The sequence below is a fragment of the Amia ocellicauda genome, chromosome 18 (assembly GCF_036373705.1).
Source record: "Amia ocellicauda isolate fAmiCal2 chromosome 18, fAmiCal2.hap1, whole genome shotgun sequence".
In the NCBI taxonomy this organism is placed as follows: domain Eukaryota; kingdom Metazoa; phylum Chordata; class Actinopteri; order Amiiformes; family Amiidae; genus Amia; species Amia ocellicauda.
This window is the reverse complement of record NC_089867.1, coordinates 4,953,792-5,010,118: the sequence shown is the minus strand read 5'-3', so window position 1 is coordinate 5,010,118 and position 56,327 is coordinate 4,953,792. Positions and strand designations below refer to the sequence as shown.

Sequence of the window (56,327 nt, the reverse complement as noted above, 5' to 3'; positions counted from 1 at the left end):
TGGAGGAGATGGGTCTGGAGACTAGGAGGAGGAAGAGGGGACATGGGGCCGCCGCTCAGCAGGTCTCGTGTTGCTCTGTGTAGCTGGGGCCAGTGCAGGAGCAGGGGGCCTGAAGGAGGAGGTGAGAGTTGAAACTCTGGCACCACTGAAGCCCCAGGCTCACTTCGGGGCAAGGAGAGCTTGGAGACACGATGCAACCTGGCACAGATAGGGCAAGAGGTGAGAGCAATATGGCCTATATACTAATAATATTGGGCTAAAATGGTAAAATTGTGTAGTGTGAGCCTAGCTTTAACCCTCAAAGCATTTAGCTGACAGCGACCGCTCTGCGTGTCAAGTGCTCTAACACAAATCACAGCACTTGGTATAGTGCAGCAAATTACTTAATTTTACATAAATAAATATAATGATCATATGAAACCTATACATCACAAGAAATGTAAGACATTGAAGTTTTTCATACTTTCTATAATTTGTAAATTTTTGAATGGATACAGAAATGTGCATTAGCAAAGAAACCTAATTTACACAACATCATTTTCAAAATTAACCTGGCTTTTAAACACTTAAACAAAATCATATATTGGCCCAGAATGTTCTTTTTAAAATACAAAAAAACACAGATGTTTACAAATAATTGTTCAAGAGATGTCATCAGTTTTGCAAGGAGCGCACCTGTCTAGAAGCTCGTCAGAACTACACAGCAAAACAACAAAAACAAAACAGCCGGTTGGGCTGTGCGGTATTGAATATATATAAAAGCATCTTCAAATGTAATTATTATTGTTGTTGTTGTCGTTATTGGTACCAGTAATATTAAATAATAACAATAAAGTAATACATTTACATTGCTTACTTTGCATTAATTGTAAACGTGTGTGTCTACACACAAAATCTGTTTTGTTTTAAAAGCTTTATGATTGGTTAATACTCACAACAAACCTCTCTGCTAATGGTTAAGACAGTTCGTTGCTATGTAGAATTGTCCAATATTAATGTTTTTAAGGTTAAAGTGGGGGCGGACGTTTGGGCCGAAAATCAGCCCTGTAGTCCTCTGAGGGTTCAATGCATAAAGTCATGACTGTCCCAACTTATGTAGTTATCTGGAGTCCACAATTATACACAACTGTACACAATTATAATGTCATCATAATCCTATGGAGAACAGATATTTGTATTTTTATCTCTGGTGATCAACCTCTAAACTAGGGTATATATGCTTTGGATGCTGTGTTGTCATGGGACAACTGTGGGCCATGGAGAATGTCAAACCCTGTCCTTGTTCATTGGGTGGGTGCGGGTGCCATCTGGGAACTAGCAGGGAGCTGCAGTAGTTGTCCCACACACTATAATGGGGAGCTATATCGTTAAAGCCAAATGCGTATGTCTTGGATAAAGGTGCAGCCCCCACTCACATCGATTACACAACATTTTCTTCTACTTTACCACTTTGATGCATGTAAAACCCCGAGGATCAAGTGTTTATTTTCATGCCATGAATTCAAAATGTAATTAATAGGTGAATTACAGATCAATATCAGTTCTTGTATATTCTCATTATAAAAAATATATTTACAAAATGACAAGGTCCTTTACCTTTATTAGTTGGAGGGTCACAGCTGTTCACATGGATATGAATGGATCCTGTGATAGTAGAGTTATGAATCTGAGGAGCCACTACGTTACCTCCATTCTGTGATTTAATGAAAGAAAATAATGGACTGCTTCCAGACAACAAAACAAATCAGAATAAATAAAAAATATATTTTCATACCAACTTTTCCAAATAAATACATACATATATTCCTTCTGAGACTATTTATATTATATAGACATATGCATAGTCCTAAGATATTTCTTTTAATGATAAGTACAGCAGATGGGTAGGAGAGGGGTTGATAGATGAATGATACACAGTTCAGGGGAAATACATCTGCCTAATTGCAAAGAGACTGTAAAACTAGTTTTTTGCAGTGATAATGTCCTTGAATTGTACTTATGTGAGTTTCTGTCCATATAAACTGCTCAGTCCTGCCTGCGTGCAGAGAGATTTTTAACTGCCAGGGGAAACTTGGTCAGACTGCCTTCTGATTTCTCTCCCTACAATTGCTGGAATAATATGTCAAATGTCAAATTTCAAGTCAAGTTATTCTTCGACACTAAAATGCTAATAATACATTGATAATATAGCCCACATTAATAGAAAATCTGTCTGTATTGTTTAGACAAAAAATTCTTAGCTATCCCTTGAGAACGAAGATGATCTTCCCACCAGGTCATTCGTTGGAGTAGTACTGTTTTTGTGGGTCCTGCGATTACTGTACAGGCTGATCCTAGAATGACGAACATGACAGTAAATGCCACAGGTATAAGTGTATGATGGGATAAGCAGTACTTTGAGATGTTGGTTCTCTCTCATCTTCCATTTTTCGGATGCTGAAGCCATGCATTCTTCCTCAAAACACAGCAATGTCTCCCAAGTCAGTTTCCAGCAGATGTTTCAGCCCAGAGCTTGGGCCTCCCAAGTCTGTGCGTTTAATTTATATTTCTTGTTTTCAAATTGTCCTTAAAGTGTTATTTTCCATACTGTCACCTGACCATATAGGAGTTGCTTTGGTAGGGGAGTGTCTGGTGTGCGTACACAGTGGCCTATCCATCGCAGTTGACGACGTAAAATCTGTGTTTCTATACTGAGGGCGTGGGCTTCAGGCTTCGGGCTTCGGATGTTAGTTCTTCAATCCTCCCATCTGATGTTAAATACCCTATGTAGAAAGTACTGCTGCTGCAGTTCAAACTTCCAGAGATGTCCACTGAATGTTACCCAAGTCTCACATCCATGGAGCAGAGTTGGAACGATTATAACAGTAAACTAGTTTGGTGGTGCTGCGGAGATCACGGTTACAAAATACATGCTTACTTAATTGTCCAAAGGCACTGTACAGGCATCTCCAAGAAATAGGACTGATTTGTTAGGTATCTATCCAGGAGCTGGCTGGTGGGGGACCTTAGTTTTACCTATATTTAGTTTGAGTCCGAAACTTGTGTAGTCCCCAGAGAAACAGGCTAAAGGTTTTTGGAGATCTGCTTTTGAATGTGCAACAATGGTACAGTCGTCTGCATACTGGAGATCCATGGAGACTGTAGATGCTATTTTTGTTTTTGCACTGAAGTAGGAGAGGTTCAAGAGGTATCCATCAGTCCAGTACTGAATTTTGATTCAGGATGATGAAAGACCTTCCGTAAGTGATATAGATATGTAGTGACTACACAGGACAGATTTAAACCCAGCGCACTGTATTTAATAATGCAACGCAGTTCATTCTCCCACAGATAAATAATAAGGGTGAATATCTGGATACTTAAATTAAGCTGTATTGTCAATGTTAATCGGATCATGATACAGGGAGAAGCAACACGATTATGTACGATGTGCTGGAAAACAAAATAAACTAGATTAAATTGTAAGTGATGTCATTTTTCTATATTGTTTCAATGTGTCCCTGCACTAGAGTTCAGCGACTCTAGAATCTGTGCCAAGAGCATTGAAGCTGTTCTGGCGGCTCGTGCCCAACACCTTACTGAGACACTTTATGTTGGTTTTTCCTTTAATTTGTCACCCATCTGTACACTCTTAGAACAAATGTGTTAAAGACAACACATGTTGTGTAAAAGTTAACACAAGCTGTGTGTAGGTATATTAGCACAAATAATGTGTTATTTAATTAACACAGTTATGGGTTAGTTTTACTCAGATGTGTTGGTTTTGTGTAGGAATATTAGCACAAATAGTGTGTTATTTGATGAACACTGCAATATGTTAGTTTTACTCAACACGTTGGCTTATTAAAGCTAAACTAAATATTACATTTTATAAAGGAAACTATGTAGTAGTTCAATGTAAACAGATAAACCTTCATAATAATTATAATATTGCAAACATGTAGCAGATGTCTGTCTTAAGTAATTTATTCAGTACACAACAAAATTACAATCACAAACAATTTATGCAAGACAGTACAATATATAAAAAATGCAATTGTAATGAATTGTACTTATTTACACTAAAGATGCTTTTCTGAAAATTAGTTATGTCAAATAATGGATAATGCTAATTTCTTAAAAAGTTATATACAGCATATTATGCATTAAACATCTGTGGAATAATCCACTTCTTAAATTAACATCTGTTAAACGTCTAAATCTGGATATTTTAATTGTGTAAATAACATTAATGTATACATTATAAATAAATAACACTAAATATGTTATACATTCAATGTTGGCAAGTATAACAGCCCCACATACACCGTCAATAAAGCTCAGGACAGACTCAAGACTCAGTGCAGTGATATCTTGTCATTACTGGCGCTGATGGCGCTGCTGGGCTGCGCTGCTCAGAGGACAGAGAGTCAGGTGAGGCTCAATGCGCTTCAGCGGCTCTGCAGTCCCGTGTGGAGGGCAGGGATACTCGACATTTCTAACACAGCAGGCCTATGGACAGGTCGAAAGTGAAGTAACATGATAATGTATCCGTTTCTATGTTTGAGTAAACGATTAATTATTATTTAAACCTCACTATATAAATTAAAATCCCCCTGAGACACAATACAACAACACATTGTTACGCAGGGGGGGTTTAGCGAGGCTTCAGAATCACTACTGTATTACATTACCGGCAAATTGTACTTTAATATTATTTTTTAAAAGTGCTGCGCCTCCACCTGAACCCAGGCTCTCCTGTCAAGGGGGCAGTACAACTGCCTAATTACTGGCAACAGGAGCCAAAACCACAACACTTAGTAAACTAATTGTTAAGGTACAACGCTTGAGTTGAAGCAACCCTTCGAGTTCACACCGGTCAGTAGGCACCCATACAGCGTTCAGCAACAAGGGAGACTTTCTGCAGATGTGAGTGCTCAGGAAGGAAAGTCACAGACACAAAGCCAGATGGTTTATCTTCAATTTATTGTAAGCACAACACAGCCTTTTATACAGTTTAACAAACAACTTCTATCACGGTGTCGGGGAAGTCTCAATACTCAGTTACACAACATAAAAAAGATGACTTATTGGCTAATGCTTTTGGACAAAAGGTTTGGCAGTGTTCCAACAGTCAGACGCACATGTCATGCCTTGTGAGCATGTTATCGAAAGAGGATGTATAGCACATAGTATGTACACTGTGTATGGGTGCAGTTTTCATGAATACAATGAGCATGGTGCGATCTCATCTAAAAGAATCTCGATTGAGAACCATCACAAAGTTGGTCTCAGTATTGAATTGACATTTTTATTTTACTTTTTCTGATACATTTATATAGTCATTAAATATGTGCCACTGGCCTGAGTCTACTACAATAGCTTTAAAAGAACATAAAGCCCTAAATAAGTACAGTGCTAAAAGCGAAATAACTACTTCAAAGAATAACCCAAATAAATCAACCAAAATATCCTTCAAAAATACTTATTTATTGTTCAGTCAGCGTCTCAACTCGTCAAACAACAGCTATGGACAAGTATGTCACACACAGTATGCAATTTTAAATAAAATAAAACTAAATCGCTGTGGTGCGATTGAGTGGATTGAGTCATCTATAATCAGCACAACTGCTTCATTGTGTATTATTAATATTATTGAAATTACATTATGTTGGGGGCCATATTTTTCCCAGGATGGGGGGGTTGTCCGTCCCCCCGTCCCCCCGTCCCCCCTGGGATTTCTGTCTACGGTCCACCCATACACAGAGTTACACACACTGACACCCAGCATTCACATGGACACACTGTAACACACACTGACCCACAGCGTCCACCCTGACACACTGACACACATTGTTGCACTGAAACACACAGAATGAAGTGAAGAAGACATTTGGAATACAATCCCTCAACATATATTTATTAAAATCTGACAATTCGGCACTTGTGTGTCTTCATCAGGAATAAGGAAACACAACACATGCTTTAAAGATATACAAATGAGTTACAGATGGAAAGCAATCATATGAGAACATATCTGTAACACCAATTAGACAATTGCAATCCATTATGAATGTCTGAGCTTTATTCATATTCATTTGTGATTTGTAATTCCTACAAACAAACACTAAATTACATGGTTGTGAATTACAATAGAATTACAATTACAAAGAGGTATAGAGTTCAGACAAAAGACATCTGTTCAATTACAAAACACACTTCAGAGAAACACACTAACAGGTTGTTAATAGTATATTTATATTCACCTCTGACATCATCTCTACACAATAAACCCTGTGTGTCTGAATGGACACATCTGTCGTCCTGCTGTCGCTGTCTGTCCCTCCAGCTGTCTCGCTGTGTCAGTGTTTTCATTGGTCAGTAATAACTGCTCTGGGAGGACAGTGCGGCTGCACAGGTGACTGTTACAACACAGTGTCACTCACTGTACTGAGGAGCTCAGAGGACAGACAGGCTGCAGACAGAGGCTCTTATTGGACACAGCAGCTACTCCAGCTGACACAGGGACACACTGGAGTCAACCCTAAACACACTGGAGTCATAGAAATTAACCCCAAACCCTGGATAGAGGGGCTCAGTGAATGCGCTGTGGAAGGTGTGCAGGAGGGTCAATGTGTCAGAGGAGACGCTGTAAAACGACAGAGTGCCGGCTGGCCAGTCCAGATACACTCCTACTCTGGGGGGGGCAGGGGCAGGTATGGCAGTGTGATTGTTATTGTGCCGGGCTGAGCAACTGAAACCCCTGCAGTACAAACTCCAGGACTTATCATTGCGTCCAAAGCCACAGTCATCACCTCTTCCTTTCCTTCCGATTCCTTTACATGTGACGCCTATATAACCCCACTCCCCACTCCACTCAGCCTCCCAGTAACAGCGGCCAGTCAGACCCTCTGTGCACAGCACTTGGATATAGCAGTCAAATCTCTCTGGGTGATCAGGGTGTGGCTGATCCTCTGTCCCCCGTGTGGCCTTTCTGTTCCCCTCAGACAGAGACAGGCGACTGTGCGCTGTGTTGGGGTCCAGTGTGAGTCGACAGGCATCTGCAGACAACAGGGAGGAGAGAAGAGAGAACATCAGCACTGGAATCAACTGGAGCACAACTGGAGTCCAGTAACAATAATAATAATAATAATAATAATAATAATAATAATAATAATAATAATAATAATAATAAAAACAGAGGGAGAAGATGAACAGTGAGAATAGAGGAAATGGAGTGGGGGGTGAAGAAGGGAAAGGTAGGGGGAGAAGATGAAAGGAGAGGTGAAGGTGGTGAAGATGGGAAAAGCAGGAGCAAAACAGGAGAGGAAGGAGAAGTGATGACAGAAAATGCAGGGAATAGAGAGGCCGGGAGGAGAAGAGATGGAGTGAGGAGGTAGATGGAGACTATGCGGGGTGGGTACAGTGAGGGAAAAAAGTATTTGATCCCCTGCTGATTTTGTACATTTTCCCACTGACAAATAAATGATCAGTCTATAATTTTAATGGTAGGTGTATTTTAACAGTGAGAGACAGAATAACAACAACAACAAAAAAAACGCATTTCAAAAAAGTTATAAATTGATTTGCATGATAATAAGTGAAATAAGTATTTGATCCCCTATCAATCAGCAAGATTTCTGGCTCCCAGGTGTCTTTTATACAGGTAATGAGCTGAGATTAGGAGCACTCTCTTAAAGGGAGTGCTCCTAATCTCAGCTCGTTACCTGTATAAAAGACACCTGTCCACAGAAGCAATCAATCAATCAGATTCCAAACTCTACACCATGGCCAAGACTATAGAGCTGTCCAAGGATGTCAGGGACAAGATTGTAGACCTACACAAGGCTGGAATGGGCTACAAGACCATCGCCAAGCAGCTTGGTGAGATGGTGACAACAGTTGGTGCGATTATTCGCAAATGGAAGAAACACAAAATAACTGTCAGTCTCCCTCGGTCTGGGGCTCCATGCAAGATCTCACCTCGTGGAGTTGCAATGATCAAGAGGACGGTGAGGAATCAGTCCAGAACTACACGGGAGGATCTTGTTAATGATCTCAAGGCAGCTGGAACCATAGTCACCAAGAAAACAATTGGTAACACAGTACGCCGTGAAGGACTGAAATCCTGCAGCGCCCGCAAGGTCCCCCTGCTCAAGAAAGCACATGTACAGGCCCGTCTGAAGTTTGCCAATGAACATCTGAATGATTCAGAGGAGAACTAGGTGAAAGTGTTGTGGTCAGATGAGACCAAAATCGAGCTCTTTGGCATCAACTCAACTCACCGTGTTTGGAGGAGGGGGAGTGACCCCAAGAACACCATCCCCACCGTCAAACATGGAGGTGGAAACATTATGCTTTGGGGATGTTTTTCTGCTAAGGGGACAGGAAAACTGCACCGCATCAAAGGGACGATGGACGGGGCCATGTACCTTCACATCTTGGGTTAGAACCTCCTTCCCTCAGCCAGGGCATTGAAAATGGGTCGTGGATGGGTATTCCAGCATGACAATGACCCAAAACACACAGCCAAGGCAACAAAGGAGTGGCTCAAGAAGAAGCACATTAGGTCCTGGAGTGGCCTAGCCAGTCTCCAGACCTTAATCCCATAGAAAATCTGTGGAGGGAGCTGAAGGTTCGAGTTGCCAAACGTCCGCCTCGAAATCTTAATGACTTGGAGAGGATCTGCAAAGAGGAGTGGGACAAAATCCCTCCTGAGATGTGTGCACACCTGGTGGCCAACTACAAGAAACATCTGACCTCTGTGATTGCCAACAAGGGTTTTGCCACCAAGTACTAAGTCGAAGGGGTCAAATACTTATTTCCCTCTTTAACATGCAAATCAATTGATAGCTTTTTTGAAATGCATTTTTCTGGATTTTTTCTCTCACTGTCAAAATACACCTACCATTAAAATTATAGACTGATCATTTCTTTGTCAGTGGAAAAATGTACAAAATCAGCAGGGGATCAAATACTTGTTTCCCTCACTGTAGACAGAGAGGGAGGGGAGGTAAGTAGAGGGGAAAGGCAGGGAGAAGAGAGATGGAGAGATTCAGGAAAAGGAGGGCAGTGAGCTGGGAAGGGAGGGTAGAAAAGGAGGAGAGATGGAGGGATGGAAGATCTGTCAGGATGGACAGGTGGAGGGAATGGAGGTAGATGGAGGGGGTGAGGAAGAGAGGGAGAGAAGGTAGATGGGGAGGAGGGAGGGAGAGAGGAGAGGTTGATGGAGGGGTGAGGCTTGTGAAGGGTCTGGAAAATGAGTGTAACATTAATAAACTATGAGCTAAAGAAATGCTGAATAACGTCTCTCTCCAGCTCTATTGCCGTCTGAGGACAAATCCTCACAGACAGATACACGGACACAAGATCGATCCTGGACATTCACCCTCCTGTAACGTGGGCTTTGCAAACAGATGGACAATTTAATGTGCTGACAGTGCGGAGAACACGTGCAGAAGGATGCTGTTCTGTGGAGGATGTGGACAGTGCTGACTCAGGGGGAGGATTGAGGGAGGACAGTGGTGGGGAATAGAATTTGGGAGAAATATGAACATACGATATGTTCCATGAAGCCTGTACAGTATATTAGATGCAGCTTCACTCTGTGGAGTGCTTGTGACTCAGAGCTCTGTGTGGAATAAACCAGATCAACTGAGGACCTCCGGCCTCTTGGGGGGTCTGTGCTAATTGTGTGCCTCTACACTAGACTGACGGAGAGGGGGAGAAAAGAGAGGGACAGAGAGGAGGTGTAAATAGAGAGAGGTGGATGAATGGAGATGGGGGTTCATGGAGAGGGTGGGAATGATATATGGGGAAGAGAAAGTGGGTGAGAGGAGTGTCAGTGTGATAGTGAGGAAGAGAGGAGGAGGGGAGCAGGGGTAAGGAGAAAGGAAATAGGATAGTTAGAGGGAGAGACAAGTGGAGGAGAGGAAGGGGTGCAGAGTGTAGAGGGTGAGGGAGAGAAAGGACGGTAGTGTCGAGTACCTAGATTGCTCCAGTAAATTCCCAGCTGTATAAATGGGTAAAATGTGATACAATGTAACAATTGTAAGTTGCCCTGGATAAGGGTCTCAAATTTTGTAATACTAATAAAGGAGAAGGGTCAGGTAGAGTGGTAGTGGTGCCTCTGACCTTCCCTCTTATTTGATGATTGTACTGGTATGTAGCAACAATAAGCAACACACTGACGTTTTATTGTCATCAATATGTGATGAAAGTGTGAGAAGCTGAAGGACAGATCAGAGGAGAGAGGGAGAGAGGACTGGGATGGAGGGAAGAGAGGGAGGAGCTTAGGCTGAGAGGGAGGGAGCACACAATGGGAAGGACAGAGGGAGAGGGAAAGAGGAGAACTGGCGATCAGATTAGTGTCTCCTTTCATGCTGAAAAGCGCTGATGAGGAGCTGAACACTACAGACCATGTGGCTCTGAAACACACTGACTGGCAGCTGTGCTGTGCAGTTTCCCTGTACTGTAACAGTGCACACCAGGAAGACTAGAGAGAATGTATGTATTAATACTGTATTTATTTCATTATTTTATGTGAGGGATAGTGAACTGATATTGAAATAGTACAAAACAGAAATGAAGCAACAGAAAGTCTGGCTGAAAAACAGAGGAGAGAGGAGTTGGGTAGAAGAGGGCTGGGGGAGTGGAGAATGGTTAGAGGTGCTTATTCCTTATACAACTTTACTTCTATAATATATTCTCTGTGCTCCACACAGCAGCTGATAGTGCTTCACTGTGCTCTTTCATTTGTGTGTGTATTGAGAGAATTCTGTAGAGACAGAATAGAGGAGAGAGAGACAGGAAATGGAAGACAGTGAGGGAGATAATAATAATGGAAACTGCAGCTGGATGAAAACCCCCCGACACACAATGAGAGACAGAATTGTGGTGTATCTGGGGATTTGAGTCTGTTGTGTGCTCAGTAGGTGTACAGCATTTAGGTTAATAACATTATTATTATTTGATACATTGTATAACATTCTATTTTTGTCATTGTGTGGGGGTGTCTTCAGTCCCAGGGACTTGAATGGGGAAAGAGGCTGAACTTGCCTTTTTGGACATGTAGATGAAGCTGAAATAAACACTATTCTTGAGTCTCCTACTGGGGATACAGGCTCTGTTGTTGTTACAGTAGTAGGTGGAGGAATTACTGCTGCAGTGTAACTTTCCAGTTATTTAATTTGTCTTTGTATCTTGTCAGATCCTGTCAGTCCAATCCAATGTACAAATAGGAATGGCCAAACATTAACTCAGCACTTTGAATTTGTCTGTATCTGTCCTGTGTGTATCTGTGTACAGTAATGTGAGACATTAAATATCTTTTGCACTGTTCTGCTGCACTGTAAATGCTTGGTCAAAACTTGCCACACTGTTTAAGCTCTTCTGAATTGGACTGGGACAGTGGGGGGTATGAGGAGAAAGAGAGACCTGCACTGTATCTTTGTCTGCTCACATTACCCATGTAGTCATGCCAGGGAAAAACTGGGAGAAGAGAGAGGGACAGATGGACTGAGACTGCAGAGACAGAGAAGGAGGAGAGGGTTAGGGTTAGACAGACACAGAGGACAGGGGGAGGGAAGAGAGGTAAGGTAGTGTCATGCCCACAGCTTCATTCCCACGTCCTCCACTAGATGCCACCCCAGTCCCAGTTTCCCCTTCTGCTCTCCTTGCCTTTTTTCCTCATTATTGAATAATTACCTTAACCTATCTCCTGTTTCTCTGCCCATCACCTCTGTGTGTTTAAACCCCATCCAGCTATACCTTTATCGCAAAGTCTTGTCTGCATTTAGCAACATTTCTGAGCCTGTATTCTGATTAGTGTTTTGACTAATAGAGTTTACTGACCCTTGCCTGTTTTATGAGACCACGTTTTCCGGATTCCCTGTGTTATTCTTTCTGCCCGATCGACCAACCCCACGCCTGATGTAACGACAACGCTTTCTTGTTTTGCCTGCATTGCCCTGTTCACCAGTATTTGACCCACACCCATTATTGACCTGCCTTTTGCCCGCACACGAGTTCTCCAGTCCCCTGGCTGTTCCTGTGACCCAAGTTAGGGGTCAAGAAAAGCTAAAAACAAGAAAACAGAGAGTTGAGAATAATTTGAGTCTGAGAGGAGAGGGATAATGGAGAATAATTACAATTTTTAATCTTAAAAATGAAACATGTAGAACACCTGTCTACACGCTGGTGAAGAAAAGAACAGGAGAGAGAGAGAAAGGAGAGAGGGAGAGAGGAGATGAAAGGACAGAAGAAAAGAGTGGGTTTGGGAGGAGGGAAGGAAGAGCGTAGCTATAGGGAGAGGGAAAGCGAGGAAAGAGGGAGAATGAGGCAGAGAGGGTAATATTAATAAAACTAATAATAATGTCAGTGTGACAGATGGCTCCTGTCAGGGCTGGGGGCTGGGAGTCTGTGGTTGGATTGTATATACAGACCAGTGACAAATTAAAGGGAAAACCTGAATAAATGAGTGGAGGAACACAACGAATGCAGATTCCTCCAAACAAGTGTACTACATGATACAATTAAGCAATTAACATCCTATCATGCTCTGTGGCATGTATAAAATGCTGAGGAGGCACAGTTGACCTCGATTTTGGATCAAGACGGCAAGAGGAAAGAATCTACATGACTTTTAAAGAAGGGTCATTATTGGGGCACGAATGGCAGGAGCTTCAGTCACACAGACGCTCAACTGGCTAGTGCTCTGGACAAGTGGGCGAGTGCATGTGTGGTGACACCAAGAGAACAGTACACGCCTGACTGTTGGACCCCTAAAGTGAGGGGGTCCGGAGGCTCTGTTATGCTGTGGGCGGCATTTTCCTGGCATGGTTTGGGTCCACTTGTCCTCTTAGAGGGAAGGGTCACTGCAAATCATTACAAAGTAATTCTGAGTGATCACCTTTATCCTATGGTGAAACATTTATAATCCTCGCATGGTCTCTTCCAGGATGACAATGCCCCCATCCACAGGGCACGAGGGCTCACTTAATGGTTTGATGAGTATGACATTGATTTGAATCATATGCTATGGCCTTCACAGTCACCAGATCTCAGCCCAATTGAACACCTATGGGAGATTTTGGACCAACGTGTTAGACAGCGCTCTCCACCACCATCATCAAAACGCCAAATCGGGGAAGATCTTTTGGAAGAATGGTGTTCATCCCTCCAGTAGAGTCCAGAAACTCGTAGAATCTGTGCCAAGAGCATTGAAGCCAACAGGGAGCAAGCATGACCAAGTCAATAGAGGGGTGAACCTATATTGTGTGTGTGTGTGTGTATTTGCTTGAAAGGACATTGTGTTGCCCAGAAACCTTGTATACGTATTTTACTATATTTGAATGCAATATAAGAGGATGTAATTGTTATTACTATTTATTTGTTTAGCTATGACACCTAGTAATGGTAGAGCTCATGGGAGGAGCAACAGAACCTGAACTGGATATAAGCTCAGCACAGAGCTCATTCAATGAGAGAGTGCGGATAGGACAAGATCCTCAGTGTGTTTCAAAGTTAATTTGCAAATATATCGTGATTAGTGGATTATCTAGTTTAAAATAATTGTTTATTGTTTTTTTAATTGTTAGTTGTTTTTTTGTGATCACGACCTGTTGTTAGAGTTACTTTTACACTGACGACTTGGATATCCTTACACAGAGGTAAGACACCTCTCTAATTACTCATCTTGCACAGAAGGCGTCCACAAGAGCTGAACTTCCGACAGGAGTCTGAATTACAGAACTACACCATTAGTCACACAGTGCTGTGGTTAATATTATGGATATCAATCAGTTAGAATACAGTGTCTGACAAATAACAGTGTAGTGACAGTCCTGGTACAAGGTTCCTGCAGGTTAAGGATGTGGCAAAATAATGACTTTTCATAGTTATAATTAATGACTTTTTAATGACCTGGATCAAAGTGTTCTAGGATTATAATAGTTACATTGACAAAGTCCATATACTTTGATGAACTTCCGACAATCGGTGGAATTCTGCAGATCTGCGCAGATCTGCGGAAATCTGCGCTACAAGAATGCGAGCAATGGCTTCCTCACAGAGACGTTCTGCATGGAAATACTTTGCAGGGCTCTACAGTGCGAGCATTTTACTCGCATTTGCGATTACAAATGTTGTGCGAATGTGAAATTCACAGTTTCACCATACAATATTTGAACTCTATAAGGACATACTACATTGACATGATTATTATAACGATATTTTACACTGATTGTTATTACAGTTGCAAATGTGGGAAATGTAGTTCGGTTGTGGATTGTCGCAATTAACCGAGAAGGCAACGAAAACTACAAGTCCTGTGTATTACGTTTATGACAGTGTTGCAGCGATTCATTTGGCACGATATGCCTCGTCATTAAAACACACTTGCAGATACAATAGTATACTCGGGGACAGCGGGGCTGCAACAATTTACAAATAACGTCGATAATTAAAATCGACTAAAATCTGAATATAATGAATCGTCGATTAAAACTTGAGAGATGGCGGAGGCAGCAGCTACACCCGTGGGAAGTATAGGAGCAGTTTACACTGAATTGACACTGAAGACAGTTTGAAGACAGCTGCACTCACATGGCGAGAGAGAGACGCGCTGCACCGCGATGGCAGGATGGAGACTCGGCCGCTGCAGGCCGCTGCCTCTGGACCCGACAAGCTGTCTGTCAAAGACGGCACATTGGATGCATTTAAACCGCAGAAAGCACTCCGCCTTTCCCGTTACTTGAACTCGTGTGCGTCCGCAAATGAAGCCCGTTTCTTTCTTTACCTCCTCAACTCCATTATTATTATACATTTGATCTATTATACCCAGGCGCTACACTCAGGCAACAGTCAAAACAGACAGATACAACACAGCAGTGCAGTACACACACAACAAAGCAAGCAAGAAATCAAGCAGCTAGGTTAGCCAACAAAGCAAAGCAAACAATACAAATTCAGAAAAGATTATTTTAAAACTTGTAACTAACAGAGATCCGAACTTTTTTTTTTTTTCAAAAAGTGATTTTAAAGACATTTAAATGTGTAGTGTGCTCAGAGCCTCTGGCGGTGCCGTGCGGTGCGTTGCACAGCCGTGGTGCATTATGCTATGTGATAAAACTAGTGCCATACATATTGAATTCAAAATATAAATATAGCCTATATCATAAATGAAAAAATAAATGGAAAACGTTTGAGTTTCGTTTTGAGTTTGCAACGACGCTGCTTTGTATGCGTGTATTTACACAGGGGCGGGCAGGGGGGCAGGGGTGCCCATTTTCTTTCCGCTGCCCTTTTTGTGCCCTATATGACCCGACTGGCACCCCCCCACCCGCACTTTTTGGTTTGAGACACTGCCCCCCACGAGGTTCCACTGTACAGCACTGTATTTAAATGTCTTGCACGTTGTTGCATATTTCACTTTAGCATTAAATATGAACCATTTATGATGGTGATGATGTACCACTATTTTTTAAAATTAATTAATTTTTTGTGTGCCCCTGCTTTGACAAAGTAAATGAAAACACTGTGAAGTGTATAATATGTGCAGTGCAATTAATATACCACAAATCTATAACTGTATGTTAACCCACCTGAAAGCCAAACACCCTTCTGTGACACTAGCAATAACAGAAAAGTGCAACAGGTTAAGGTTATCAATGGTTTGGTCCCTGTATGTTTGTATACTTTGGTGATAAAAAATAGCAACACATATCATTTACAGTCTAGTGATACTGATAGTCTGGTTGTCCTGAGGTTGCGTACATGCAAGGGAGAACTGTCTTTTGCACATCGGCTATCAAAGATTTCTCAAAGGAATTATTTTCCCAACACTCTGAAGAGAGAATCTGATGGACTATCCTTATCTGGTTTTAAACATGTCATCATGCAATTACTTAACACGACATGCTTCTGCATTGTAAAAAGCTCAACTGATTTAATGATCATTTTAGTGTACCACACATTAATTAATGTGTTGACTGTTGGTGTCCCAGGACCTCCTTGTAAATGAGGCCTTGGTCTCAATGTGTACATTTCCTGGTGAAATAAATACAATTAACAAACACATTGATATTATTAAGCTACACACACAGCCAGCTATTGCTATTTATTTTGTATTCACTGGAACTTGAACTCATAGGTATGTTTCTGAATGCCGTCTATATGTTGAGTGTGGTTTGGAAATGTGGAAAGTAAATTGTTTAGTTAAGTAGATTGTATAAATTAGCTAGATAGATAGGTCTAATACATTTTGTATTTCACTGTTATGACCGGAAAACATTGCCACAAGGAAGCAAATATTAAGATATTTTTGTATCAGCTCACATTGCTAAGCTATTATTGAGTTAAAATGTAATTAATACAAGTTGAAAAAGAAAAACATATTGGTCTGTCAGTTTCAGCTGTAATTGTTAAATATTCCTTCATAAACAAATAGTCCTTTATAGTTAATTTGAAGATGTGACAATATCAGGAAACCATAATAATGCGAGAATCCATGAAATTTGACAGGTCTGCTTATTGCTGCTGTAATTATGCCATTTCCATAAATTTCTGATAGGAAGGTATTTTTACATCGACTAATGTTTATTTTACAAAGTTGTTGTGTCAGATAAGTATTCATCAATTACAAAGTATTAATTTATGGAGAAATGATTTGTGATAGAGACATGCTCTGTTTTAGCTGCATAGCATTGTGTAGAACATAGGCATGGTATTGACCATTGGAAATTATGTTACTGTGGTCTGTTATCGCTTATAAACATTGACTTTTAATGACAACATCATTCATTTTAATGACTTTTAAGGGCTTTAAAAATAATTTGACATGTAATTACTTTTAAAGGCATGCAGGAACCCAGTGGTAAACACCACTGGACTGTATGTGTTCAGCCATGGAGACAGAGATGAAGGAGAGGAATGGTAGAGGAGACAAGGAGCTGAGAGAGGAGGACAGAGGGAGAGACAGAGAAGAGAAGAGTGAGGGCAGATGGTGAGAGAGAAAGTTCAAATTTACTTTTCATCCCAATCTATTCCCATTCTCTTGCCCTTTTCTCATTGTCTCTCTCAGTCTATTTTTCTCTTTCTGAATTAGTATTTTGGGATGGATTTGATTCCTCAGTCCAAACAGACTTACATTTCCGAGGCCCTGGTTTGATCCTGTTCTCTCCACTGTGGTTGACTCTGTAAGAAATAAAAATATGTAATATGATTTCATGACATTTTCTGGTCTGACGCGGTGAAACACAGGACAAAGGAATGAAATACCGACTATGATGCATACTTTTCATTTCTATAGTGTGATAATTTTCATTCTGTCAGTATGATGGATTTATCAAGACTAAACCACAGAGCAGCTCTGGGACTCCCACTTCCAGTCTGTCTGTTAAGAGACAGCGAATGATATTACACAAACACAGAGCTGTGACAGACAACAGGTGTGAGGAGGACTAATGAGAGGAGAGGGAGAGACAGGGTGAGAGCAGGGGAGAGGAGCATAGCTGAGAAACCACAGTCAGAGGATGAATATTCACACAGTCACACAGCCTCTACTTACAGCAGTTTCTCTAGTTTACACTTGGGATCCTCCAGTCCAGCAGAGAGCAGCGTCACTCCTGAGTCCCCTGGGTGATTGTAGCTCAGATCCAGCTCTCTCAGAGTAGAGGGGTTTGAGCGCAGAGCTGAGGCCAGGGCTGCACAGCCTTCCTCTGTGACTTGACAACCTGACAGCCTGTGGGGAGAAGGAGACACTCTCTCATTCGCTCAGCTCTGCAGTCACCACACATCACTCAGACTGTCTGGCAGGAAAGACTGTGGAGATTTATCTCCGATCATGAGATTATCTTGAACATGTTTACTGACTATTTACTGATGACTCTTCAGTTCTCTGTCTTCACTCTCAGTCTGGTCTGGCTGTCCCTACATTAGGTTCAGTAGTCTAGCTACACTGTGTCCAGCTGGAATCATCACTACAGTCACCTGCCAGCACTGAGGATTAAGGGAAATGGTATTAAGGCTCAATTGTGTTGCAAATGTAAGAGCAGCTTGTATTTCTATCATGCTGGCCTAACTACTCTCACATTAAGGGAAATCTCAAATGGACAACAAAAATTGACTCAAATGTGCATGCAGATTTGAAGCAGTTCAGATCAACAGCAGGAACTAATAAAATAAAAAAAAAATATATATATAACCCTGTAGTATGACCCTGGACACATCAGGAATTAAATAAATACTGCCAGTCTCTTCTCACTGTGGATCAACACTGCGGTGCAGCACCACAAATATATATATATATATATATACACACACACACATGTATATACACAGCAGAGTCATCCCCAGGATTGTCTGTAAGTGCAAACATTTCTGGGGGGTGGACAACTTCGGGTATAATATGAGATTTAAATTTTCTCGTCAGCCAATCGGAAGCAGTAGTTCCATATCGTAGATACCAAAATGGCAGCCTGGGTCTTGAAATCTTAATGTAAACACTGAAAATGGTGATCGGTAGGGCTGTTAATAATTACTATATTCGGATAAAAAGTTTGCAAAAACACTGATTTATTAAAATGCTTTATTGCAAAATTCTTCTTGTTTTTCAACATAAAAATAATTGCCTTAGTGTTTCTTAAGCAAATGGCAGAGAGGTTTGGTGTGAGTGTTAACCAGTCAAAAAGCTTTTAAAACAAGCAGGTTTTTTCTCGTCGGAGATAGGAAAAATGGTGGTGGGCTGAAAGTACTCACTACATGAGAATGCTTTTAAGGGAGTCAAATGAGGGATGTTTTGAACATTTCACTGCTTCTGAGAACAATAAAACTTAATTAAGCAATTGTTTTAGTATTGTAAACTTTTAATTGGGCACATTGTTCAGTATTGTTGACAGGTATGACAGCAGAAGAGGGGGAGACAGAAGTTTATCACGAGAATGTAAATGCGAGGTGAAGGTACAGATTAAGAAGTTTCTAGTTTATTTCAGCTGGTTAAACTCAATGTCAGAATCCCCTTTTCAACACAAATTACAGAATTAACACAAAAGAAAAATGCTAAGATTAAGAAATACACAGAAGTAATAGTCTTGAGATGTATTCAACACAGCAAACCCGACCATCCGATTTCTCAGCAGAGAAGAAAGATCACATCTGCACCAAGTCGAACACACGTGTTTAAAATCAATGCAAAGTAAGCAATGTACTTATTATTGTTATGATTAAATATTACTGGTAGTAATAATGACAACAACAAGAATAAGTACATTTAAAGATGCTTTTATATTTATTTAACACAGCTCAACCCGACCAGCCGATTTGTTTAGTTTTTGTTGTTTTGCCTGTAGTTCTTATGTGTTTCTAGACAGGTGCGCTCCTTGCAAAACTGATGACATCTCTTGAAGGTTAATTTTGAAAACAATGTTGTGAGAATAAAAAGGTGTCTGTATAAACTAGGTTTCTTTGCTAATGCACATTTCTGTATTCTTTCCAAAAATAGTTATAGAATGAATGAAAAACTGCAGTCTTACATTTCTTGTGATGTATAGGTTTCATATGATCATTATAGTTATTGATGTAAAATTAAGTAATTTGCTGCGCTATATCAAGCGCTGTGATTTGTGTGAGAGCGCTGTAATCCTGAGGAGTAGAGTGGTCGCTGTGAGTTCAGTACTCTGAGGGTTAAAACAGTAACTGACTATTTGAATGGTTTGACTGTTATTGTGTACTGTTATAACACGAGTTAAAACACAGCACCAATAGACCTAAATGTTATGTCACATTAAAAGGGAGTGAGAGCAGAAATACAATGGCAGTGTGCACAACGGGAGAAATATTACGTTTACCCTTGGTTGTTTTGTGAGGGAATTTGGGCAGCCATGTTTGGTGAGGATAAGGAGGCTATTACAGAGGCAATTTTTCTCAGGGTTTTTATGCAGCTTCAAATACCAAAATGCTCACAGTAGGCCACAGATATTTATCTCTGTTTGGAGAGTACATTCTTTGTATCTGTATTTATTTTGCTCTACGGTATGTATGATTTTGAATGACCCTTTCCCCTTATTTCCCTTATATGGGGAAATGGTTTGGTCTAAGGCAAGGGTCATTGAAGGAAAGGGTATATCAGGAAGATGAATGTGGTCGGTAGAACAGAGCTGTTGAGGGAGCTGGCAGTCATGAGTGCTGGAGCCCCAACATTTATCCTGTTTTAGGGTTTTGTTTTGTTTTTTAGTTCCATCAAAGATCATAATACTTAACACCTAACACGCGGCCTACCACAGCTAATAACACAACTACCACAATATTGCATCAATGCCACGTAGATCTCATCCAACTTTCAATAACTTTACCTTCAACAATAAAACTACATGATTCAGGCAAACCTACAGTTGTTCCAATAAACGCCAAGAATAGAGTGTATTAATAACATCCAACATTATTACAGGTTCAGGTCCCCTGATCAGTGAGCCAAGGTTGATCCAAAAAGCTATTCAATATTACACCTTACTGGTATTTTCAGATAACAATTTAAATACAGTAATGTTTAAATTATATTCAGTAATATTAACTCGTATATAATACTTAATTGAAGGGCAATTGATAACATTTCAAATGGTGTTTTAGATAAACGACAAACTAAATTTGAATAGAAATGAATTCCATGTAAATATGAATAGTCTTGAGGACATATTGGTCATTTCAGTTGTCTAGCGGTGTCTGTAGGATAGTACAGCACAACAGAGAGGTCTGGATTGACCATATGTTCAAAATGTGTCTGTTTCCAGGGCAGAAATGCACACAGACTCAAGATTATATTATACTGAATAAAATAAAAACTGCACAGAGTGGTCTCTATGAATGACATATTGAGCTTCTTGACTTGCTCCTCAGTGCACAGCGCAGTGTTCCTCACCCCAGTCTCTGTAGTTTACAGTTGGGATCCTGCAGCCCAGCAGAGAGCAGCTTCACTCCTGAATCCCCCAGGTCGTTGCCACTCAGCTCCAGCTCTCTCAGCTGGGAGTGGTCTGCCCTGAGAGCTGAGGCCAGAGCTGCACACGACCGCTCTGTGAGATTACAGCTGCCCAGCCTGTGGAGAGAGAGAACATAGGGACATCTGCTTACAAAAACTGTTTTATTAATTTAAAACACAGTAAATTACATTAAGAACACATGTATTAATCTATGTGTAAAGATTCTGAAAATTAAATCAGAAAATTCAGGTTTAAATCATTCAGGGTCTGTGGAAACAAAAATGAATGCTGACCCAGAATACAGTATAAAATGATTGTAATGAATGAGATGATATCAGTTCCTCCTCCACCTCTATCTGAATGCTCCTCTGTCTCTTCTCTGCCTCTGACTCCACAGCCAGTAAGAGCACTGCGCTGAGTGCCAGCTGTGTCCAATAGGCTGGATGAGCCGATGCCTTTGTCAGCTGTTACCGGGAGCCCTCGGGGGAGAGGGGCTGGAAGTCAGCTGTGGAGAACTTGGGTCTCTGAACACAAGCGACTGTGGCAGCTCAGGTGCTGCAGGTTCAGGGTGTGAGCTGCTCCATCTGGATTAAATCCTCCTATTAGTGTGACAGAGGCGCTGTGGGGAGTCTGGGTTGGCTGTGCTAAACAGTGTGTCTTTGGCAGCATGTGTAGGACACATCTATTTTCCCTTTGTCCCTCCTGAAGGAGCACATAAGGCAATGCAGTGATCTGTGCCCGTATGCATAAAACAGTACAATTACTACTCTCTCAGAGTAGGAGGTAGAAGTAAGTCATAATGTCTCTTACACCTACTTTTAGCTGGGAGGATCCAATCATAGGAAAAACTTTTAGCAAATGTACACGACAGTTTAGGTTAGAATATGGCTCATTTTGATCTATTTTCTTCATTTTAAGGGAATATAACGTGAGATCACATGTAGACAAACAAGTGAAAAGACAACTATACAACTCAGCCCTTTATTTGTTAATCATTTCACACAAAATAAGTGTTTCCCCCTCATTCCTTCATTACAAGGACGTTAAGGTGCTACATGGAATTTAAATGCTAGATTAATTTCACATTCATAATCAAAATCATAAAATATACATAAAACATCTTAAATTGAACAATTGTTTTGGAGATAATTGTATGCAGTGGTGGGGAAATCAATAAACTGTAGGTCGATCTCTGGCCTGTTAATGCCATTATGGTCTGATGGGAAATTCTGCTTATTGAAGGCTGTGATGATGCACCCAAATCCTCACTTCATTATTGCACTTTCCCTGTGGCCAGACACCGCAACATTGTCACACCTGTACAGTGAGGGAAAAAAGTATTTGATCCCCTGCTGATTTTGTAATTTTGCCCACTGACAAAGAAATGATCAGTCTATAATTTTAATGGTAGGTGTATTTTAACAGTGAGAGACAGAATAACAACAAAAAAATTCAGAAAAACGCATTTCAAAAAAGTTATTAATTGATTTGCATGTTAATGAGGGAAAAAAGTATTTGACCCCTTCGACTTAGTACTTGGTGGCAAAACCCTTGTTGGCAATCACAGAGGTCAGATGTTTCTTGTACTTGGCCACCAGGTTTGCACACATCTCAGGAGGGATTTTGTCCCACTCCTCTTTGCAGATCCTCTCCAAGTCATTAAGGTTTCGAGGCTGACGTTTGGCAACTCGAACCTTCAGCTTCCTCCACAGATTTTCTATGGGATTAAGGTCTGGAGACTGGCTAGGCCACTCCAGGACCTAATGTGCTTCTTCTTGAGCCACTCCTTTGTTGCATTGGCTGTGTGTTTTGGGTCATTGTCATGCTGGAATACCCATCCACGACCCATTTTCAATTCCCTGGCTGAGGGAAGGAGGTTCTCACCCAAGATTTGACGGTACATGGCCCTGTCCATCGTCCCTTTGATGCGGTGCAGTTGTCCTGTCCCCTTAACAGAAAAACACCCCCAAAACAATGTTTCCACTTCCATGTTTGACGGTGGGGATGGTGTTCTTGGGGTCATTCCTCCTCCTCCAAACACGGCGAGTTGAGTTGATGCCAAAGAGCTCGATTTTGGTCTCATCTGACCACAACACTTTCCCCAGTTCTCCTCTGAATCATTCAGATGTTCATTAGCAAACTTCAGACGGGCCTGTACATGTGCTTTCTTGAGCAGGGGGACCTTGCGGGCGCTGCAGGATTTCAGTCCTTCATGGCATAGTGTGTTACCAATTGTTTTCTTGGTGACTATGGTCCCAGCTGCCTTGAGATCATTAACAAGATCCTCCCGTGTAGTTCTGGGCTGATTCCTCACCGTCCTCATGATCATTGCAACTCCACGAGGTGAGATCTTGCATGGAGCCCCAGACCGAGGGAGACTGACAGTTATTTTGTGTTTCTTCCATTTGCGAATAATCGCACCAACTGTTGTCACCTTCTCACCAAGCTGCTTGGCGATGGTCTTGTAGCCCATTCCAGCCTTGTGTAGGTCTACAATCTTGTCCCTGACATCCTTGGACAGCTCTTTGGTCTTGGCCATGGTGGAGAGTTTGGAATCTGATTGATTGATTGCTTCTGTGGATAGGTGTCTTTTATACAGGTAACGAGCTGAGATTAGGAGCACCTAATCTCAGCTCGTTACCTGTATAAAAGACACCTGGGAGCCAGAAATCTTGGTGATTAATAGGGGATCAAATAATTATTTCCCTCATTAACATGCAAGCTCACCAAGCTGCTTGGCGATGGTCTTGTAGCCCATTCCAGCCTTGTGTAGGTCTACAATCTTGTCCCTGACATGCTTGGACAGCTCTTTGGTCTTGGCCATGGTGGAGAGTTTGGAATCTGATTGATTGATTGCTTCTGTGGATAGGTGTCTTTTATACAGGTAACGAGCTGAGATTAGGAGCTCCTAATCTCAGCTCGTTACCTGTATAAAAGACACCTGGGAGCCAGAAATCTTGGTGATTAATAGGGGATCAAATAATTATTTCCCTCATTAACATGCAAATCAAATCATAACTTTTTTTGAAATGCGTTTTTCTGGATTTTGTTGTTGTTATTCTGTCTCTCACTTGTTAAAATACACCTATCATTAAAATTATAGACTGATCATTTATTTGTCAGTGGGCAAACGTACAAAATCAGCAGGGGATCAAATACTTTTTTCCCCTCACTGCATCTCTGCTGACAGTGCTGCATTTCTGGCAGTGGCGGACGAAACTGCATTGCTGACTTGTTCAGTAACAAACAATATAAATTTCTGTTCAGTCTATATCGCCGTAATAACTATTCATCCTCGCACCGCTGTAACATCTCTCCTTTCACTGAAGCTGCACTGATGCCGTTTTCTTATTGCTGCTTTCTCCAACTCCTAACTAGATAGTGGACCTCGTGAGGTCTCCGAAATATTGGTCGAGTTAGGATTATTTTTAATTCTAAAGGATCTTTATGAATAGCTTTAACTTCTAAAAGTAAAAGTAGCAGCAAATTGATGTCACTCAGATATTCCAGGCACTTTGGACTGATTTCTCACTCTCAGATGCTTTATGAATACGAGCACAGAGTTCAGTACTTTGTCAAGCCCAAGTTGGGGTGTAAGAAGGAGAAGAAGAATAAATGTAATTAAGCATTTCCTCTAGGTCTCTCCTCTGGGTAGTTCAGCTTCATCATCATTGTGCTCATCAGCAGCCTGACCCTGACTGTGTAACATAATTTGTCTGGAGATTGTCAGTTATTCTAAGGTACAGCATATTTCTCTACTATGGAGTATTCTCTCTAGGGGTGTAACAATTCACTGATTCAAATCAATGCGCCAGTCCAGCTGTTTGAGATACGACAGCACCGATTCAAATTCCCCAATCCGGTCCATATTTATTAACGAACCGGTCAAATATCGATCCGCTCGTCACAAACTGGCCAACAAACCGATACAGCAATTGCACATCAGATCATAATGTGCATTATTTTCACTCACAAGTCTTTGGCGTCTCCTATAATGATACTTTTGAACAGGTGTTCTGACAAACTGAGCTACTTCTCAGAATGAGCTGCCTAGCGAAAGTATGCATGCGCAGTGAACACGCCCATAAATCTGTTGGTAATAATTATGTACATTTAAAATAAATTTTGACCGTATTATTTCATAGTGATTTGCTATTTACACATAGATGACAAGATGAGCTACATAGGGTTTGAAAGCTTCTAATACAGTAGTAGTGTTGAAAAACAGAGGGTATCCCATTCTGATAGGTTCCTTCTGTCCGACAGGATGAGCTACCTCGGATTTTAAGTTGACAGCTCATCCTGATAGGGAAGCTCAGTTTGTCAGAACACCTGCAGCAATACAGTGTTGGGGGTGGGTTAAGCCATGTGATTTGTGCAGATCAAAGATCAGAGACACCAGTCTGTCTTGCTTTGCATGTGTATGATTGGCATGTGAAGAAGTACAAGGTGGGTTTACAAAGAAATTGGATGGTGTTGCCGAAAACTAATCTAAACTAATATTTGGATCTTCATACTGATGTATTGCAGAATAAATAACGAATTGCAACATAAAGCAACTTTACAAATATGCATTTAGTAAGTTTATATTTATGGAAAAAAACTTAATCTGAACCATCTCCTTTTTAATCATAAAACGTTTGTAACTGGGATTAAAACAAAAACACCCCATATAAATCACACGAGTGGCTGCTCGGCTCTGCGCTGTGAGTCTCTGGTTCGCGCAGCGTCTTCGCATTGGAATCACTGGAATCAGACTGAGAACTCGGGCAAGAAGAATCAAAGATGGATAGGCACGTCTCCTATTTCATGCTAATAGCAAAAACTTATTATTATTATTTTTTTTTTTTACAGTGTCTACTATTCACCCCCCAAAAAATGATGTGAATTTATTTAAAATGTATTTCTAAATCCAACCACTTTGAATTGAACCGAATCTCATCAAATCAAATTGCATCGCATCGAACTGACTCAAAGCTGAATTGAATCATATCAAATCATTCATTTTTCTAAACGTATCTTTCCTGTATCCTATCGAATCGTCAGAGAGGGAAAAGATACACACCCCTAATTCTCTCCATGGGAGCCTATCTCCCCTAACAGCCTGTAGTTGAAACATCACACAATCACACAGCCTCTACTTACAGCAGTTTCTCTAGTTTACAGTTGGGATCCCTCAGTCCGGCAGAGAGCAGCGTCACTCCTGAGTCCCCTGGGCGATTGGAGCTCAGATCCAGCTCTCTCAGAGTTGAGGGGTTTGAACAGAGAGCTGAGGTCAGGGCTGCACAGCCTTCCTCTGTGATCCCACAGCCTGACAGCCTGGAGAGGAAAGGAGACACATTGGTTATCATGTATTTTTACTAGACCTTTAGAAACATTCATGATGTGTGTTTGTACTAACAGCAGCTGAGCGTCACACTCCCTCCCCAATGCCCCTCCCTCTCAGCCTGTTTTAAAATCATTAAAAAAACTTCAAATAGCTGTGTAACACTGTCAACAGCAGAGTCCCATGCAGCCATAGTCCCAGCAGAGGCTGAGTGTAGTCAAGCTGTGGATCTTTCTAAAATAATAATATCACAAAAGTAATCAAGCCATATAGAAGAGAATGAAACAGACAGTTCACCCATCCCTTCAGAATAGTTTTCTTGGCCACCGTCATCCCTGCCAGGAGCAGCTTCCTGGAATGTGATGTTAAGACTAATTTGGAATCATCAGCCAGTAGGAGGACTTCAGCAGAGAGAATTCTACACTAAATTCTACATTTTGTTTGCCTTTTTAATTGCTTCCCCACATTGTTTGGATGGGGAGAGTGAGGAGTCCATGTAGACTTGTAGGTCTCTCATGCTTTACTTCTGTTCCTCCCATAGTGTAATTACAGTGGTCATTTCTATTATCCGCATGTAATACCTTGCACTTGTCCACATTGAATTTGAATATTATCTAAGTCCCTTTGACTAAACTGTGCTGCCGAGATTGTATCTCCTGAGCCACGTATTTTAGTATCATCTGAAAAATGTACAAGTTTGCTATCTCAGAGTTCAGATCATTAATATAGATTACAGAAATTACAGGTCCTAATACTGATCCCCGTAGAGCTCCACTAACAACCTCACTCCAGTTAGAAGCAACTCCTCTAATCGACACCCTCTGTTTCCTATACATCAACCAGTTCATAATCCATCTACTTACATTACCCTGAATGCCTACAGCTTCCAATTTGAGGATCAGTCTTTGGTGTGGAACCTTATCAAAAGCTTTCTGAAAATCTAAGTATATCATATTTAAAAAATTCAAAAATTCTAATAAATTAGTAAGACATGATCTGCCTTGTCTAAACCCATGTTGACTATCACCAAGAATATGGTTTTAATAAAGTTGCTCCAGGATGTATGCAGGTGAGACTGATTGGTCTGTAATTTCCTGGCTCAGTTTTGTCCCCTTTCTTGTGGATTGGTATGACATTTGCCATCGTCCAGTCAGTTGGCACACCCCCTGTTCTAAGTGTCATTTGGAATATTTAAGTTAGCGGCCTATAAATAATTTTCCTCATTTCTTGGGAATATAACATCTGGCCCAGGTGATTTGTTTGTTTTTAATTATTCTAGTCCCTGTAGTACCTCCTCCTCAATTATCCTGACTGGACGTTAACCGTTGGCATGTTATATATTTTTTCTTTTGTAGAAACCTCTGTGAAATACTCATTTACAACATTTGCCACATCTTGTTTGTTTTCTAAGATACTTCAATTTTTGCCATTTATCTGTTTCAATTCCTCCTTTATTGACCTCTTGCTGTTGTAGTGTTGAAAAAAGCTCTTTGCTTTAGTTTTAGCTCCAAGAGCTATTTTCTATTTCACTCTTTGCTTTCCTGATCCCTTTCTTAACATCTCATTGGAGTTTGTGTTTTGTTTTGACTCCATTCCTTTTGTATGCGCTATTGTCAGGGCTGACAAACAGAAATAACCAGAGGTGTTACCCAGTTTCCATTGGCCACGTTCAGCTGTACCTCAGCGTGGCCGGGCCGTAGCTGTGCACCTAAACTACACCTGGCAGCGTTTCCACTCAGTGTCGGGTCCAGCTGCCCTAGGAAGAGACTGTGATACACGAAAGGTCAAACCACATCTGGGACCCTCGGCATTCTGGGATTTAGTGTTTTAAACTGGAGGCTGAAATACCGCTACCAAAGTGCAATAAACTTTGGGCTGAAATGTTTTTATGATATCTAACACACTTATAGTATAAGTTATACAAGATATTTGAAAGTAGAAACTGGGACACATTAAAAAATATATAAAACAAATTACATTTCATTTATTTTGTTTACCAGCACATCGTAAATAACCGTGTTACTTCTCCCTGTATCATGATCCGATTAAAATTGACAATACAACTTAATTTAAGGTTGTAGGGTTTGTATTTCTGCAGTCGGTAAAGCGTCTATATTTGGCTTACAATTGACATATAGTTATAGCGATAATGAGGGATTACAAATACAATTAAAATACGATTCTTCACGCGATTGATCACATAAAAACTAGCCTCTGTTTAAAACATTTTAATACACAGTTTTAAGGGGGAAGCTAAAAACCGTGCCATTTAAATAATTTTTTGAGAATTTACAAGACATTGGGACATTTAATTTAAATCCAGGACGAATATTTCATATTTGCATGTATTTATAACAAAAGCAATGTATTTCGTCACGGCACATTGTATAGTCCTGCAGTCCTTTCTCTGGCAGGATTTTCGCGATCTTTTCAAACACTCGTAAATGTTTTTCTGTGCCAAGCAATTAATCCTGTGTGGCACTTTTCCACCGTGCATTAATATCTGCTCCAGATTAATAATTTTCCCAAGGTAAACACACATAGTCCTTTTTCGGAAAAGTTTGTAGCACATCTCTTGCATCGAGAGTGTCCGCCATTACTGTAGTTACAATGTCAGAATGCAGACATGCTGCGTCAGGACGTCACAGTACGTGCCTCGGACCAGTTAGGGACTCAGCTGATATACGAAACTGCGCTCCTGAAACTAGTCCAGCACAGGCGGAGGTGCAGCTGAGCCCTAGTGGAAACCCCCCGGCCCGGTACGGCCACGCTGAGGTGCAGCTAAATATATCACAGGTGCATCAGAGGAAGGCAGTGGTGAGTGGATGGAAGGGCTGGACCAATGAGAGACTGGGAATGCTAGGACATGCGCACACAGTGGTGAGGAATGGAATGTCTGGAGTGCTGTTCAAATTTCAGGAGATGATGACCTGGTGGCGAGTGGGAGAAGTGTGGGGTGCATGACATTGGGTGAGTGCATAACAACTATACAACATTTTCTTTCTCCTAATATTTTTTTGCATACTTCTATGATACCTTTTTGGCCACTGTTTTTTGGTCCTCAGTTTGCTAAGTTTTGGTACAAATTTCTCCTGTGCTTCTAATAGTATATTCTTGAAAGATAACCATCCATTCTCAACAGAATCTGTATCCAGTGTGCCCCAGTCTAACTCTTCTAAGTACCGCCTCATACCTTCAAGGTTTGCTTTTCTAAAATTGTAAGCCATTGTTTCAGACTTGGTCCTTGTTTTTTTAAAGTATGCCTCAAAGCTAATCATATTGTGATCACAGTGTCCCTGTTTAAGTCATGTTTTTGTCACTCCTACAACATCATAGTCACCCACCAGCACTGTGGCTTCTAGGTCTAACATCTTGTTCCTTATACTCCTGGCATTGAGGTCCAAACATTTCAGGATTTTCCTACTAGCAGTTTCCCTTTGTTTTCTATCTTTAGTGGAACATCTCCCATTGTCAGAGCTCCCTGCCCCCCATGTTCGTAGTTTAAATGATTCTCAATTTCTCTGCACATACGCTCTCCCAATGCGTTAGCCCCCCTTCTGTTTAGATGTAGACAGTCCGGTGTGTACAGGTCCCATCTATCCCAGAAGGAAGACCAATGTCTGATAAATCTACAGCCCTTTTCCCTACACCTAAACCATGTGTTGAACTTTCTAATCTCTGCCTGTCTCCCTGGCCTGGCACATGGTACCAGAAGTATTTCAGAGAAAACTACCATGGAGGTTCTGCTCTTTAGTTTCTGTCCTAATTATTTTATTTTGTCTTGCAGAACCTCTGCCCTACCTTTTCCTATGTCATTGGTTCCAATGTGGACCATGACCAGTGGAATCCCCCCGGCTTTGGCCAGTAGCCCATCTACTAGTTTAGGGAGATCTGCAACTTGAGCACCAGGCAGGCAAGACACCATGCGGGTCTCCTTATCACTAGAACACACTGTGTGATCTACACCTCTAAGAATTGAGTCTTTGATCTCTAGGATACCGTTCACATGTATTAGGCTGGCTCTGGGCCGCCTCAAATTTAGTCCGGCTTTTCTTCTGACCCCGTTCACAATTGAGGTTTTAGGAGGCTGAAAACCACTCTTCCTCACCTTCTGCTGACCTCCCAATCTTGATCCCCTTTGAATCCACCACACTCTCTCCTTCTTCCGCTAAACATCTAGGAGTCACCCTCGATCCTGCACTCTCCTACACCCAGCACATCACCACGCTGACACACACCTGTAGATTCTTCCAGAGCAACATACGACGAATCCGTCCATTCCTCACCAACTATTCGATTCAGCTGCTCGTCCAGTCACTGGTCCTCTCCTGCCTGGATAACTGCAACTCCCTACTGGCCGGCCTGCCTGCAACTACTACCCGCCTGCTCCAGCTCATCCAGAACTCTGTGGCTCGTCTGGTATTCTCTCTGCTCCGATTCACACACGCTACCCCACTGCTCCGCTCCCTCCACTGGCTTCCAATACCGGCACGCATTCAGTTCAAGACATTGACCCTCACCTACCGCTGTCTCGACCACACTGCACCAAGTTACCATCAGACACTCGTCTCTCCATACATCCCCTCCAAACCACTGTGCTCTTCCAGTGCCAGAAGACTAACTCTACCTCCTCTCCGCTCCCCTTCCTCCTTCTCATCCCTGGCCTCTAAATGGTGGAACGACCTGCCCACCATAGTCAAAACAGCAGAGTCCTTGACCTACTTCCGGCGCTTACTCAAGACACATCTTTTCAGACAGTACTTGTAATTTTAGTCCTTTTAACCCCTGTTAGATAGCACTTCACAGTTTTTATTATGCTTCTTGCGTTTTTGATTGTTTCCTCCCTGCTCCCTTTCCCGTAGCCCGACTGTGACCCTACATCTTGACAGCACTTAGCTCTTACCATCCAGGATGTAGGACCTCACTTACTGTACTTGCCTGTGTAAATTGTAAATTGGAATTTGTAAATTGTATTATATTTTGAATTGCTCTGTTTTATGTAAATTGAATTTGTAATGATTGATGCCTTTACCGAACTGTATTTTTGCACTTTGTTTTGCACTTATGTTGTAAGTCACGCTGGATAAGAGCGTCTGCCAAGAAATAATAATAATAATAATAATAATAATAATAATGATAAAGGAGGACAACATAGAGCAACTTTACACTTTCGCATTTATGCAAAATATATTAATCTGAATCATATCCATTTTAATCGTTAAATGACTATAACTGTGATTAAAACACACAAAAAATGCATATAAATCACATGCACTGAATGTCTGCGGCGGCTCTGCACTGTGAGTCCCCAGCTCACGCAGCGTCTGTCTACTACAACCACTGGAAACAGACTGACTGAGGACTCAGGCAACAAAACTTTTCTTTGATTTCAACTTTTTTTTTTTTTACAGCCTCTACTATTCACCAAATTAAAAAAAAAAAAAAAACCTACAGACTCTCACACTCGCATATACTTACCTCTATTAAATGTACAGTACCCTGAATTGAAACTATTTGAGAGTTTAACACACCGGTTTTATTTAAAACACACAACATGTACTCAATACAATAATAATTGCAAAACATTACTATAGATCTGAAATTTATTCAGAATAAGCCAAAACACTGATTGCAATCGTGAAGCCCCTCCCCCCCATACAGTTTTTTGACTGTTGTCATCCACCCCCCCCCATCCTGCTCTCACAGTTTTTGACCGTCACTCCCCATGCTCTCAAATTATGCACTGTTCTGTTCCGGGACCAGCGCCTGCATCGTCATCCCAACACTCTCATATACACTTTGCATTCCGGCACCTTCTGATTTACAAATTAAGCACTGCATCACACAATCACACGGCCTCTACTTACAGCAGTTTCTCTAGTTTACAGTTGGGATCCCTCAGTCCAGCAGAGAGCAGTGTCACTCCTGAATCCCCTGGGTGATTGTAGCTCAGATCCAGCTCTCCCAGAGTTGAGGGGTTTGAGCGCAGAGCTGAGGTCAGGGCTGCACAGCCTTCCTCTGTGATCCCACAGTCTGACAGCCTGGAGAGGGAAGGACACACATTGGTTATCATGTCTTTTTCCTAGACCTTTAGACACAGTCACGATGTGTGTTTGTACTAATGCACTCCAGGAACCAATAACAACACAGATCAAGTAAACAGAGCGAGATAGGGACTTAGCACTCAGAGAAAAAATAAACCAAAAATAGAAAAATACCATAGAACACCAACAAGACATTGATAGGTACACAGCTAACCAATCCAAAATAAAAATACAATTGTTATATCTGACCCTCATAGCCAACTCTCTACAGCCTGCCCCCCACCCTTCCCACCCCTCCAGTCTCTTCTCCCTCACTGCCCTCTCCAGTGCACACTGTGACCTTGCAACCCTTGGGTAGTAATTCCTTTTTCAGATAAACAGGGTTGCTATCATTATCTTTCAAGTCGGAAGCACTGCCCAAGGGGGCAGTAATCTCAGGGGCCCCTTAGGGCTACACCTGAGCCGCCCAGGAGCGGGGCTACAGAGGTTAACTTTTATACCCTCCGCTCACAATAGTAAGACTGGCTGCTCTACTAGTGCAGATAGGACCAAGGCCTTATCTACTTGCACAATATCTGGTGCGGGCAATCAAGCAACTTGTGCGTCCTCCGTGCATTATCATGGCAGTGGACCCCTGATCCAATAGGAGCGGGGCCACAGTCCCAATAATAAACAACAGAATACATAGCCGGCTAGTCAACAGAATAGCCGAGCTGAACAACAATATACAATATGTACATATCATGTGACAGCAAGACATTCATGCTGTCAGCGTGCAGCACAGGAGCATCCAACTCAACTGAATAGTACAGAGTGGAAGAGCTCCATTGTGCTGACAATTAGATGTTGTACTGAACTATATACACCACGGGGCACAGGAGCCTGCTCATGCACCACACGTGGGACATCGGAGAGGTGGCCGCTTGCTCCACTAGCACAGCTAAGAGTGAGGCCGCACCAGATCTATAATATCATCACAAACAAAACTATATACATTGTGGAACGCAGGAAACTTTTCATGCACTTCCCACACAACCACAAAAGTGCTGGCCGCCAGCTCTACTAGCGAAACTCGAGTGCAAACAGCTGGGAACAGCAGCAGTGAGCTCCATTCTAACCTTTCCAGAACGGAGCCACAATCTTGCCGTTTAACACATATTAGGGAGGTCGAACGTTCCCTAAACAGCGTTTATCACAGAGTGAAGAAGTCCAGGAGCAGCTCGCGTGGGTGCTCCACTGGAAGGCATAGTCCGGTGGAAGGGAAAGACACGGTTCAAATAGCTCCAACAAGATGCGTTAACAGGGGCAGACTGGGAGAGGAAAGGCAGGAGCCAGAGCCCGTAGGCTACTGGGGCTCGACCGCAAGCCATCACCGGGTTCCCAATGGCAGGGACCGGTCCCATCACGTCCAACCTTTAGAACCGGCCAAATAAAGGGGATGCATTGAAAAAGGGCCCATGATGTGGCAACGCCTTGAGTCGAGTGGGCCACCCAGTGTTCAGGCACCGGGGTCCCGGTGGACTCGTAGGCCATGGTAATGGTGTCCACATTCCAATGTGAGAGGCGTTGCTTTGAAAGCACTTCTCCCCTGTGTCCGCTCTCCATAAGACATAAAAAATTGGTCTGAGCGCCGAATATCCTTAGTGCGTTCTAAATATCACCTGAGGGCCCGCACAGGGCAGAGCAGGTGAAGCCGACTCTCTTGCTTTGAAGCAAAGGGAGGAGGATGAAAAGCCATTGACTCAATAGGCCTGTTGACATGCAATGGAGACAGCACTTTCGGGAGGAATGCAGGGTTAGGCCGTAGCGTGACCCTAGAGCCATCTCCCGCAAAATGGACACGATGGGTGTACGGACAGGGCGTATAACTCACTTACACATTTTGCAGAGGTGATTGCAGTCTTAAATGACACCAGCTTCAGCTCAGCTGAGAACAGTGGCTCAACTTGGGCTTGGGAAAGTGTGTCCAGCATTACATCAAGGCGCCATGCGGGCAGTGAAGGGGTGCGAGAAGGCCGCAGCCGTCGAGCACCATTCAGAAACTGCACAGCCAAGAAATGAGACCATGGGGGCTCGCCATCAATCCGGACATGACATGCGGAGATGGCTGCCAGATACACTTTGAGTGTGGATGGGGACTTGCCCTGGTCCAACAGCTCCTGTAGAAATTGTAATATGACCCTGATGGGGCAATTCATTGGATCTTGACCGCCGTCTTGGCACTAGGTGCTAAACGTCCGCCAGCGGTAAGAAATCTCGCCGACTGAATAGTGGCTACTACTGCGTCTGACAAACCACAGGCAATCAATCGCTTCTGCTCAGGGGCCAGGCCCAGAGCTGGAGGAGGCCCAGATTGGGGTGCCAAAGTGTGCCCTGCACCTGGGACAACAAGTTCGCTCTCAATGGCAACTGTCGCTCGTTCTCTCCTGACCTTCACCAGGACCACCGGGAGAATGGGGAACGGTGAGAACGCTTAAAGGAGACAGCGCTGCGATATGTGGGCTAGCACATCGATCCCTAGGGTTCCTGAGTGGTCTTGGACGGAGAACCATAGTGGGCTGTGTGTGGATTCTGCCGAGGCAGAGATATCCACGTCTGCCCTGCCGAACCCGAACTGGCTCCACAGTTGCTGTATCACAAGCGGGTGGAGGTACCATTCCGAGACCGGGGGGGCCTTCCCCAGAGAGGAGGTCCACTGCCATATTGGACAGGCCTGGGAGGTGAACTGTTCTGATGGAGCGGAACCGTGGCTGTCCCTTAGGACTGGCAGGAAATGAGACAGTCCAAGGAGTACTGCTTGTGACTCCAGGACATTGATATGGAAGGGACCGGTCCCTTGCGCTCTCTGTCCACCTGACTCAGACTCCACGTCCGTCGCAGACTGCTCCCCAACATTGCTTGGAGGCTGCTCAGTGATAGACTGGCCCCAGGTGCACATCAAGGGTCAAATTGTGAGTGACTGTGATTCGGCATGCTCAATCGCGGCGAGGTGGATCCTGAGAGTCCTGAAACACCACTGCAAGGGGAAGGTCTGTGATGTAGCCGCTAGGAGGCCCAGCACTATATAAACATGACTATTGTTTTTAAAAGGCTCTTCGTGTGAACAAAACTGAAACTGAAAGCGCAGCCGGACCTCCGATGCGTGGATGGAACAGAATCGGGATTAGCTATAAATAACTAAACACACACAAGACAGAGACGATGTGTAGTGAAAAACTGTGGTGATCAACACTATGAAGTGAAGCCAGCCAGCCGAAATACGCAGTTTGAATGTTTATTACAAAGACAGACACAGAGAGCTCACGTTCTCGAGTCCAGGCGAAATGGCAAAAGAGGACGAACCTGCACTGACATCATGTTTTATAGAACAGGAAGTGGGAAGGGACCTGTTCTGAGTGACGAGCACTGGACTAAATGGACTAAAGCTGCTAGAAAAAAATCTAAGAGATGGAAAAAGACCAAGAGGGACTCATAGAATATGGGAAGATGAATCAGAAACTTTACAGGCAGACCTTCATCCAGCAGTGGATTGACAAAGACTCATGATGATGATGATGGTGAAACTGTGCAGCATTCCTCAGTGAGCCCACAGTGGGCCAGCCTGTAAATCAGTTTTAAAATACAAATTGCTCTTAATACCTTATATTGTCCTCTGACTGAAACTGTAACTGTGTCAAGCTATAGTCTGAAAAACAGAACTCAACACAATGCACTGAATTAATTAAATGTTTTTTTCTCACATTGTTTATTAATTGTGTAAAACATCTATCCAGATTGGACCCGTTACTTGTGTCCACCTGTGTCCTTGTTTGCAGCTTAATAAACAAACAGGAGCAGCGACTCAAGTTCCTTCTGTCTGTCTTGAGAACCTGTGTCCTGGAATAAGTGTCTCTCATCTGAACACTTTGTAAAGGTTGAATACCACCGCGGATCAGAGGTCTGTAATGATTTAATACCAGCACGGATCAGAGGTCTGTAATGATTTAATACCAGTGTGAATAAGAGCCTTGTAGACTGTTTGGAGTCAGAGCCCCCTCACCCCCAAATGGATTTAAGAGGTACAGAAACATACACTCACCTAAAGGATTATTAGGAACACCATACTAATAGTGTGTTTGACCCCCTTTCGCCTTCAGAACTGCCTTAATTCTACATGGCATTGATTCAACGAGGTGCTGAAAGCATTCTTTAGAAATGTTGGCCCATATTGATAGGATAGCATCTTGCAGTTGATGGAGATTTGTGGGATGCACATCCAGGGCACGAAGCTCCCGTTCCACCACATCCCAAAGATGCTCTATTGGGTTGAGATCTGGTGACTGTGGGGGCCAGTTTAGTACAGTGAACTCATTGTCATGTTCAAGAAACCAATTTGGAATGATTCGACCTTTGTGACATGGTGCATTATCCTGCTGGAAGTAGCCATCAGAGGATGGGTACATGGTGGTCATAAAGGGATGGACATGGTCAGAAACAATGCTCAGGTAGGCCGTGGCATTTAAACGATGCCCAATTGGCACTAAGGGGCCTAAAGTGTGCCAAGAAAACATCCCCCACACCATTACACCACCACCACCAGCCTGCACAGTGGTAACAAGGCATGATGGATCCATGTTCTCATTCTGTTTACGCCAAATTCTGACTCTACCATCTGAATGTCAACAGAAATCGAGACTCATCAGACCAGGCAACATTTTTCCAGTCTTCAACTGTCCAATTTTGGTGAGCTTGTGCAAATTGTAGCCTCTTTTTCCTATTTGTAGTGGAGATGAGTGGTACCCGGTGGGGTCTTCTGCTGTTGTAGCCCATCCGCCTCAAGGTTGTACGTGTTGTGGCTTCACAAATGCTTTGCTGCATACCTCGGTTGTAACGAGTGGTTATTTCAGTCAAAGTTGCTCTTCTATCAGCTTGAATCAGTCGGCCCATTCTCCTCTGACCTCTAGCATCAACAAGGCATTTTCGCCCACAGGACTGCCGCATACTGGATGTTTTTCCCTTTTCACACCATTCTTTGTAAACCCTAGAAATGGTTGTGCGTGAAAATCCCAGTAACTGAGCAGATTGTGAAATACTCAGACCGGCCCGTCTGGCACCAACAACCATGCCACGCTCAAAATTGCTTAAATCACCTTTCTTTCCCATTCAGACATTCAGTTTGGAGTGCAGGAGATTGTCTTGACCAGGACCACACCCCTAAATGCATTGAAGCAACTGCCATGTGATTGGTTGGTTAGATAATTGCATTAATGACAAATTGAACAGGTGTTCCTAATAATCCTTTAGGTGAGTGTATACAGGGGCCTGGTGGTAAAGAATCCCATAGTCAAGAATATATTACATTTACTCTATAATATTCTATAGGAAAATAGGATCTGATGCATAACAGTGCATTGAGTGCACAAGGAAATGTGACTGACTGACAGCCAGGAGAGAAATCGTGTGCCTGAAAGTTTTTTGAATGCAACACCGGATATCTGAAAAAGAGAACATTTTACCACCCTGTAATTCTATCTGTCTACAATTTACTTAATGGAGCATTAAATGGAAATTAAAAATGTGGACGACCAAAATCTGTGGTGGGCTACCATAGTTTACCTTTCGGTAGCCCATTGGACTACCACACACAGCAGTGATTAGTCCACTCCTGGCCTGTATTATTAGTAAGGAGGCTGGTGACTTTGTGAAAAGAGCTTGTGACTTTGTAAGAGGCCCTTCAGTTGTATGAGAACACCTGAGCTGAGAGATGGCTATTTTTATTTCCTTTGGTTAAGCTGAGAGACAGGACAGTGTATGGGAAAGCCGCAGCAGATCCTCTGGGGTTTTGTGAGTAGGTTGTGGTTTGTGAGCAGCTGTTGTGGACTAGCATTCCTGTTCTGTTAAGACTGAAATACAGTGTCGATGAGCTATTGCTTCATTCATTACTACAACTTTAGTCACTCTCCCATCTCAGGAGCTCTCCTTATGTGTAAATATGCAAGTGCGTTAGCTTGTCTGATTCTAAATTGAATGTAGCCCAAGTGAAGATTTTATCCAGTGATTCTGGCACTACTTTAAATCAAGTTAGTCTCTGAGTCAGTGTTTATTGCCTCTTGAACGCCTTGTAATTATTTTTAATCTATTAGATGCAGTAGAATATGTCTGAATATTTTTTTTTTTAAATGCTTTTATTTCCCTATTTTTCTATTCACATCAGCCTGGCATTTTGAATGTGGACAAATGGTCACAAGCTTTTCTTTCTTATATTTGTTTGTAAAGAGCTAATGTCAGTATATTTTTGGTGTGGTTTTGTTCAGAAATTAACTTGATTTCTTTTACTATTTACATTTGTCTAATCACATTTATTGAGTTTTCATTAGTTAGCAGACAAAAGCTTTGATACCTTGTAAAAAGTAGTTTGACTTAGTATTTGTGATGGAAAGAGTTCAACGAAGACATTTTAAGTGATGTTTAATGTATCAAAAAACAATTATGTTTAATCTGTCCTGGTGGTGTGTACAGTCAATCTCATCACTGACGATCTTTGCAATATATTTGTTTTAAATAACAAATAAATTCACTAGAAATATTATGAAACAGGGCCTATGCTTATGAATATCAAATACTAAACTAACTCCTGACTGATATTTGCATCTACAGAGAATTGAACACTGTGAAAAGTGAGCACTGATGTGTAATCTGTCAGTTATTGGAAGATATAAAGCAATTCCCAGCTGCGTTAAGCCTTCATCAGAATAAAACTGAATGCATTGATCTAGAACAGTCTTCTGTCATGTCAAATCACTACACTGGTACTAAATCAGTTTCTATATATATAATTGTAGTTTCTGTTAATATATATTATTATTATAACTATTATTATTATTATTATTATTATTATAATTATTATTATTATTGAGAAACCTCTCTACCGCTGGGACACAATAGTTAATCTGGATCAAAGCACTCTGTGAGATAACGACACATTAATAACAACACTTACAGAGCTCTTCTAGATCTCCTGATGACTGGCAGCAGCTTCACACAGCCTTCTTCTGTTCTGCTGAACTTCCTCAAGTCAAACTCATCTAACGACTCTTCTGATGTCAGCAGCACAAACACCAGTGCTGACCACTGTTCAGATGAGAGCTTTCTTCCTGAATGACTTCCTGAGCTCAGGAAGCTCTTGATTTCTTCCACTAGAGAATTATCATTCAGTTCATTTAAACAGTGGAACAGGTTGATGCATCTCTCTGGAGAGCGGCTCTTTCTGATCATCTTCTTTATGTAATCAGCTGTTTTCTGGATGCTCTGTGAAACGCTCTCTGATCCTCTCCACCAGCTGTTGATTGTGCTTGACATCCATCCTCTCCATGAGCTGCTGTGTGTCTGTGTCAGTAGTTCTCTGTGTGAGCTGCTGTGTGTCAGGAGGCCTCGTAAGAGAGTCTGATTGGACTCCATCGAGATGCCGAAAAAGAAACGGAGGAAAAGATCCAGGTGTCCATTCTTACTCTGTAAAGCCTCATCCACTGCACTCTTGTACAATTCTGACAATTTCACTGTCTTGTCATTTTTATGCTTTTTGTTAAATAGATTTAGATTTTTATTTTTATATGAGAAAAAGACATGCAAAGCAGCAAGATATTCCTGAATGCTCAGGTGTACAAAGCAATGCACTTTTTGCTTGAATATTGCTGATTCCTCTTTAAATATCTCTGTGCAAACCCCCGAGTACACTGTAGCTTCACTGACATCAATGTCGCACTCTCTTAAGTCTTCTTTATAAAAAATCTGATTGCCATTTTGAAGGTGTTTAAAGGCTAATTTAGACAGTTTCAGGATATTATCCTTCTCTGACTCTAACAGGTTCTGTGTGCTTTCCTCAGTTCCACAAAGATACTTCTTATTCTTGATACTGATCAGAAGGAGCAGGAAGTGTGTGTACATTCCAGTCAGAGTAGTTGGGATGACTCCACTGCTCGCCTCTCCCAACATTCGCTGCAGAACAGTGGCTGAGATCCAGCAGAAGACTGGTATGTGGCACATGATGTGGAGGCTCCTTGACGACTTGATGTGTGAGATAATGGTGCTGGCCAGGTTCTGATCAGTGACTCTCTTCCTAAAGTACTCCTCTTTCTGCTCATCATTGAACCCTCGTACCTCAGTTACCTGGTGGACGCACTCGGCAGGGATCCGACTGGCCGCTGCTGGCCGGGAGGTGATCCAGAGGAGAGCAGAGGGAAGCAGATTTCCCTTGATGAGGTTTGTCAGCAACACATCCACAGACATTGACTGTGTCACATCATGACACATCTGATTGTTCTGGAAATCCAAGGAAAGACGGCTCTCATCCAGGCCATCAAAGATGATCAAAACTGTGTATTTACCAGACTCGAGATCTCCAGCCTCTCTCAGTTCAGGGTGGTAGTAGCAAAGAAGTTCCATCAGATTATATCTTTCTTTCCTCATCAAATTCAGGCCACGAAAAGGCAGAAAGATTATGAAGTGAATATCCTGATTAGCTTCTCCATTTGCCCAGTCAAGGATGAACTTTTGCACAGACACTGTTTTTCCAATGCCAGCAATCCCCTTCGTCAACACAGTTCTGATTTGTTCTGACAGTTTTTCTTGGCCAGGTAAGGGTTTAAAAACATCATTGCATTTGATTGGAGTCTCCTGTGTGTGTTTCTTCTTGGTTGCCATCTCAATCTGCCTCACCTCGTGTTCATTATTGACCTCTCCACTGTTGCCCTCTGTGATGTAGAGCTCTGTGTAAATACTATTGAGGAGGGTGCGCGTCCCTCGCTCAGCTACACCTTCAAAGATACATTCAAACCTCTTCTTCAGGATGGATTTATATTTCACTATGACTGTTTTCAATGATCCATCTGTAAAACAACAAGGAAGATTACAATTACAAATGAAACCAAAACTCTGTAATTGTTTTAAAACATTTAATTATAAAAAGGAAAGCATGAATGGATTATGCTTAAGTATTTCAGTAATGTAATAGCTATTTTCTTTTAAATAAAGTCTAATTAAAACTGATGAACAGAATAATGTAGAGTTTAAATGCATATTGTCTGTATATAAACAGAAACAGATAAAACAATCAATGAACAATCATACAGACATTGGAAAAAAAGACAAAAGGGTGGAGACCTGACAGAAAAAAATTAATATACTTATAGACTTATACTATACAAATCTATTTTAATTACTTGATGCTGTATTGTAATATTACAGTGGATCTTTAAGATGTCTGTTCTGTCATGATATTTACTGCACATACAAATAATTTTTCTACATTTAAAGTTCAGAAATAATGTTATGCTACAACAAGAGAGATATGCATACAGTGTGAATCTATAAAAGCTGACAAAAGAGATAAAAAAGCACCAAATACCCAATGTTGAAACAAAGTCAGAGATAAGAAGATGCCTGATAGCTCTCATGATTGAGATATGTGTAGATTGACAGGTCACACTCCTGGTTTAGATGCCTGTGTTACCCCCGTGGTTGTATCTCACCGAGGTCTGTGGCTCCAGGTGTCTCCCTGGATGGACAGGGCTCCCTGGGCTCTGGGTCTGTCCTGGCCAGTGTGGCGAGGACTGTGCAGGAAAAGAAGAACATGGGTGTGAGTAAATTGGGTAAAAAAATAATAACAAATGAAAACACTGAAAAACAGGAACACGCCTCAATATTTGGACTATCAATAAGAAAATAACAAAACATTGCAAATTATCATGTAAAGAAAACGTCTTTTTAATTCAGTAAAGTTGAGTGTTCGATCAGTTTAGGTTCAATTTAGACTGGTTGTTTAGTTCTGAGCCAAAACAGCTGCAGTGTAAACACAGCACCATAACATGAATACATAAATGAAAAGATAGGAAAAATAATCAATTAACCTGAACCTGGGATGAAACACAGTTTTCTAGTACAACAGACCAGCACCTTGTCTCAGTGTGAAGGGGCAGAACAAATTGTTGAATATCAACTGCTGCTGCCTCTAGCTACTTGTGATGTTTTAAACACAATTACTATTGCTTGCTTGGATGTGTACTGTGATATAATATGGTGCCAAACAGAATCAAAGAAATAGCGTTATATTGGGGAAACATTGGAGTTGCTACCCCCCCCTTTTGACCAACATTCTGGAGTGCTTTTGCTGTGATGCATTTTATTGTTTGTTCTTGAGCTTGCTTTTTCCACAGTTTAATCACTAATAAATAAAATGTATTCTAGAAACCTTTACTCCCTTGTCAAAGACTGCTTCCATCTCCGAATCACCTGATGCATGGCCTACCACAGACCTGTTCCAAAATTGTACATCTGACATTGTGGCTGTTAGTTTGTCCATTCTTACTGTGTAGCTCCATAATATTGTTTTACCGTCACGTTTTCTGTTTCTAGTTACTCCTTTTAAACTTTGGCACCACTGAAGCCCTTGGCTCACTTGGGGGCAAGGAGAGCCTGGAGACACGCTGCAACCTGGCACAGATAGGGCAAGAGGTGAGTGCAATATGGCCTATATACTACTAATATTGGGCTAAAATTTTAAAATTGTGTAGTGTGAGCCTAGCTTTAACCCTCAAAGCATTTAGATGACAGCGCTCTGCGTGTCAAATGCTCTAACACAAATCACAGCACTTGGTATAGCCTAGCAAATTACTTCATTTTACATAAATAAATATAATGATCATATGAAACCTATACATCAAAAGAAACTTAAGACATTGAAGTTTTTCATACTTTCTATAATTCGTAAATTTTTGAATGAATACATTTTCAAAATTACCTGGCTTTTAAACACTTAAACAAAATCATATATACGAAGACCCAGAATGTTCTTTTTAAAATACAAAAAAACACAGATGTTTACAAATAATTGTTCAAGAGATATCATCAGTTTTGTAAGGAGCGCACCTGTCTAGAAGCTCATCAGAACTACACAGCAAAACAACAAAAACAAACAGCCGGTTGGGCTGTGCGGTATTGAATAAATATGAAAGCATCTTCAAATGTAATTATTATTGTTGTTGTTGTCGTTCTTGGTACCAGTAATATTACATAATAACAATAAAGTAATACATTTACATTGCTTACATTGCATTAATTGTAAACACGTGTGTTTCTTCTTTGCTGAGAAAATGGCCAGTCGGGTTTGCTGTGTCTCAGACTACTACTTCTGTGTATTTCTCAATCTTAGTGGGTTTTTTTTGTATCAGTTACGTAGTTTGAGTTGAAAAGGGGATTCTGACATTTAGGTTGACAACCTGAAATGAATTAGAAACGACTTAATCTGTACCTTCACCCCCTCGCATTTACCATTCTCATGATAAACTTCTGCCTCCCCCTATTCAAAATTGATGTCATAACTGTCTACAGTACTGAACAATGTGTCCAAATAATAGTTTGTAATACTAAAAAAAATGCTTGATTAAGTTTTATCGGTCTCAGAAGCATCACTCATTTACTTCATTAAAAGCACTCTTGTTTAGTGAACACAGCGCACCATCATCTTCACCATCTCCACTAAGAACATTATTTTTTTCTCCCCCCTAAAAAAATCTGTTTTGTTTTAAAAGCTTTATCATTGGTTAATATTCACAACAAACCTCTCTGCTAATGGTTAAGACAGTTCGTTGCTATGTAGAATTGTCCAATATAAACCTTTTTAAAGCTAAAGTGGGGGCGGACGTTTGGGCCGAAAATCGGCCCAGTATTCCTCTGAGGGTTAAATGCATAAAGTCATGACGGTCCCAACTTATGCAATTATCTGGAGTCCACTGTACACAATTATAATGTCTTAATAATCCTACCGAGAACAGATATTTGTATTTTTATCTCTGGTGATCAACCTCGAAACTAGGGTATATATGCTTTGGATGCTGTGTTGTCATGGGACAACTGTGGGCCATGGAGAATGTCAAACCCTGTCCTTGTTCATTGGGTGGGTGCGGGTGCCATCTGGGAACTAGCAGGGAGCTGCAGTAGTTGTCCCACACACTATAATGGGGAGCTATATCGTTAAAGCCAAATGCGTACGTCTTGGATAAAGGTGCAGCCCCCACTCACATCGATTACACAACATTTTCTTCTACTTTACCACTTTGATGCATGTAAAACCCCGAGGATCAAGTGTTTATTTTCATGCCATGAATTCAAAATGTAATTAATAGGTGAATTACAGACCAATATCAGTTCTTGTATATTCTCATTATAAAAAATATATTTACAAAATGACAAGGTCCTTTACCTTTATTAGTTGGAGGGTCACAGCTGTTCACATGGATATGAATGGATCCTGTGATAGTAGAGTTATGAATCTGAGGAGCCACTACGTTACCTCCATTCTGTGATTTAATGAAAGAAAATAATGGACTGCTTCCAGACGTTCCAGTCTCAACAGCATCTTCTACTGCTAAGACAACAAAACAAATCAGAATAAATAAAAAATATATTTTCATACCAACTTTTCCAAATAAATACATACATATATTCCTTCTGAGACTATTTATATTATATAGACATATGCATAGTCCTAAGATATTTCTTTTAATGATAAGTACAGCAGATGGGTAGGAGAGGGGTTGATAGATGAATGATACACATTTCAGGGGAAATACATCTGCCTAATTGCAAAGAGACAGTAAATATGTCCTTTGGTTTGCAGCTGTAAAACTAGTTTTTTGCAGTGATAAGGTCCTTGAATTGTACTTATGTGAGTTTCTGTCCATATAAACTGCTCAGTCCTGCCTGCGTGCAGAGAGATTTTTAACTGCCAGGGGAAACTTGGTCAGACTGCCTTCTGATTTCTCTCCCTGCAATTGCTGGAATAATATGTCAAATGTCAAATTTCAAGTCAAGTTATTCTTCGACACTAAAATGCTAATAATACATTGATAATATAGCCCACATTAATAGAATATCTGTCTGTATTGTTTAGACAAAAAATTCTTAGCTATCCCTTGAGAACGAAGATGATCTTCCCACCAGGTCATTCGTTGGAGTAGTACTGTTTTTGTGGGTCCTGCGATTACTGTACAGGCTGATCCTAGAATGACGAACATGACAGCAAATGCCACAGGTATAAGTGTATGATGGGATAAGCAGTACTTTGAGTTGTTGGTTCTCTCTCATCTTCCATTTTTCGGATGCTGAAGCCATGCATTCTTCCTCAAAACACAGCAATGTCTCCCAAGTCAGTTTCCAGCAGATGTTTCAGCCCAGAGCTTGGGCCTCCCAAGTCTGTGTGTTTAATTTATATTTCTTGTTTTCAAATTGTCCTTAAAGTGTTATTTTCCGTACTTTCACCTGACCATATAGGAGTTGCTTTGGTAGGGGAGTGTCTGGTGTGCGTACACAGTGGCCTGTCCATCGCAGTTGACGATGTAAAATCTGTGTTTCTATACTGAGGGCGTGGGCTTCAGGCTTCGGGCTTCGGATGTTAGTTCTTCAATCCTCCCATCTGATGTTAAATACCCTATGTAGAAAGTACTGCTGCTGCAGTTCAAACTTCCAGAGATGTCCACTGAATGTTACCCAAGTCTCACATCCATGAAGCAGAGTTGGAACGATTATAACAGTAAACTAGTTCGGTACTGCTGCGGAGATCACGGTTACAAAATACATGCTTACTTAAGCATCAAAAGGCTGTGCAATCATCTCCAAGAAATAGGACTGATTTGTTTGGTATCTGTCCAGGAGCTGGCTGGTGGGGGACCTTAGTTTTACCTATATTTAGTTTGAGATGGAAAATTTGTTGGCACAACTCTGGTCTGAATAGTGAAGGGCTTGGTTGTACAGCCACAGCAAATGACTGTAGCAGTCATATTATCATGCAGGAGTCAGCCAAGAGTTTCTAGGAAGCCTCCCAGTTGATTGAGTTTATTTGTCAGGTAAATAAAGGCCATATAAAGCTCTTGATGTTGTTCTTGACACTTTTCCTTTGGCTGTCTTGCTACAAAAACCATGTCAATGGTTCCTCGCTGGGGCCTCAAGCTACACTGGGTTTCTCAAAAAATATTTTTTGCCAGAGCTGTCAGATGGATGAGGAGAATGGGAATCGTCCCGGTGAAGAAGAAATCTTACTGACATTCACCCTACACTATCATGGCTATGTTGGTATAACAGCTAACTAGCATTAAACTAAATCATTGTATTTATTAAATATTTATCTAATGATAATAATGTATCCTATTGTATTTATATTTTTTATATAAAATTATCAATTATTTCACAATAGCCGACTTTCCCAAGTAATTTGGCGACACCGATGATGAAGATTCCGTCTGAGTTTGAAGGATTTTAAAGTCAACTTTTTTATTGCCATCAGAAACTTGGGAGCTGACTCAATAAAACAATGTTCTTTAAGGATGTCTTTTGGCAGCTTCACTGAAGGTTTGTTTATGGTGATGTCTGTCCTTGGTATGCATTTATGAGTCCCTCAACTTTATTAACCTTTTGAGCAATACGTTCTAAAATGCTCTGCCGTCCGGTTTTAAACATGCTTAAAATTTGATTCCTACAGTGTTCAAGCAACTCTGTTCATCCCTGAAGGAAATGTGGGGAAAATAGGTATATAACTTTAAATACCTGAATTGAGTCGGTTAGTTATTTTTTTTGTTAAACAGTAACAATATATTAAATAAATAATTGAACACTGGGGGTACAATCACACAAAATAAATGTTTATTACAGTTAAATATCTATTATTTACATCTCTAACCATTACCAGTTTATTTAGTGTATGCCTTTTAGCTGGCATTTTGTTGATGTTTTTATGTTGATATTATAGATCTATATATGATGTAAATTAAGTAGATTAAAATTATCTCCTTATTTAGATATTTAACTTGCAGTAGGAAATGCACTCTCCGCAAATAATGCAATGAGGAAGCACATCACTCACGGTTTTGTTTTAGTTTTAGTTGTATTTTTTGAGCATGTACATCTGTGAGGAGGATATTTTGTTTTATTTCTCTGTTATTGTGCATTTGCTGAAAAGCCAAAATAAAACACCAGCAGGCACCTTTTGTTCTGTACTCCTGGTTTTATTTGTCACAATGTGTATGAACTCGCTGCACTGAATACAGCATTACTGGAGTAAATCGTCCCATTTTTAACAGGACACTCACTGACAAATAGTTTACTTATAATAAACGAAATAACACATTGACTGCTAATCGCAAATTACAAATTAGACCAGGGTGTGTTTTTTTATCAGTAAGAAGAATGTAACCCCAGATAGCACAGGACGTTGAGCCGACGTCAGCATATGGTTGACATGTTTGGACAGCAGTATGGTTGGTGGAGTGACGTATTGCCAACGGCGGCATATGGTTGGCATGGTTGGACAGCAGTTACGTCTGCGAGGTGGATCATGTCTGACTAAATGCTGACAGATACGATATCTGTGCAACTTGTTTTAATACATTGACCGATACAACTTTAAAATATCATACGTATGAATAATAATCATAATAAATATATTTGAAACTGTCAACATTTTCTCCGGCTTCATTATTTGAACGTGTTTGAGCACTTTTCCTCCAGACCATGAGAAAAGGCACCTCACCTCAGACTGAAGAGCGAAGAGCCACTGGAAAGTAAGTTCACTTCACGACTATTATTAAAATATTGTATGTACTGGTGATTAAATGTACTTAAATGGTTGCATGTATGACACACTAACTGTGGTTGTTTTCAAAATAATATTTTTAAAATGTCAATGATAGGCTTTTTATTTTCTGTATCATGAAATGGTTTAAAGTGAATGTAAATGACAATATATAGCCAGTTGGTTAATTCATTATGTAACGAATGTATTACAATTTGCAACTAATTTGTCAGAAGTGAAAAACAGAAGTGTTCACATTTTTCTTCGCATTGTATTTTTCTTCAGTGAGCCAGTTTCATTAAGAAACCGAAATTAGTTGTTTTTGTGTGTGTATTATTAATAGGACACTGAATTAGCCACAGATGGCTACAGGAAAAAACTGAACTTTCACATAACTATTTAAAAAGTGGTCAATTCTGACAATTAAGAATACAGTTATAAACATGAATATGGCTTTTTGAATGCCTTATAGTTTACAGTTATTTTTTGTTTATGTTTTTATGTAGAATTGAGCCAGACGTGTCCAGAGCGGGAGCAGACAATTCGTCCCGTGACAATTGGTCCCCGCATCAATTCGCCCCCATCATTATAGTTCTCCACTTGTGCATTTGTAACCATGAGTGTTGTTTAAAGAAAACAAAACCATAATCTAAAAAAATAAATAGATAAAGATGGAACTACAGCAATTAAGTCTACTGAACCAGACCACACACCTGCATGACCTGAATCAGTTAGTTCAGTTCACTACAGGAATAAAGCTGGAGGATCTCTGAGACGCTCACCTGTTCTGGGTGTCTCTGTGTTCAGGAATCCTGCTGGGTGGAAATCCTCAGGATGATCTGACAGCACAGTCACAGCTTTCCTCACAGCTTGGACACATGGCTACAAAACAGCAGAATTTGAAATTCAGAAATCACACAGAAACACTACATATATAGAGGAGTTCTGATGTCCTATTGCAGGTGACTGACTGGAGCTGCCTACCTGATCCACATCAGTATCATGGCTCCTGTGCTCCTGCACTGCACACAGGCTGCAGATCCAGCTCTGGTCAGTGTGACAGAACATCTCCAGAGCTCTGCGGTGCTGCTGGCACAGTCTGGGCTCCAGGTCTGCAGTCGTGTCCTCCAGTCTGTGTGTCTGCAGGGCTGGTGCTGTGTAGTCACTGCTCTCCAGCCACCGTTGTGTAAATGCGCTGAGTGAATTGAAGAGATCAGGTCAGTCATTTGTCAGTAATAGAACTGTATTGGTGCACAACTATTATTCCCATGCAACTTCATCTGTCTGCATGGAATTATTAGTGATGACAGTTCTGCATTTGTTTCACATAACACATAACCAGATGGTAAATAAATCCTCTAAGTTATTATTGTAGTATATAATTTAATACAGAAAACAGAAAAATAACTTTAAATCCAAATGCTATGACTTTCTACAGAAGCTGGTTCTGAGGGTCTGGACCAGCGGTTCCCACCCTGTTGTCTGTGAGGCGACTACAGGGGGCAGCGGGAAAGAAAATAATATCCTCACAGCAAGGGCATATACTTTCAAATAAAACAATAATTTCATAGAGTACTACTGTACTTTATTTACTATTATTTATCTTTAGATATATCTGTCTGTTTATTACATTACTTGTCATTTAGCAGACACTCTTATCCAGGGCAACTTACTTTTGTACCTATTTACACAGCTAGTCATTTTACTGGAATAATCTAAGTGAAATACCTTGCTCAAGGGGACAACAGCACTGCCCCACCCAGGATTTGAACCCACAACCTTCCAGTTATGAGTCCAGAGCCCTAACCACAACATTTATTAGCAGATGCCCTTATCCAGGGCAACTTACAGATTTCACAAAGTGTTTTTTAAAGTGTTACAAACAGAAAACACAATAAGTGCAAATGAGCTGAAACAAGTGCAGAATATAACAGGGTCCCATCCCTGGTGTGCGCCAAGGAGGAGGGCAGTCAGAAGCACAGAGGTAGTTACAGGAAAATTATTAAGATTGCTCAAAGACACAAGTTGAGCTCCGGCTCAAAATAAATAATTAACTGTATAATAATGATTTAAAAGTAAGGGATGTCACTGATTTGCGAAAGGCACATACGTTCAAAAGAATGCTGTGCTGCAGGCCTCGTCATTTTATACATTTTTATACATTTTGTATTATTATATTTATTTTTAGTTTCTTTTGAGCATGTTCTCTTTATTGTTTAAATAGTGACTCTTAATGATATTCAAGAGGAAGGGCAGCAGATAAGGAACTTGTGCTTTGTTTGATATTTGAATCACATTGTGGATTTGAATACATTTGTTCTTACATTTAGAGATGTAATATATACCTGACATTTTTTTAAACAGCTGTCATCTATTATGTAAGGCGTTACATTGTATATTGTAATGATTTTAACTTTTTTATTAATTTAAATTAATCACTATAACGAATCCGTGCATAATGGGTCGAGTAAAGCATGGAATATCTGTACCAATAAGTTACTTTTGAGATGTCTACATAAATTACAGGGTGCTGGTGTCTGAGGTGTGTTCTGCAGCGTCTACAGAAAGGAACTCCATCTTCAGACACTACGCCATTCATCCATGAACTAGATTTAATAAGGTTTGTCAGTTGGAAAATATCTTTGTCAAGCATTTTGTTCCAAAATAAGGCAGTCTGCTTAGCGAGTATTATACACTATAAAGGATTATATAAATATGTTCTCAATCCAGTCATATTTCTAAACCAATGCAGAATCAGCAGGGCTCAGTCACAGAAAGGTCATATACCATGAATCTATATTTACATTGTCATTGTCCTACAATATAATTGAAATTGAAATTGTATTTCTTCCTAATATACCTTTGTATCTTACAACCCCAATTCCGAAAAAGTTGGAACAGTATGGAAAATGCAAAAAAACAAGAGTCATTTGTGAATTTAATTTATTTTTGAAAATACACACTCATTTCAAATCTGATGACTGCAACACACTCCAAAAAGGTTGGGACAGTCAGCTGTTTACCACTGTGTAACATCACCTTTTCTTTTAATGACACTTATTAAGCGTTTGGGAACTGAAGACACCAGTTGGTTAAGTTTAGCAAGCGGAATTTTCCCCCATTCATCCATTATGCATTTCTTCAGCTGCGCAACTGTACAGCACCTTTGTTGCCTTATTTTGCTCTTCATGTGCCATCGGAGACAGGTCAGGACTGCAGGCAGGCCATGCTAGCACCCGCACTCTCTGCTCATGCAACCATGTAATCCGGGCAGAATGTCGCTTGGCGTTGTCCTGCTGGAAAATGCAGGGACGTCCCTGGAAAAGATGACATCTGGATGGCAGCATATGTTGTGCCAAAATGTGTACATATCTTTCTGCATTAATGGTGCCCTCACAGATGTGCAAGTTACCCATGCCATGGGCACTGACACACCCCCATACCATGACAGACACTGGCTTTTGGACCTGAAGCTGATAACACCTTGGATGGTCCTTTTCTTCTTTGGCCTGGAGAACACAACAGCTGTTTTTGTCCTAAAACTATTTGAAAAGTTGACTCATCGGACCACAAAACACGATTCCCCTGTGATACTGTCCATCTCAGATGAGACCGAGCCCAGAGAAGTCAGTGGCGCTTCTGGACAGTGTTGATGTATGGCTTCTGCTTTGCATAATAAAGCCTTAAATTGCATCTGTGGATGCAGCGGTGAATAGTGTTGACTGACAAAGGTTTACCAAAGTATTCCTGAGCCCATGTCAGGATATCCATTACAGACTCATGACAGTTTTTAAGACACTGAGTCATCTGAGGGATCGGAGATCACGCGTATTCAGAAGTGGTTTTTGGCCTTGCCCTTTATGCACCGAGATTTGACTGGATTCCTTGAATCTTTTAAATTATATTGTGCACTGTAGAAGGTGAAATGCCCAAAATCCAACCGATTTGTCTTTGGGGAATGATGTCCCTCAAAGTGTTGGATTATTCTCTTACGCATCTGTTGGCAGATTGGCGAGCCTTGACCTATCCTTGCTCTTGAAGGACTAGGCCTTTTTTGGGGGCACCTTTTATACTATGATTACACAATTGCGTCACCTGTTTCACAACAACTTCGTTTTTCATCTTGTCACATCGCTATTAGTCCTAAATTGCCCCTGTCCCAACTTTTTTGGAATGTGTTGCATGCATCAATTTCAAAATAAATGTTTACCTTGATTAGGTAAAACATCAAATACCTAGTTTGTATACATTTTTTGTTTAAATACAAGTCAAAGTACAATCACTCCTCTTTGTTTTTATTAGCATTTTCCATACTGTCCCAACTTTTTCGGAATTGGGGTTGTACATGCCGGTTTTAATTCTGATGGGACATCACAATAAAGCTGTCAAACCAAACCTGGTTGCTGGCCAGACTTTGACCAGATATTTTAAATACTAAGTTGATCCGTTGATCACTCCATCCTCCTCTCTTGCCTCGCTGACCTTGGGATCTCTGGGACTGCTCTCACCTGGTTCTCCTCCTACCTCAGTGACCGGTCCTACCAAGTGACATGGCGAGGCTCCTCATCCACCCCCCAACCTCTCCTCACAGGCGTTCCCCAAGGCTCCATCCTGGGCCCGCTCCTGTTCTCTCTCTACACTTGCTCCCTGGGCCCCCTCATCACTTCCCATGGTTTCTCCTACCACTTCTACGCTGATGATGCCCAGATCTTCCTGTCTTTTCCCTCTTCTGAACTTATTACAATACATTTTGTTTTGCTAATTGTGATTTTTCTTCAAATCTTCAAAGGGGATATGGTCAGAACATCATGATGGCCACTCTATCAAAAAGTGCCACAGGATCATCAGTGACAACACTGTTATTCTGAGTCTTTTACACAGATCCTGAAGCCACATACACAGTACCCACTGATATTGTCATGTCTAAACAATGAGCAACAGTGCACCACGGGGTGCCCAGAATACTCTCCCATTTCTCAGTACTGGCAGATATGGATGTACAATATAAACTGTAACCTCACCTTGGGTCAGGGGGGAAGGCATCCTTACTGAAGTGAAATGGGTGATCCATTGAGTCCTCACTCCTCATGGACACACAGCTGGGCACCGGTGACTCTGCTCTCTCCAGTGGGACGCTGTGAACACACATGGACACAGGCCGTCATTTAACCTCTGTCTACACAGCTGGTCAATCGGGTCAAATTAGAGGATAACAATGCAGTGCCTCAATAATACAGCAAGCCCACGTAAACCCGCCTGACCGTTTCAATCTGTCACTTAAAGCACAACATTTGGCACTGCTGAAACTCTCATACCAACACAGACAGACAGGATCACTTGCATTACTGTTATTGCTAAAAACAAAGGCTGTACAACAGGTTAGTTAGGAATACATTATCATTTAACTAAATACACAGCCAATTAAAACCGTTTGAAATGTATTGTTTTCTATCCATTTGAAACAAACTCAGACTCACATGTTTTGCTGTGTTTTTGAATAAGAAAAGCTGTGTTATTGCTCACAGTACAGAAACAAGTCTGTTACAGTCATGACATCCTCTCTAGGCCTGATAGGGCATTCACCCCCACATGGCAGAGGACCAGTCTTCTGGCACAGCGGATCTGTTGCTCTGTTTGGGACTGTGTGGATGAGAAACTCAGTGCTGTCCCTGGATGCCAGTTTCAGTCCAAGCAGGAGTCTGACTACACACATTACATTTTAATTTCTTTGTTTAAATCCCATGTTTCTGCCATCCTCCTCTTCTGAAATCCAGCACTAGTATGTAGATGACAGAAACAGTGTCATGTCTATGTAGATTAAAAGTTGTTAGGGGCTCTCACGACGCCTCCTTGCACTGCAGACCAGTTCACCGTTCACGCTGCTTTCAGTCCACACCCCACGTCACAGGCTGTGTAGACGTAGTGAGGACAGCTTTAGTGTAGGAACTAGGGTAGACTACTCAAATATGGAGACAGTGTTGAGAGAATCTCTAATGGCTATTGGAATAAATCGGGTTCAATAGAATATTCGAAGACATACATTTTTGATAGTTGTAGTCCTATGAAAGGAAGACAAATCCAGTGATTTTATAGTTTTTCTGTTTTCCAGGAAGTTATGACACAACACATCCCGAAACCCTAAAGGAGCACATGCTGGCATTTAACATCTGCCATTAATTGGCAAGTTTAAAATGTTAACATTAGAAAAATTACTTACATGATCAAATTGATAAGAAAGAATAATGTAAACCTTACTTACACACTATAGCAACACAAAGACCATGATTTACGCCTTAAATGTGCTGTACAATTAGATACTTGTATACATTGTCAGTGCAAGTACTCAATCTTAAAGAACATTGTTGTTTACAAATTGAACTTTCTGTGCTTCAGTTTATGATGTGTGACTGCATAGATACCTATTGACAGAGTAATTCTGTCTATTTGTGTGAGTGTGTAGAACACCATTTATCTATGAGGCTGTTGCCAGTCAGTGTAAACTAACCAGGGCAAACACACAGAAATTTGTATTCATACCCCTAATTTAATCTATTTCAAATTCTGAATCTAAGACAACAAAATGATAAAAATAAAATAAAATAAAAATGTGGAGCTCACTACTTTTTCAAGGCCCTGTAGATGCTCAATCTGACTGACTGGTACCCTCATACATTCAGAGACCCTCTCACCTCTTGGTCTCGGGGCCCATGGCTCCATCCTGAGCCTCAGGCTCCCCAGAGAGACTCATCTCAGAGGCAGCTCCCCTCCTCAGCAGCTGACAGAGGAGTCCAGATCCGGATCAGTGGACCTGGACACACACAGCACAGACACAGTGAGACACACACTGATCACACAGCAACAAGCAGCATAAATCAATCACAGCAGTGCCTGTGTAACATAGGCTAGGTTCACTGTGTTTATTAGATTAATCAAGTGTACCCATAATTACATTTAAGAAAGTATTTTACTTTTAAATAAATGTTTTAAACAATGAGTAGAGCAGAAAAAAGCACTGAACATGAAACAATGAATATTATAATATAATACAATGGCCTACTAATGTAATGTTAAAAACATAAGACTGACCCATGAAATAATTAAGCTGTATAACTATGACAGCAGTTCTGGTGGCACTTCTGAAAATAAGGTCTGTAGTGAACTTATTAAACTTCAACTGTTTTTAGGCAGGTAACATGGCTTCATCAGTCTGCTTAGTCGTTTGATTGCTTATTTTAAGATTTATGCCAGACATTTTCAATAGAACAAATGTCTCAATTAAAATCGAAAAGTAGGCACACACAGAACTTTCTATTGTTGATTTACACCTGCGTATTGTATTTAAAATGTCATCTGTTGACCGGGATCCTAAAGCAATCATTATTGATCTGGAATATTTAAACTACTTACGGATTATTGAATTTTCGCTACGAAATCCTTTATTCCATCTCCTCAGCCTGTTTAATGCTGGCAACTGTATTCATTTTCCTAACTTTACTTTCGATTTCACTCAAAGAAAGAAGAAAGTACTGTAGTTAAGGTCGTGTCCTGTTTCTGGTGTAATAAAATGTACAGGGAGGGGTTTGTGTTTATTACGGACCTTTGTATTCTACTTTAGTTTAAGTTCCAAGAGGGCGACTCAACAGATGGAACAAATGAAGGTTCAAATCTGTTGATGTATTGTTATTGTGTATGAATATATTGAAATTTACCTTAAACAATATGATTCTATAAAAGAGGGGTCCACCCTTTTCACTGCAAGACCCAGGTTAGAAATAAAAACACCTAAGGATTATAAACACATGAAACCACAAACACTCAATTTCACACCAATAATAATCATAATATAATCATAAACAAGAAATTTCTTTTAACTCTGTGTATCCAAAAGAAAGTGCACAACCAATTTCACCAATAAATGTGTAAAACCCAATCCACTCCATGTTACATAGTTGGCCCCACACTTCAATCTTATCAATACATTGTAATGATCCACACAAAAAAAGAAAGGTAGCAGAGACATGTATACCACTGCACCCCTGCAAATATTTATATATAAACACTCTAGCACTTGAATTTTCATGCTCTCATTTCACTTTCCTTTTAAGGGCTCCCGAGTCAAAAATGTGGTTTCCTACTTGCCTGTGAGAAATCAATGGACTACTAAAACCTAAATAGTTTACCTATTTGTGTATTTTTTTTTACCAGTCTTCTTTTTGTGATATAGTTCTATGCTCCCCAGTTCACACTCACACATATATTATGATCATTAACTTTTTCTACCCTCAATTCACATAATTGCTAGATGCCAATGTTTTTGTCTCATCTAAAAATGTAAAAAAAAAAAAAAAAAAAAAAAAAAAAAAAGGAGGATGAGGCACTCTCTGGGCCACTGCCATTCTGCGTTCAGGACT

General features: G+C 41.1%; 2 protein-coding genes across 2 annotated transcripts; both read right to left on the bottom strand.

Annotated features, from left to right (window-relative positions):
- Positions 1-5,878: 5,878 nt before the first annotated feature.
- LOC136714165 (NACHT, LRR and PYD domains-containing protein 3) lies at positions 5,879-42,139 on the bottom strand. Its single transcript, XM_066691489.1, has 8 exons — positions 41,825-42,139; positions 39,298-41,182; positions 32,142-32,315; positions 26,094-26,267; positions 20,891-21,064; positions 17,546-17,719; positions 17,126-17,172; positions 5,879-7,040 (listed from the first exon to the last, which is right to left on the bottom strand). The coding sequence occupies exons 1-8, from the start codon at positions 42,027-42,029 to the stop codon at positions 6,487-6,489; spliced, it is 3,387 nt and encodes a 1,128-aa protein (XP_066547586.1). The 5' UTR covers positions 42,030-42,139; the 3' UTR covers positions 5,879-6,486.
- A 1,085-nt stretch (positions 42,140-43,224) lies between these two features.
- On the bottom strand, positions 43,225-55,395 carry LOC136714078 (uncharacterized). The gene is made up of 7 exons (XM_066691390.1): positions 55,324-55,395; positions 54,606-54,724; positions 52,938-53,051; positions 48,901-49,111; positions 48,699-48,798; positions 44,554-44,715; positions 43,225-43,241 (listed from the first exon to the last, which is right to left on the bottom strand). Exons 2-7 carry the CDS (start codon positions 54,662-54,664, stop codon positions 43,225-43,227), a joined length of 663 nt encoding a protein of 220 aa, XP_066547487.1. The 5' UTR covers positions 54,665-54,724; positions 55,324-55,395.
- Positions 55,396-56,327: the final 932 nt, after the last annotated feature.

Coding starts and splice junctions, on each gene's coding strand:
- LOC136714165 (XM_066691489.1), bottom strand. CDS start 42,029: ATGTTTTGTTATTTTCTTATTGATAGTCCAAATATTGAGGCGTGTTCC. Junction 21,065..26,093: donor TGTAAACTAGAGAAACTGCT/GTAAGTAGAGGC, acceptor CTCTCTCCACAG/GCTGGGCAGCTGTAATCTCA. Junction 7,041..17,125: donor CAAACCAGGGCCTCGGAAAT/GTAAGTCTGTTT, acceptor TGTTGTCTGCAG/ATGCCTGTCGACTCACACTG.
- LOC136714078 (XM_066691390.1), bottom strand. CDS start 54,664: ATGAGTCTCTCTGGGGAGCCTGAGGCTCAGGATGGAGCCATGGGCCCC. Junction 53,052..54,605: donor ATGGGCCCCGAGACCAAGAG/GTGAGAGGGTCT, acceptor GTGTGTTCACAG/CGTCCCACTGGAGAGAGCAG. Junction 48,799..48,900: donor ATGATACTGATGTGGATCAG/GTAGGCAGCTCC, acceptor GCTGTTTTGTAG/CCATGTGTCCAAGCTGTGAG.